The sequence below is a fragment of the Bombyx mori genome, chromosome 18, assembly GCF_030269925.1.
Source record: "Bombyx mori chromosome 18, ASM3026992v2".
Lineage (NCBI taxonomy): Eukaryota > Metazoa > Arthropoda > Insecta > Lepidoptera > Bombycidae > Bombyx > Bombyx mori.
This window is the reverse complement of record NC_085124.1, coordinates 15,285,412-15,352,765: the sequence shown is the minus strand read 5'-3', so window position 1 is coordinate 15,352,765 and position 67,354 is coordinate 15,285,412. Positions and strand designations below refer to the sequence as shown.

Here is a 67,354-nt window from a genome sequence, read left to right as displayed (position 1 = left end):
TTATATGGAATTTCTACATATCTACATTCTACATGGAAGTCTTTGCAGGAGTTTTTTTTTCTATCGCGTTTCAAGTTTTTCTCGGATCTCCTGTGATGGTTGCCTCTACAGTACTTAGAGCAATAAACGTGTTTGTTGTAACGGGTAATGATAGCTCTTGCCTATTATCACCAAAAAGCAGAAAGCTGAAACTGTATCAATAAAACACAATTATAGGCTACAATATGAGTTTCTGTGAGTACAGTTACAAATTTCTAAGAAATTTAAGTAATATTATTATAATTTTTTATTTATTATAATATCTTTTAAGAAAATACTATCTAATGTTGCCTATATACTATTAAATTGGATATTATCTTTTATTCAACGCTGGTTATTTTAAAATATTTACATCAATACCGTCATTCCTGTATTATTCTAATATACCTTTATATGTAATCATGTTATGCATAGTACAAATGGTAAGTTGTATTGTAAATATATTATATAATAATATAAACTTCGTACTTTCCGTAGTCCTCTAACCATCCCTATTTCCAAAGTAACCTTTATTTGTTATGAACTTGTAATGCTCCGAAAAGCCTTCTACGTAGTCCCTAAATTGCGTAGCTATATACAAACGATTGTTACGGTTATATTGTTGTTTTTGTTGTAGTCCTAGCGTACCCCGCTGGTATATGGGGCCGTCACAAGTTGTCCCCACTTGACCCTGTCTTGCGCTTGCTCCTTGACATCACTCCAGGTCATACCGGCAGTCCTCATCTTACTCTCCACGGTGTGTCCAGGTCTTCTCCTGTCAAGCGGTTGCCACTCAAACGCGATTAATGCTGCGTTGACTCCGCTGCGCAGTAGAGTGTGTCCTATCCAACGCCAGTTCCGATGGGCAATACCTTGCGCGATGGGGCTTGTATGATGTATCATATAGGTGTATTTGTAGAGCCCCAAAAAAACTAATTCATATAAAAACAGACAAAGACATTCAACAGTTTTCCTGTTGGCCAAACGATTATCTCCACTCAAGAAAGAAATGACAATAACAATAACAATAAACATACCGTTATACCTACATCAGATGAATATAAATATTGGGTTTTCAGTAATTATGGTCGAATTTCAATCGTTTTGGCGGATAATAATTTTTTTTTATAAGCTTAACACAATAGTGGTATCCTTAAATAGTTTCTAATTTCATTGTTATATGAATTCATAACCGGCATTACTAATCCCAGGTCACAAGAAGGGTCGATGCAAGACAGTAAAATACCATCAAGATTGACCATTGTCACATGTTGCTTCAACCCTGCCTGGTGATAGGGACCAACAAGACCATAAAGGCCATAATGTGGGGTCACATTTAGTCCAAAGGTCTCTATTAGAGGTGATGACTGGCCAGAGTATGCGGAGTATCGACCTCTGGTTAAATTGTTGATTAGGAATAACTCGTACAATGAAAAATATTTTTATGAAGGGATCACCCGTCTGTCAGTTAAGTTATTTTATTATAATCACTCATAACGAAGATACCGTGTTATTGTATCATAACAGATACCAGGGGTCCCAGTTTTTATATCGCGAGGACGAAGCCTCGTGCTTAGCAATAAGATGAAAGGTATCATAAGGTATCTACATTCTTACTTCTTCTTTTTCTTCTTGCTCTGATCCCACTATATAGGATCGGCGCGGCATGTTCTTTTTCCATTCAGGCCTATCATGCGTCATCTCTGCACTCACACCCTTCTCTCGCATATCCTTTCTCGCACAGTCCATCCAAATATTTTTAGGATTATACATAACCTATATACTTACCCGGGCCTCAAATTATTTATATACCAAATTACGTCAAAATCCGTTAATTAGTTCACTCGTGGAAACGTAACAGACCTACAGGTTTACCTGGTATTTATAATTAGTGTGGAAGTTAAGATTGCTAACATTCATAATAATAAAAATCGAGATAAACAGCATTACATTCAATTAAATATCAACTAAATATTTGTGAAACAGCCCGACTGATGTTGTCTTATCCTCAAGCCAGTATGTATGATTGCTTCGCCACACGAATTAAAAATCGTCGTAGCTTCAAGCACAAGATGTCCAGTATTCTCGTATCGAGCACGGAACTACCGGTGTTCAAATCTCGCGGGCAGGTACGAACTTTTCTAATGAAATACTTAATTCACACGTAGGAATTACGTACGTAGCGTCTACATTGAAGATATAATATCATTCCGATAGAGGCACCCGTCACGTGCGGACGTGCTCATCATCCACTCGATCGCCCGGTCTTTGTTCGCCCGGCTTTTGTTAGCCCGGCCATTGTTCGCGCGGCCTGTGTTTGTGGTACATCTGCCGACTAAGTGCTCTTTCTGGAAGTTTTTATTTGTTTTGTTTCCTTTTGTTGTTTCTGTGTTCGTGGTACATCTGCCGACAAAGTGGTTTCCTGCAAGTATTTATTTGTTTTGTTTCTTTTCGTAATTTCTGTTTTGTTGTGCTTTTTCTTTGTCCTGTAGTAATCGCGCCGCATTGCCACCTGTGTTCAATAGAACCGCTCAGGTCCGAGAAGTTGGGGCCTCGCCGCAAGGCGAGTGTTTTCAAGACCCGGGGCCGCCCCACCTGGGTACTCAGCGATCATGGACGCTGTATTCGCGGAATTCCTCCGACTTCGCCACCCACAGCTCGCCTCGGAGTTTTTGGCCTTCAAGGCCAATCACACTGCGAGCCCTCTCGAGGACTCCGCCGCGCTCGCTGCTCCTGCGTCGCCTGTACCTGCGTGCAGAGCTTCTGCATTGAGCACCGCAGCCTCTGTCGTGCCTGCCGCTCCCGTGTCGCCTATACTGGCGAGAAAAGCTGCTGCGTCGTCCGCCGTGACCATCGTTTCAGCTGAGCGATCATCCGCGGCCTCCGTCGCGCCCTCTAAAACACCTACACTTGCTCGTAGGTCGCCTGCACCCGCCTCCTCGTGCTCCGACTCTGACTCGGACATGGAGGTCGACCTCGCCCCCGCCTCATCGACGGATGGATTCACCCTGGTACAGAAGGGTAAGAAGCGTGCCGCGGAGTCTCGAGCTCCCGCGGCCGCTAAAATTAGCAAAGCCGTGAACGCGTCGCGCCCCCGCCCTCAGACTCCCGTTGCGCCCCCAGCCCGTGCCACTCCGTCGCCGCGTCCGGTGGCACAAAATAAAACCCAGACCCCTCCCCCGGTTATCCTTCAGGAGAAGGCAGCTTGGGATCGAGTTTGCCTGGCCCTTAAGGCCAAAAATATAAATTTCACGAATGCCCGTAACCTCGCGAACGGCATTCAAATTAAGGTTCAAACACCCGACGACCATAGGGCCCTCTCTTCTTACCTCCGTAAGGAGCGTATAAGTTTCCATACGTATACGCTCCAGGAGGAGCGCGAACTCCGCGTTGTAATACGCGGAATCCCTAAAGAGTTAGATGTAGAGCTCGTAAAAGCCGACCTGTTAGAACAAGGCCTACCAGTGAATTCTGTGCACCGTATGCACACCGGTCGCGGTAGGGAGCCATATAATATGGTTCTAGTCGCTCTCCAGCCTACCCCCGAGGGTAAGAAAATCTTTAACACACAGACCGTCTGTAGGCTCTCTGGTATCGCTGTCGAAGCCCCCCATAAAAAAGGCACTCCTAGCCAGTGCCATAACTGTCAATTGTACGGGCACTCTTCCCGTAACTGTCACGCGCGCCCCCGATGTGTTAAGTGTTTGGGCGATCACGCCACGGCCCTCTGCGCTCGCGACCAAAAAACCGCGACGGAACCGCCTAGCTGCGTCCTGTGTCGAACACAGGGTCACCCCGCGAATTACCGTGGTTGCCCCCGAGCCCCTAAAATAAATCGCCGCGTCGCCCGCCAAAACCGCCTCCGAGCTTCCGGCCCAGACATCAAAGCCTCGGCACCCTCTGCGTCGCAGGCTAAGCCAGCGTTCGTTCCGGCGGCGGTGCCCAGTGTCTCGGCCTGGGCAAAACCGCTGCCGTACACGAACACGGCTACAACTCCCTCCTCCGCGATTCGTCCCGCCCCCGCGACTCGTCCCTCTCCCGCGACTTGCCCTCCGACCGCGTCCGACAATCTCGCTTTAGCGATCGACTTCTTTCAGTCGATCAACTTTGAGCGCGTTAACGCTTTGGGCGACGCCATTCGCGCTGCCTCCACTGCACAACACTTTATCGCCGTTGTGCAGGAATACGCCGACGTATACGCGTCATTAAATACGTACGTCCTCCCCTCACTCCGCCGGTAATCAATGGCGTATATAAGTAGAATAAAGCCCCTATCCGTAACGATAGGATTTTTTAACGCTTACGGTCTCGCAAATCAACGTGATCAGGTTTCTGACTTTTTGCGTGACCACCAAATTGATATCTTTTTAGTGCAGGAGACCCTACTTAAGCCCGCGCGCCGTGACCCTAAAATCGCGAACTATAACATGGTCAGGAACGACAGGCTCTCTGCCCGTGGTGGTGGTACCGTCATTTACTATAGAAGAGCCCTGCATTGCGTCCCGCTCGATCCTCCCGCGCTCGCTAATATCGAAGCATCAGTGTGCCGAATCTCACTGACGGGACACGCGCCGATCGTTATCGCGTCCGTTTATCTTCCACCGGATAAGATCGTTCTAAGCAGTGATATCGAGGCGCTGCTCGGTATGGGGAGCTCTGTCATTCTGGCGGGCGACCTAAATTGTAAACACATCAGGTGGAACTCACACACCACAACCCCGAATGGCAGGCGGCTTGACGCGTTAGTCGATGATCTCGCCTTCGATATCGTCGCTCCGCTAACCCCGACTCACTACCCGCTAAATATCGCGCATCGCCCGGATATACTCGACATAGCGTTATTAAAAAACGTAACTCTGCGCTTACACTCGATCGAAGTAGTTTCAGAGTTAGATTCAGACCACCGTCCCGTCGTTATGAAGCTCGGTCGCGCTCCCGATTCCGTTCCCGTCACGAGGACTGTGGTGGATTGGCACACGCTGGGCATCAGCCTGGCTGAATCTGATCCACCATCGCTCCCGTTTAACCCGGACTCTATCCCGTCTCCTCAGGATACCGCTGAAGCCATAGACATCTTAACGTCACACATCACCTCGACATTAGATAGGTCATCGAAACAAGTTGTAGCGGAGGACTTCCTTCAGCGCTTCAAATTGTCCGACGATATTAGGGAACTCCTTAGAGCTAAGAACGCCTCGATACGCGCCTACGACAGGTATCCTACCGCGGAAAATCGTATTCGAATGCGTGCCCTACAACGCGACGTAAAGTCTCGCATCGCCGAAGTCCGAGATGCCAGATGGTCTGATTTCTTAGAAGGACTCGCGCCCTCCCAAAGGTCTTACTACCGCTTAGCTCGTACTCTCAAATCGGATACGGTAGTAACTATGCCCCCCCTCGTAGGCCCCTCAGGCCGACTCGCGGCGTTCGATGATGACGAAAAAGCAGAGCTGCTGGCCGATACATTGCAAACCCAATGCACGCCCAGCACTCAATCCGTGGACCCTGTTCATGTAGAATTAGTAGACAGTGAGGTAGAACGCAGAGCCTCCTTGCCACCCTCTGATGCGTTACCACCCGTCACCCCGATGGAAGTTAAAGACTTGATCAAAGACCTACGTCCTCGCAAGGCTCCCGGTTCCGACGGTATATCCAACCGCGTTATTAAACTTCTACCCGTCCAACTCATCGTGATGTTGGCATCTATTTTCAATGCCGCTATGGCGAACTGTATCTTTCCCGCGGTGTGGAAAGAAGCGGACGTTATCGGCATACATAAACCCGGTAAACCAAAAAATCATCCGACGAGCTACCGCCCGATTAGCCTCCTCATGTCTCTAGGCAAACTGTATGAGCGTCTGCTCTACAAACGCCTCAGAGACTTCGTCTCATCCAAGGGCATTCTTATCGATGAACAATTCGGATTCCGTACAAATCACTCATGCGTTCAACAGGTGCACCGCCTCACGGAGCACATTCTTGTGGGGCTTAATCGACCAAAACCGTTATACACGGGAGCTCTCTTCTTCGACGTCGCAAAAGCGTTCGACAAAGTCTGGCACAACGGTTTGATTTTCAAACTATTCAACATGGGTGTGCCGGATAGTCTCGTGCTCATCATACGGGACTTCTTGTCGAACCGCTCTTTTCGATATCGAGTCGAGGGAACCCGCTCCTCCCCACGACCTCTCACAGCTGGAGTCCCGCAAGGCTCTGTCCTCTCACCCCTCCTATTTAGCTTATTCGTCAACGATATTCCCCGGTCGCCGCCGACCCATTTAGCTTTATTCGCCGACGACACGACTGTTTACTATTCTAGTAGAAATAAGTCCCTAATCGCGAAGAAGCTTCAGAGCGCAGCCCTAGCCCTAGGACAGTGGTTCCGAAAATGGCGCATAGACATCAACCCAGCGAAAAGTACTGCGGTGCTATTTCAGAGGGGAAGCTCCACACGGATTTCCTCCCGGATTAGGAGGAGGAATCTCACACCCCCGATTACTCTCTTTAGACAACCCATACCCTGGGCCAGGAAGGTCAAGTACCTGGGCGTTACCCTGGATGCATCGATGACATTCCGCCCGCATATAAAATCAGTCCGTGACCGTGCCGCGTTTATTCTCGGTAGACTCTACCCCATGATCTGTAAGCGGAGTAAAATGTCCCTTCGGAACAAGGTGACACTTTACAAAACTTGCATAAGGCCCGTCATGACTTACGCGAGTGTGGTGTTCGCTCACGCGGCCCGCACACACATAGACACCCTCCAATCCCTACAATCCCGCTTTTGCAGGTTAGCTGTCGGGGCTCCGTGGTTCGTGAGGAACGTTGACCTACACGACGACCTGGGCCTCGAATCAATTCGGAAATACATGAAGTCAGCGTCGGAACGATACTTCGATAAGGCTATGCGTCATGATAATCGCCTTATCGTTGCCGCCGCTGACTACTCCCCGAATCCTGATCATGCAGGAGCCAGTCACCGTCGACGCCCTAGACACGTCCTTACGGATCCATCAGATCCAATAACCTTTGCATTAGATGCCTTCAGCTCTAATACTAGGGGCAGGCTTAGGGACCCCGGTAACCGTACTCGTCGAACTCGACAAAGAGGTCGACGTGCAACCTAACCCATGCATCAGCCCGCTGAGTTTCTCGCCGGATCTTCTCAGCGGGTCGCGATTCCGATCCGGTAGTAGATTCATTCGCGAAACAATTGCTCCTGAGTTGTTAGGTCTCCTTCGGAGGCGCTCGGGCAGTTGTTAGCAAATCCCACCCCTCTTGGCTGAGCCTTTGCTCGCCCACCTGTCCTGGTGAAACTGGAAAGGCCTTCGGGCCACCAGTAAACTTTCAATCATAAAAAAAAAAAAAAAAAAAAAAAGATATAATATTTTATATTAAAACCCGCACATTTATTTGTGTAAGTTCTAGTCGTAGGGTTATGTTCTTCTGAGCTGTATATTTCGCGGAACAGTATAGCATTCCGGCTTGAAGGTTGGGATATTATATTATATTAATATTATGTTATACCTTAATTGTACAATTGAGGTTGTACGGCGCCTATGGGTTCCGGCAACTTTAAATAAGCTGTGAGCTCGTTTACAATAATAAAAAAACGTTAAAAGTGTTTTATCGGAATGAGGTAATTTAAGCAATTTTATTTTTGAAGATGGTTCTCAATTCTCTAATATCGAATAATACCTATTTTGGTATCTACAAATACAAATGGAAATGCAAGATGATTTTTATGTCAATACTCATATTAGCTGTCAAATGCTACGTCGATTAAAACAGTTATTGAAAAGTTCAGAAATGAAACACGAAAATGTGGAACAAATTAGAGTCAGTGGAGAGATTCCTTCTCTGCGTGCCGCTAAGGATGGGAGCTATGGTCGCCGCAATTTTAGGCGTAATTTATGGCTCCATCGGACTGTACTTTTTCATATCAATCCCAATAAACTTTGCAGCGTGGAAGGATGCTTACATAAATAAGTTAGATCTGTTGTATTACCTGCTATTTTTAGGTGTTATTTTAACAGCTGTTTTTGTCGCAAGTGCTATTTTGTGTATAGGTGTGTGTGCTGAAAATGAAAACATAATTTTCGCTTATTTATGGATTATATTAGTGCAAATGTTCGCATATTTACTATTGAACGCAGGGGTAATATTTTATTGTTTTTTTATTGATTTTCATTGTTTTCAAGGGTCAAGTGTCGTTGGGGTCATTCTTAGTATCTTTATGTCTATCTGTTATACGATTTATTGGGGCTACATGCTGATTACTGTGAATAGTTATCGAATTGAGACGTTCTTGCTCGCTGAATAAGTAAATGTTTGCGAATATTATATTCTGAGATGTTTTAATTGTTAATCGTCAAAGCTGTTTTTTGTTATTTACGTGGTTAATGCTTTATAATAACAGAAGAGCTTAGGTTATAATATTTACTGCGAATATCGTCGTGCTTAACAAACAGATGAGGTAGATAGCACAATTTAAGGGCTTGGCCAGCTTATGAAGTAGTCGTGGCCCAAAGGATAAGACGTCCGGTGCATTCGTGTGTAGCGATGCACCGGTGTTCGAATCCCGCAGGCGGGTGCCAATTTTTCTAATGAAATACGTACTTAACAAAATTAAATGTTCACGATTGACTTCCACAGTGAAGGCATAACATCGTGTAATAAAAAATATCTCTTGTAAATCCACACGGGTAGGTACCAACGCCCCGCCTATCTCTGCCGTGAAGCAGTAATGCGTTTCGGTTTGAAGGGCGGGGCAGCCGTTGTAACTGTACTTGAGAACTTAGAACTTATATCTCAAGGAGGGTGGCACATTTACGTTGTAGATGTCCATGGGCTCCAGTAACCACTTAACACCAGGTGGACTGTGAGCTCGTCCATCAATCTAAGCAATAAAAAAAAAACTTCGTGGTTTCATCAGATTGCTTTATCTCATAACATAATTTAACGAATAGTGCGAAGAGAACCGTCCCATAAAAACTTTGAAGGTAATAACACCGAGAAGCCGCACCAGAAAAACTTGGCATATTTACGTAAAACGGCAGACACATAAATTTCGTCCGCAGACTGAATACGTTTACATCATATTTTCTCGTAGACGATTTAACCCGAAGGTCTAATATAAAAATTATTCAATTTATGAAAATTGCCCCAAAATTGCCTCCTGACATTAGGGCGTTGGATTTAGATCAGTCAAACGAATGCCTGGTGTCTCTTGTGCCTTCGGTACGTGAATCATTTAGGAATATGCAGTTCGTTTAACTGACGCTCCCTCAAAATATAATATTAATACGTGAAGGAAAAACTTTGTATCCCTTTTTACGAAAATTGCGCAGACGGAGCAATATGAAATTTTACACACTTACAGAGAATATAGAGGAGTGCAGAATTTTAATAATTTTTTAAAATTATGCCTCAAAAATACATTAAATCTATAAAAAAAACATTACACACACTACCATGTATTTGACGCACACACGTATGCATTATTTATTATCAAACTTTTGTTCTTGACGTCTGTGGTCAAATTGAGAATAGATTAAATATTGTTTGTCTTTATTAATATTTTTCTATAGTGTAGTCTTGGCGAAATTTGTTTAAATATTGTAACAGTACATATAATACATAGTCTTTAAAAATAGAGTCATAATAGTGTACAATCTTATAATTTCAATTAATTATAGTCGAATTTCGACTACCGGGCGACCACTAGTTTTTGTAAATGCACTGTGGCTTCACGAAGTTTTCTTTAAATACGAAGCTATTCTCAATGTTTGACGATAAAACAGTTTCGTATAAAACGCGAACTCGAAACTGCTGATACTCAAAGACTATCAAAGTAAATTTTATAGTTGGTCGCGAAGTTTAATTAGTCTCGAGCACCCGGCCAAGTTTAAAGTACACGATAACGATTAAGCGGACCGAGCTTAATGCAGTTCCTTTTTAATTTACCTCCATTACAAATTGCTGATTTTAATAAAGCGATGTAAAGGTTTTTTTTTGCTAAAAACACGGACTGGGCTTATTTTAGGAGGAGATGATGGACGTATAGTTTTTGAGCTGAATTATGACAACTTTCTAAGTCCGTTGGAAGGTGACAAATTTCAAACTTAGATTCTCTTTCTAAATATTTCAATAACGTCTCTTTCGTATCGGCATCAGTGAGACATTGCACATAAGCTCTCTCCAGGTCATCCAATACCTTTTTTGCCGAATAGCCGTCGAAGCACCGGGAGGTACGTGATATATGTCGGTCTTCACGACAATTTAGATCCATTGTAAGTATCAGAAGACAGTGTCAGAACGCTTCTTCTAAAAAACAACGCTTTTAGGCACTGCATACACCGGTCACCATCCTCGTCGAACTTGTCGAATACGACAAAAACCTGCTCCATAAAAACGGCCCACTGAGTTTTTCGCCGCATCTTCTCAGTGATAAATTCAGCAAAGTACTAATCCTGGCTAGGGGTTGTAAGCTAGGGGTTGTAAGCCCTCCCAGATTGAGCCCCATGAGTTCATCACTCAAGCTGTGCGTAACTGAAACATCTTCTTCAGGCTACCAGAGACTAGTAGTAAAAAATAAATATGTACATAACAATATAGTATATGGTAGTGGAATTCTTAACAAATAAACATAGATAGATGTAAGTGTCGATGACAAAGGTTTCATAATGTTGCTCTCTGTGATAGAAATAGACTATTTAAAATCATGAAAGACATTATGATCGATTTTGTCAAATAAATCTATGAAAAGTTTTCCGTTATAATTGACAGAAAACTCAAAACAAAGAATTTATTATCCGCATTAGACATGTTTTAGCTCAAAATGAAATTAAATGCTTCAGAATATTGTATTAGTTTTAAGTTTTTTGTCAGAGAATGTTGATTTGTGCTCAACTGAGGCCACCCGAGGAACAAGACCGTGGTGCAAGGAAGAAAGCTCTCAAAGACGCTGTAATATGTATTGGCTGGTTGAAAATTGTGTGTATCTGGTTCTAAATTCGTAGATTTCATGGCTTATTAGAAACTGCTGATACCACTGACATCTGCAACTGATATTATAGTGCATTTCATTCGAAGCTCCATATTTTTAGTTTTCTGAAGTCATAACATCTGTAGGAGTACTGTGTCGTAAAATGCATTCACGAGTCGTCGTCACTGTTTTAATGTGTTAATGTTCATTACTGGATTGTAGCACAGTAACTGCTCTTTAAATGGTCTTTCTAAATACTGTCTCTCTGTGATTTTTAATTGCATAGCTGGGAAGAGGAGGTTACTTTATCTCTGGTGGTTAGTGGCTACTAGAGAACAAATTTACTATGTCATGGAAATCTGACTACTTCGCGGCAGATACCCGAGCTCATAGAGCTGGGTGTAATGCGCAGCCCTACTCGTTTGACAAGAAATGGAGTAGTTTGATTCTGCGGTATATATTTTGGAATGTTTTAATGTACTTGAAATTGGTCATGTTTGTGGTCATCCTTATTTTATCTATATCTGTCAGGTATTCTACACCAATAACAAATAACGCATAGATTAAATTAAAATACGCCTTGGGCAATGGTAGGTTTAAAAAAATGTATATCGATACATATTTTACAGGTGTCGATAATATGCTACATGATTTTGTATTACCTGGTCCGCGCCAATAGCGAAGGTGGTATGTCCAATGTCCTCCAGAGCTTAACCCTGGCGATATTACCACCGCAGATAGTGCACGGGATACTCCTCTTCTTGGGAGCTCTTGAAGTAAGACAGTTTTTATTTGCTTAGATGAGCAGAGCAGCCGACTGACAACCCAATTCAAGCGACTTATTGACCCCTTTTTCTGTTATGAGATCGAGGCGGTATTGGAATTGGAATATCAGTTATTCTACCTTTCATAGGAAACACATGATTGGTTCGTGGCAGAAATTCATAGAATTATCTACAACTTGTGTGCGCTTACAATACGCCCAAAACCACCACTCGAAATGTGTAAATAGGGGTGGGTTGGGTCAGAAAATAAGAAAAACGTACTAGCACTCGGCATCGATGGTAAAATAACAGGATCTCAGACTTTGGCCTAAAGAGAGGAAAATATTTCAAGAACGGAATTATTCAAACTAACAATAAATTATACGATCTTACATCTCGTGTCCATAAAAAATGTCAATTTAAAGATTGCCTTAAATAAGTAAAATACCAGCAACATTCAATAATCCACAACAATCTGATAGATTTTAAGTTTGTCTTCCTTTTGTGAAGCAGGTGTTCCCTAATAATCATATCCAGAACGGATATTCCTCGAGCGCTTAATATTGAAATCGTTGTGGCATATAGGATAAATGCGACAGGGCCCAATTTTTTGTGTTGTTGCGAAAAACGCAAAATTGAAATATGCATAATTCATGGTAGCATGGCGCCTAACCGAGCCCGCACGCTTAGGTTAATTAAAAGGCCGAAGCTCTGCCATGTTAAGAGTTTATTATTATAGATATTTATTTGGTTTCTTTATTCAGAAGACACGCGACCTTCATCCCTGACACTTCTACTGTTTTCGATTCCTCCAATCCCTACAATATCGTTTTTGCAGGTTAGCCGTCGAAGCTCCGTGGTTCGTGAGGAACGTCGATTTAAACAACGACCTGGACCTCGAATCGATCCGAAAATATATGAAGTCAGCGTCGGAACATTATTTCAATAGGGGTATTCGTCATGATAATTACCTTATCGTTGCCGCCGCTGACTACTCCCCGAATCCTGATTACGCAGGGGTCATTCACTGTCGACGCCCTAGACACGTCGTTACGGATCCATCAGATTCAATAACCCTTGCATTAGACGCCTTCTGCTCTAACACTACGAGCCGGCTTAGGAACTCCGGTAACCATACTCGTTGAACTCGGCAAAGAGTTCGACGTGCAACCTAACCCATACATCAGTCCGCTGCGTTTCTCGCCGGATATTCTCAGCGGGTGGCGATTCCGATCCGGTAGTAGATTAATCCGCGAAGCAGCTGCTCTCGAGTTATTAGGTCTCCTTTGGAGGCGTTAGGGCAGCTGGTAGCTAATCCCACCCCTTCTGGCTAAGCCTTTGCTCGCTCACCTGTCCCGGTGTAACTGGAAAGGCCTTAAGGACACCAGTAATCCATCAATCATAAAAAAAGTTTTCCATTTGTACCAAATCAATTATGTGTTCTGTTTTGGAGGGTAAAATAAACGTTATTCTATTTTCATGAAATCAGTATCCAAATTGTAGTGTCGATGTTTTCCGGTTACGTATCGCAAACTCGTATTTTCTCTACAACCAATATAAATAGTAAATTCAGAAATACGTGCCTTTCAAAGACATTTTTCATTTTATGTGTTCTGTAACTGCAAAGGAGCGGCCCACATGATTCAGATTTTATTGTCATCTCACTAAAGATGAAGTAGCCCGGGGCAATTGTGGCTTGCGATCGAGGAACTAGAGCCTTTGATAGTCGAGGAACCGCCTCCGGGACGTTGTTACTGAAATACCAATTCAAATAAAAAGTTGTGACATGTAAATTGACCTATTTGTGATTCTTAAAAAAAAGTTTAAGGTCTACACAAGTAATGAGTAGGAAAGGTATTTAATGAGGATTACGATACAATAGTTGACTGTCGATGAATGACGACCTGGTCAAACAGCTTGATGCAAATGACCGGCAGACACTTGATGGGAGAGACTTAATTAAAACCGGTCAAATAGATCATATTATGTATATGGGTGAGTCGTGGGTATAATAGGAAATATATTGTGACTTAGATATTGAAAGATTTACTTCATTTGGAGATATACTGTTCTCGATTTATGTGGAAACTAGTCGAAAAAAATATCTTCAATCTGATATCGGTTGATAAGGCGGTATGATTGAGGCGAGAAATTGCATTCTGCTGTTTGAGGTCTCTCTCGACGGCAATAGTCCGTTCAACTGGTGGGGATGAAGTGATCGGTTTATGTTTTTTTGTCGGAACTTCCTTTTGGATTCCTTCCTTATATATGAATTATAGGTTTTTATGAAAAAAGTAACCCAAAGTGAGTGTGACTACTATGAGAAGTACTGGCTCGCTGCGTTGTTTTGCAAGGACTCAGACTCAGGACTGCGGTTTTTGTTAGACTCGGTGGTAGATATAACATGCTTTTTTGACATTCTTTTTTATGTCTATGGGCTCCAGTAACCACTTAACACCAGGTGGGCTGTGAGCTCGTCCACCTATTTAAGCAATAAAAAAAAAAGAAATTGTTTAGATGGTCGGGCGAGCTCACAGCCTACCTGGTGTTAAGTGGTTACTGGTAAATGCACCACCCACCTTGGGATATAAGTTCTAAGGTCTCAGTATAGTTACAACGGCTACCCCACATTCCAAACCGAAACGCATTACTGCTTCACCGCAGAAATAGGTAGGGTAGTGGTACCTACCCGTGCTGACTCACAAGAGGTCCTACCACGAGTAATCATTCGATGTGTTTTATTGACATTTAAGTAAATGGTGTAAATTTTAAATGTATTTGTAATTCCACTAATATTAATCAGATGCGACTCCTGCTTCTTCCCATAGCCTATTTTACTTCTTAACTCTGCAATTTATATCCCCCAATAATTTGCAAGCAATTGATTATTGCAAGCACGCACAGGTGGGTACCACCGTCCTGTTTAATTATGCCACAAAGTAAACAGCGTTCCTGTTCGCAGTGTAAGATCAAATCAAGTTATTTTAATGTTTGGTTCCAGGAGCGTGTCCTAGCGTTAGAAATTGGTTTATGGTTTTGTCTAATATTAGGCTCATACAACACGATACTCGGGATCATGGGCGGTATATACTTCATAAGGACAGGGTATCTGACGATGCACTTCTTGTTGGCTCTGATCTTCGCTTTGATGGCCATGTCGCTGTTTTGTGAGTATTTGAAATCTAAACAGATTAAGGATTTCTATAAAGGATTCTAAACAGATTTTGTAGTCGAATTCCGTAGGCGGGTACCAATTTTCCTAATGAAATACGTACTTATAAATTGTTCACGATTGATTTCCACAGTGAAGGAATAACATCGTATAATAAAAAATCAAACCCGCAGAATTATTATTTGCGTAATTACTGGTGATAGGACGTCTTGTGAGTTTGCACGGGTTGGTATCCTCACCCTGCCTATTTCTGCCGTGAAGCAGTAATGTGTTTCGGCTTGAAGGGCGGGGCAGCCGTTGTACTATACTGAGGCCTTGAACTCATATCTCAAGGCGGGTGGTGGCATTTACGTTGTAGATGTCTATTGGCTCCGGTTAAACTTAACACCAGGTGGGCCATGAGCTCGTCCACACTTGCATTAAAAAAAGGTAAACAAAGATTTAAAACTCAAACAACCACACGAGTACAATAAATATGTCCTTTAGACTAGTGATCACGTTGTAGGCATATCATTCATTATTAGCATCGTCTTTAAGCGATACACTAAGCAGTTAGTATTATAATAATAATTAATAATCTTAAGAATTTCGTTCTCATCGAGAGTATTTAGATCGACGTCGCAGACCATCTTAACACAATATGTAAATTCTGAATTCAAAACATAAGGCTTTGTCTCTAAAGCTTATACACGGGGTACTAATCGGGGTTTGACGGGTTGGATCCAAGATTCGGCTACACATTACTACAGCCCTATCTTGGAAGAAGCATCACAGAATTGTAATTTCTAATTGGCGTCTTACTTATTATAATTAATAGCCTTGGGAATTCGACCCCTGTCTCGACCAGCTGGTCTACAGCAAAGAAGCCTGTAACTAAGTTGATTCTTCAATCCCTCCAACCGTCATGATAATCGTGCACGAATTAAAATATAAGCTTAGTCATCGCATCAGACATCTGGTTTTTTTTTTTTTTATTGCTGTATATAAATTTTTATATAGGGTCCGTCACCGTGCAAATATTATCTACGCCATCAGTGAAAGATTATTAATTTGCATCTCTTATGAACCAAACGGACTTGTAGCACGTCCGTTTAGGACTGGTTAAATGAATATACCCTCAAGATAAATAAAAAACTGTATTCCTTTTTTGCAGCTGTCCTTTGTCACGATGTGTTGATTGTGTACGCATACAAAGAAATGCTTGTGACGACACTATCCACACCTGTCTCTGTGGTGCCGCATTCAGAACAAAACACAACGGAAAATCTTAAATAATGGATCAAAAGTACAGAAAAATCGAACTACACTTCGTTTTCGATGGTTGTTTTCATATATAACTAATGTAGCTTGTCGCTAGATATGTTTGCCTCGAAAATTTAATAAACTTATTGTGTTTGAAAATATCAGAGTACTTAGTCTTTGTCGCTTATAAATGATATTATGCCAGAAAACTGTTTTGAAGTTTCAATGGCAACTGTCTAATTATTCGATTTGGACTGACAGGTGACGGCAAAAGGCGTAGATCCTGAACAACAATTAATTTCTGAATATTTTGAGAGACTGAATTTCAATATTTTGTAAATAAAACACTTAACTAGTACAAGTGGTCACTTTTTTTTATTGTCCTTGTAGGCAGACGAGCATACGGCCCGCCTGATGGTGAGTGGTTACTGTCGCCCATGGACTTCAGCAATGCAGAGCCAAGCCGCTGCCTACCGCTTAATACTCTTGACCTCAAGGCTCAGTTTTATTATTAAAATACTGTGTAATACGCAACAGTTATATATAAATTCTTAAAGTAAAAATAACTGTTGGTGGATTAGGTATTTTAAGTTTGGTGGAATCTAGCAATCAAATCACAGTCACAACTGCATTCTGCTCGCCCGCCCAACGCATGCTACACTTGTATTGAAATTACACGACAGACAATTAATTGTCCTATGAGAAATCTTTTTAGTTGGGGATCTAACGCTTGGCTGGCCAAGTGACGTATGATTTTGCAGTTACAACATGTCTGATAATCATCCAGTGATTCACATGTATATTCGCAAAATAGAAGCACTAACAAATAGTACATAATTCCAATGTTATACTAGGAATAGAGAGGTAACCAAAAGCTCGCAGCGAGCGAGGAGCTGTCGGTAGGTTTGACTGCGTTCCATTCTGGAAATGTTGCGTGTTCCGTATACATGTGCGTATGTATGTGAGTGCGCACGGTCGCGGGCAACGGTGATCCGTGTATGAAGTCAGCGTCGGAACGATGAACCACTTTTTAATTATTATAAAAAAAAGAACACAATATTCCTAACCTAAAAGTACATGTTATTATCCGCAACATGCTTCGTCAGATTACAGAGATAAAGCTATCAGCAACATGCTTCGTCAAAAAGTACAATACTTACTTTCAGCTGCAAGCGTCGTCACTTTTTAATTATCAAGACTGATACTGATCCACCTGGTGTTAATTAGTTATCGTAGCTTATAATCATTAACAACGTAAATGCCCCCACCCAGATTGAGACATGAGTTCTAAGTCTCAGCTACAACAGTACAACGGTGGCCTCACCTTTCAAATGAAAAAGCTTTACTGCTATGCAATAAAAATAAGCAAAGTGCCTTAATAATGCAAATTATAATTTTTACGCCTTGTATTTTGGTTATACGATGTTATTCCTTCATCGTGGAAGTCACTCGTGGATATGTGCTAAATACTGTTACGCGCTGGGGTTCGGATAAATAAAAGTACAAATTAAAACTCTATTTAACGCTTAGAACACTCACAGAACACTATAAACTTCATAATTCACTTCTTCCGCTTCGCTTCAGGTGATCCGTTCGCTGTTTCGCTTCGAGTAGATCCGATTACTGACAAATTTCGTGTCATCTCTGCAACGCTTTTATAGTCGTTACGACATCTCTAGAATTATCAAGAACATTCTTGACAAGTAGAGTGGTTTTGATATGTGTTTCCGCTATTTGATAATAGATGGCGTTGTACTTCTCGAGCGTTCTCGATTTTACTAGTTCTTTTGATATTCGTTTCTACTATTCGACGATAGGTGGCGTTGCTCTTACCGGCGTAACGATACGTATTGCTTTAGAAGAATTGTTACCTGCCTGCGGGATCCGAACACCGGCATAGTTACACCACTTGATATTAACTTATCGGGCGTCTTAACCTTTAGGCTATGATGTTTTTTTGAATTATTGTGGCCGTTACTGACTACTCTCCTGACCTGGTACACGTAGCATGTGCGTAGTTGTCGTCCCCGCCTTAGACACTTCCACTAAGTTTCTCGCGCGATCATCTCAGTGGGTCGCGATTTCGATCCAGTGGAAGAATTTGTGAAGCACTGCTTTTGCTAGGGCTAGTTTTAGCAAATTCTCTCAGGTTGAGCCCGTAAGCTTACCTACCCGTTCGAACGTAGCCCGTTAGGGTTAATAGATAGGAAAAAGTACATGTCCTGATGGACACACCTGATCTACCGTTTTTATTGCTGGACTTTTGCAGTTTAAAAACCAGCAACAATCGTTGCATATGTAACCGTACCCGTCGAAGCGCTCCACATCGTACATAGTATATAACATTAGCATACTGTGCTTCTCATCAAATCTTCTCAGCTTGTCCCGATTCTGATCATATAGTAGATGCATTCGCGAAGTAGTCTAGGGGATTTTTGAGTTATTGTTGAGCTTTCTCAGTTCTCTTTGTTGAGCCCATATACGCCCACCTACCCTGGTAGAAGCCAGAAAGGCTTTCTGGAGGCTTTAATTTTCTCGAACAACAGAAAAGCTCAGGGAAAGTTTAACTCTAGAGATCGATGTTAAAGTATAATGTTAATAGAACACTTGATGCAAAATTTCTAGTCGTTTATTGCGTTGTTAATAAATTTATGTTAACTATAATTATATAATAATTATATTTAATTAATGCACTGTCTTTTGGGAATTGATGCGTTTTCTTTTGGTTAATTTATTTATTTCGACTGTGAATATAATACATTTTTCTGTAATTCATTAAGATGTTTTCTTGGCTAGTCGAGTAGATTCGGCAGGTCTGGGGTGCGCTCGATTAGATTCCGTTGTCCTTAGGTAGTGGGATAAAATCCGACCAATCGGAACAAACTAACTATACGATTTGAACCGTAAAGCGATCCGAGACGAAGTAGTATGTTAAAGATGGTGTAGTAGAGATATTACTCGTAGTACGATATTATGGTTATTATTGAGCGTATAAGTCTAGTTTTTGACCTTTAAACTTTGATCATGATTAATATACACCTATTTTGTTAAAAATTATTTATTATTTTATCCAGAACCCCAGTTTGTAAAACTAGATACAACACGCTGGTTGTATCGAGCCTAATCTAACATTATTGGAACAATGATCTCATTAAAGCGAATGAAATTCCGAAATTAGTTTCCGCATGAATTCATGTCGATGGTATGTATGGAGAGGCTGCGAGACTGGCCAGAACTGTTTATGGCAATACGATTTAATGATCTTTCATTCGTTCGTAGTATGGAATGCAATTTTGAATTTTGATCGTATTTCAGAGTAGACCTTTGAATATTTTCACGCAATAAGATTGTCTAAGAGATGGTCATAATCAAAGTTGTTAGTTTAAATTAGTGACAGATGATACCGAATGAGTTCTTTTCTTGGTGAAATGTTGAACTGGTGGATCACCACTGCAAGTTGGCAGAGTTGGCCTCGTAGGAGGTTCGGCCCCCGGCCCGAAAAAAAAAGAAGCCCGAATGTGCTATGGGCAAAAAAGCTGTTAAGCAACCCAACGTCGCCCTTTCACATGCCCATCCCATCTAGCCAAGCTTGGATACAGATCTTTCGGATTTTTACAACCGACACAAATGCTATTCTGTCATCGTATAATTTGTTTGTGAGCAAGGGTTAGGATAAAGAAAGTAGCAACTACAAACTGGGTTAAAATTGCGCAATCCAGAGAAGATTGGCTATCCTTAGAGGAGGCCTTTACCTGAGGAGGGGTTCTTGCAAGTGGGAAATAATACCTAACATTATTCAACAGATATATTATTTATTTATTTTTATATCACTTATTTATTCACTTGTACGAAATAAAAGGTTTTTATATTTTTATTTTATTTATTTATATATAATGAATGCGCCAAAATGGAGCTTAACGTCAACCGTCAAATAATCACCTGTCATGAAGCGTCCTTGCTTTTATCGCGTTTTCTGGAACACATAAAACTGTTCCAACGTTACATTAAATTTGGTGCATTAATTTAGATATTTGTATGGTGTTTAAATAAAGGATTGATAAGTTGCGGTGTTGGTTTATTACACTTTACAGGAGCGTAGTTTGTTTAAAAAACTATTGACAAGCCCCGAACTGGTCGCATCGCTCGAGACCACGGGCACTTAAAATGAAACATAAAAATAAAAGAAATTAGTGTCCCAGTTCGTATTATGTGCAAACAAGATACATTTGTTTTGCGATATAAAGCACTTTCAATGTTCGGTACGTAAGTGGTTTGCTGGTAATACATATTTGATTCTATGTATTACATTATGGCTTCTTTTTGGTAGTTTGCTTCAAAGAATGGTACAGGTCACCAATGACCATAATGATACCTTTAGGTGCTTTAACCGTAAGTCGAGCTTTGCATTTCTCAAATGGCCACGTGTATGGGAAATCAGGTATTGCTAGAGTTAGATTTGGTACATGAATGTGTCCCTGTGAATGAAAAGAGAGTATTGTTATTTTCATCGTCGGGCCGGTTAGGATACGGTCAAATTTGTTTTTGTAGATCTTTTGACACTACGCAAATACTTTATTGAGCCTCTAGTTGTTCCAGTGGATAGTAATTTTGGCTAGTGAACCACGACGTCAGGTTTCGATTCCCGACCGAAATCAATATCTATTCGCTGTTTCGTTTTCGGATTCTGGGTGTATTTATGAAAACAGTTGCTTATCCTACATTCGGACTATAAAATGTGGAAACTGTAAGTTCAATTATTTTATTTTTGTTTTCGACCATGGGGAACGAAGTCATAGCTAAGTGATTTTTTTTTCTATTCTATCAGCCCACAGACGTCCACTGCTGGACATAGGCCTCTCCCAAGCCTCGCCACAAAGACCGATCCTGTGCTGACTGCATCCAGCGGATCCCCACGAACCTCAATAGGTTATCGGTTCATCTTGTGGGAGGCCTACCTACGCTACGTCTTCCGGTACGAATAGGAAATACATTTTTATTTCACTGTTTAATTTGGGCTTAATGATTACGTGGGCACATAGACACTTAGCTTATAGTGCACGCCGAGACCTACTTGGAGAAACGAGGTCAAAGCCAGATCCTATTGTGTAACGGCTGTGCCACTCTCACCCTTCTAACCGAACAGAACAGAACTAGACAAGACGGTGACGTCCATCGGTGTGGGTATACTCCTCCTACCAGCAATAGGTCGACTTTAATCAAATAAAAAAAAAATCTTTAACTTGAAGCGTATGTTTTAATTACATCATTTAATTATGACAACGATTTCTTAATTACTGCTTTGTGAGGCGAGCACTCCCAGTGAATGTTTAACAGTTTTTTATTATAGTTATACACATATGTAAGGATTAATCGTGTACTCACCGCAGGCAGAGGACACTTCACCATTGTGTTCTCTAAGGTTTTTTGGAATAATTGAAATTTTATTACCTCACAGAAATTCATATCTGGGATATTTACGAAGCTAATTTTGTACTCGTTGTGCAAGTTCTCGTATATATTAAAGTGAAACTGTAAAAATAATTATCCCTTGGTAGTTTTTGTGAATCTGCGGAACTCATCAGTAAGCTCCTGGAATACACTGAAGATCTCTAGCTGATTAACAGTATATTTTCGCTGGATTAAGTAGGTTTTAGAATTTGTAGGATTATGAGCTAGTGATTTATGACCTGACAGCGAAATTTCTGAAGCTGACGGCTCTGATATTAAGTGATGGTGCACAGGCAAGGCAAGTGCAAGGCTTGTGGAGAGTATTAAGCGGTAGGCAGCGGCTTGGCTCTGTCCCTGGCATTGTTGAAGTCCATGGGCGACGGTAACTACTCACTATCAGGTGGGCCGTATGCTCGTCTGCCTACAAAGGCAATTTAAAAAAAAAAACATTGCGTAGTCCTTAGAGTCCACTATGTATTAAACATTACTGCTTATGAAGCCAGCTGAGCAAAGAATTTCATGGCCAGTACCTTCTGATTGACAACTAAAGCATATATTTTTAAATAATTGTTTTCTGACTTTGTCCTACTTTTTTTTTGTTTTTCAGATATGGTTAATTTTCAACACACTATTTCTAGATAAAAAGTTAGAAGACAAATTAAAGTTCTTACAGTAACATTTTTGTTCCACTGTTGTAAAGTTACCAAATCAATGTTCAATACGTATTTTGAGTTTCTAGATGGTCTCCTCACAGAAGCCTTCACATTTTTGACATAATTTTCATTAGTGTATATAATTTCTGGTCTTTCCGGAATAACTTCCAATGCCTGAAAGAAAAATAATTGAACGAAAAAGCCTTTTAATTTAATTACTGTATATTTGTTATTATAATTAAAGTCAAAGCAGGCGGGATAAAGTATGTAGTTTGAAGTAAATTTCTATTCCACATACGGTCTTTGTATTGTTTCTTTTTTTTATTGCTTAGATGGATGAACAAGCTTCCAGCCTAACTGGTGTTAAGTGGTTACTAGAGCCCATAGACATCCACAACGTAAATGCGCCACCCACCTTGAGATATAAGTACTAAGGTCTCAAGTATAGTTACATCGGCTACCCACCCTTCAAACCGAAACGCATTACTGCTTCACGGCAGAAATAGGCAGGGCGGTGGTACCCACCCGCGCGGACTCAGAAGAGGTCCTACCACCAGTAATCACGCAATTGTGGCGGTAGCCATCATCTAATTACACAAGATATTTGACAAATGCCTAAAACTCGCTTATGACATATTCAAGAGAAGCTTATATATATTCAAGTTCCAAACATCATATGCAGTATCATTCCCTTGATGGAAGATTTTGCCTCTGTCGTTATTCCTACAGTATCATATGTCTGTAGTACGCACTAAATTGATAATAATCGTAACGGCCGTCTGGTGTAGTGGTAAGTGACATGGTCACTACACAAGGCGGTCGCGGGTTCGAATCCCGCCAAGGGAAGATATAGTAGTAGGGATATAGTAGTAAGGGAAGAAGTATGATAAATATAGAAATGTCTTTTCCAGGGTTATGGATGTATATTAAATATATGTATGTGTATAATAAAAATATTACATTTATTTCCGTCATCTGGTACCTGTAATACAAGTTCTTTATGAACTTAGTACGGGAGTAGTTAATGTGGCGTGATTGTTAGTAAATATTTATATTCATATATTTATAATATTTTAACTAAGACATTAATTATCTAAAGTGATTTTCACAAAATGTCTCACTGTATGTTTTTGATATAGAAATTATGTACTCACAAAAGAAGCGGTTGAAACAAAATAAAGTGCGCAGAGGAGACGATACATTATCTCTGGGAGTCGGTCACCTTCTAAAACGTTTTGGCGGTCATTCGGTATCAGTTGACAATGAGCGTTTAATCGTATGGTTACACAAACCACAGTAAATTAATCTATGTCGTTTCCGGTTATTACCACATGGCAGGTTTAAATGGTCGCCACATACCCCGCACCTCCCTAGACGCGGACTCCACGTGTGGGGGTTGACCCTTGCCCGATAAAAAAAGGCTTAAATGGCCGACTTAGAGCAGGAAACTGCGCTCACATATTTGTTTGGCATCATTTCGACGTTTACTTCCTACTGAATTATTACTATATTATATATTAGTACGTGAAACAAAAACTTTGTATCCCTTTTTACGGAGGACGCAGGAATATGAAATTTCCCACACTTATAGAGAATATAGAGAAGGAGCACAGAATGCTAATATATTTTTTTAAATTATGAATTAATAATACCTTAAATCAATAATAAAAAAAACATTACACACACCATCATGTATTTGATACACTCACACATAATATATAATACGTACTCATTGTTTATTCTCAAACTTTGTTATTGCTACAGTCTGTGGTCAAATTGAGAGTAGGCTAATATTGCTTATCTTTAATATTATTTGTCCACGAGTATAGTGTAGTCTTGGAAAAATTTGGGATTATAGAACTATAATAATAGCCTTTGACAATAGAACCCAAATAATGTTCAAACTTATAATTAATTAATTGAAATTATTTCAATAATTAATTATAGTCGAATTTCGACTACTGGGGACCATTAGTAATAACTTCAAAGACATAATTTTATAATCAATCTATGAAAATTACAGTGAGGTCGATGGAAGAAGCCTATATTAAGGCTTTCATTATCTGCGCATCGCATCAGTGGGTTTTTTGTTGTTGATGCCTTAATGTATAACATCATCAGAAAAACGATCACCGATAAAGGCTATAAATAACGAGCAATAATTTATTAAAGTCCATTTACTGAACTTGTGAGAAAATTAAATTTAAATGCATAATCTGTGACAGTTGATCCAAACATTCCGTCGGTGAGTTAATATGTCGTAAATTAAATCTTATATTCAGGCCAAGATTGAATTTAACACTGATATTATTATCATAATCTACATATGAATATACAGAGTCAATAAGGTGACATCCAATAAGGAGGACAATAAGGTGACCCACAAAGGGTATATCAAGCTGAATATTGTAGATAGTTTTCTATTAGTATAATCGATTTGACGAAAAAATAATATTTCGCAAGTAAACAGTTTCGGGATAAAGAATACTTGAACATAACGAAAAAAACTAATTTTCTGCCAACCCTTGAATAATGATTTACACAAGTAGTATTCGTAGTAAAAAATAAGGCTGGCCTCATACCAAAACATGAGAATTTTTTTTTAGCTTTGGTGTGTGTTTGATCTCACAGCCCAGTTGGTATTGTTAGAAATATTATTTACTCTATTCATTCCATTATAAGTATAAATTGGCTGTATGAGCTAAAAGGCATGAGCCTTACATAATGTTAAATTTATTGAGAATAGCTGTCACTGGCTGTCAATTCTTTCTGTCACTTCCTTCGCTGTGGTTTTGTGGCTCGGTGTGTGAGTTTTTTCTAATTATATTGATAATCATAATAAATGTAAAGCATTTTCGCATTGGTTTATAAATAAATTGTCATTAAATATTATAGCGTGTTAGTTTTCTTGTAACGGTCTGTACACTCGCACGTTCCCGAACAAACTTGAACAAACTGCCAGCTCATAGGTACGCTATACCTATTTTAACAGGTATTAAGTGGTTACCGGAGCCATAAGAATTGGGTGTTTACACTAATTTCAGTATAATAAGTATATTTTAGGTTGACTAACTAAGTGATAACTTGAATTACTTTTATATCACAAAGATTTATGTCCGTAAAGGAAGTTCAATTCACGATAGAGTAAATTTTATTGTTAAAATTTAAGTAATGTAAAAATGATTGTATATAATTATCCCATCCAATCAAACACTTCGGATTGATTTCGGAAGTTTTGCGGCCGGCCTAATCCGGCATCATGTGGGTACTCCGATTTAAAATTATTCACGTGATGTCAGCTGATTGATACACACACATTTTTATGCATTGACGACACACAGAGTTCGCACAACTTATGTTTCGTCTTGCGTGTTTTTTCTTGTCATTTAATTAATCTAAACCTAACTCTGATCGGAATAGATGCGTACTTATGTCAACTGATAGATACTAATCCTCGTTTCAAACTTTGGATAGAATATTGGAGACTTGAACCTCACATCTCAAAGTAGCTGGTGCTATATATACACCTTATAAGTTCCGGTATAATAACATCTTAACACCAGGTGAGCCGCATGGTCGTCAATTAATGTACAGGAGTAACATAATAATAATACTTTTATACGAATGTCGTTAAAAGCCTCAGGCTTTTCAGGGACTCCGCCGGCAACGTTAGTCCGCTCCGACTGTGTCCGCATATCAAACAGCTTCAGCTGTGTACCGACAGAAATAAGCAAGATTCCGGTTGGCTATTTCCTAGACTATTTTTCCCGTCCCTTCATGCTAAGCAACCGTAGTTATATATATCATTAAGTTTGCTGATTAGGCCATATTATTTTGAGATACTACAGATTAGATTTGAGATTAAATTTAAAAACGTTTGTGCACACGAACCATATATTAATATTGTAGGAGAGGCATTTAATTCTGGTAAATCATTGACGGAACATTATAGTAATTACGTAATTGTTAACGGAATTATCTAAATCTTTTGTATAATGATTCTGCTGAGTTTCGTTGTGTTTATGTATTATCAAAATTAATGATAGATAGATTAGAGTTCTCCTATTTGATTTGAAATTTTATGAAACTTTGAAAATTGTAATGCTTTTTATTAATAAATATATAAAATATATATTATGTTTTATGGTTTCTGTGCCTCAAACACTCATCAGTCTTTCTCAGCGGCATGTAGATTATGATTTAGTAGTGAAATAGAAGTATTTCAACCCGTTTTTGAAGAAGCAGTCGCATTACGAACGCCATTTTACTCCTAGTGGTAAGAGACTATTGCTCAGTTTGATCGAAAATTGTTAACTTTTTTTTGAAAACGTTCTTTTGTTAAACAAAATTGTTCCAAGTATTACATTCTGTTTCGACATTGGATTGGTTTCCTTCTAATAGTAAATCATTCTTAAAATTCTTTTCATATTTTTGTAAATCAAATAAAAATCAATTGAAGCCCGTAATAGCTATCGTGATAGTGCGACATGCCGAAAGCGATTCCGAGTACCAGTATTGTTGGACTCACTAGATTTTATTGGCAAATAAATATTTTACGACAGTTTTCGTAGAAATAATTCCTATAATAAAAAAATATAATGGCTTTGTATTCTGAAGTGGTTTTTAGTCTGCTCCATTAATAGTATATATAGTAATATACTATATTCAGTATCACCCGTTGTATAGATTCCCTTTAACTTAGTCCCTCGGTCTCTATCACGAGACAGCTTACTTCAGATTAAGATTAAGGTTCACTGTGAGTTTTAAATCGCCTTTCCATCTCCTTCGTTATTTTCCTCTGCTGTATTTACTGTTTCTAGGATATCAATCTGTAATTATTGCATAGTCTCTCCTGCTTTATTTTCAACGTGTGCCCTTTTTTTTTCTGACCGCGACCTGGGCCTCATACAAGGTTGTTGAGTCTCTATATCGGACAAAGATTAATAAGACACGTGTTCAGTTAAGTGACTAACGTATATTGGGATTACAACCTAACGTGCTATCGACAGCCCGACAATCACGAGACTGGCGTAGCATCATTGCAATATAATTACCGCTAACACATGCATATAATTTTATTAGTTGCTATGGGGACATTTGTGGTCCCTACAAGGTATTTGCGTCTAGAAGATGCTCGGGGTATGTGGGACTTAACGGTCTGTAGGGACCAGAATGCGGGCCCAAAGATATTTTTAGGGCTCTACCCACCAAACGACTCCTTGACGTCCGATCTTCGCCCTTTCATCCCTTGGGCCCACGGTCCGCTTCCAACAGTTGTGGACCGTTCAGTCCCACACGCACCCTAATCGTGGGGGTCCTCGTAGGAGGTTCAGCCCAGAAAAAAAAGAAGTTGTTTACAAAGTGTTTACAAAGAACATAAATGCTACCAGCTCTAAGGTATAAAGGATGAATGTATCATAGACCCGCTGGCTATTATTTTATTAATGTAATTATTTCGCGGTTAACACATTAACACTAACAGCTTATTTTATTTACCACTTTTTTTTAAAGCTTGCAAGTAGTATAGACAATTTTGAATCACTGATTTTCTTTGCGAATGCAAATTGCATATCCCTTAGTCTCGCAATGTGTCATACGTCTAGTAACACTTTTAGATCACTTATTCGTGATTGCATAGATGAAATAACTAAGCATATCGAATGAAAATGTTTGTTGGATACAATGAGTGTTCGGTAACTGCCTGCATTTGACGTGGGTCAAACATGTTCGTCCATTGAGCGAGGCTGATCGTGTTACCTCATAAATTAAATGGAATTCTGAACAGAGCGACTGAGTTCTAACACACACTTTTATGCTAGCTATTTCAATTCAAGTTTATAGTTGAAGTGAAACATGCGACTACATTACATTGTATGTAGTTTACTTAGCGTCGTAACGGTATTGATTAAACATAACATAAATACGTTATAGACTTACTGGTGGTAGAACGTCTTGGGAGTCTGCAAGGGTAGGTACTACCACCCTGCCTATTTCTGCCGTGAAGCAGTAATGCGTTTCAGTTCGAAGGTCGGGGCAGCCGTAGTTGAAAGTTAGACCTTAGAACTCATGGCTTAAGGTGGGTGACGGCATTTACGTTGTAGATGTCTATGGGCTCCGGTAATCACTTAACATCAGATAGGCCGTGAGCTAGTCGACCGATCTAAGCTATAAAAAAATTACATATGTATGTGTTTCATAATTCACATGTTTGCCATTCTTTTGTGTCAAAACGGAAAAACGAAGTAATCATGCTACAACTCACACGTGCAGGATTGTAATATGCCTCATCACTAATAATCAACTATGCTGATGATGAGATAAAAAAATAACCTAGGCAAAGATACTAAGTAATTTTTTTAGAGAATTATCCGCCTAATAGTATTTTAGTAACATCGTCTGGCAGTATGGTAATCACATCAATAAAGTCTTACTCTAAAAACTTTGAGGATATTATGTTATATTTGAGATATTACTACAGAATGATGACATTGTTGACGAGCATACGGCCCATCTGATGGTGGATGGTCACCGCCGCTCATAAATGTTAGCAACGTCAGGGGCACGGCCAAGCTGATACCTACTGCTAAAATGTGACTCTTTGTTGCACTATACGGGCAGAGAAGCTCAATTGATGTTAAGCAGTTAGTGGAGCCCATAGACCACACAACACGACCGTTGAAATCAATTAATTCTAAGACATGAGATCGAAGTGTGATTTGTAATGTATAATAGAATCTTTAAACTTGGAAGACTGCATCGCGGTGGATATAAACAGAATGATGCATCTGCTCATTTACTAGAACGTCTTACGAGTAATAAATACGTAAATTGAATGAATTGGGCAATCTATTGATTGGTTTTAACTAGTAATGCTCGACCACGTCTCTCGAGAACGTTTGAGGTGAGCTAGCGGTCGGAAATATCGGGATTCTATCTTAAGACGAAAATAGCTACATTGAAAACCACTTATGTGAATTTTCGGTTGCACCCGTATGAGGTAAAGTGGGGTGTAACTATGTAAATTGGACTTTATAAAACTGTATAGTATTGCTTAATATATTATTTAAAATAAAGATTTAAATTACATTAATATTAACGCTTAAAATTCAATTACATTTTTGAGAAGTTTAGATTGGTTCGTACACATCATATCACCTGAGCAGATGTCACCTTTCTATATAGGTAGCCTCTTAGCAAAATGTACGGCTTATCAAAACTATATCTATTATACATATTCCCACTATTTTCAGCCCATAGGATAATAGCGGGTCCGGTTATTGATCAAGAAACATTTATCTTAATATTCGTTTTCTATTATTACTATAGGGACTTCCATTTAATTTCTCATGGTGTGTTCCAAGATTTTTTGTTGATGTCTATGGGCTACAGTAATCGCTAAACAGCAGGTGGATCGTGGTATTTAGAACTAATTTAATCCAATGTACAAAATACGTACTTCATGCAGTTCTAAATTCACCTTCTTTTCTATTCCCGTCATCGCATAAGGATGTCTTGCATTTGGTATTAGGGTAAAGCTTTGTTTCTACGTAATGAACACAGTTGAACAAACTTAATGAATATGAATGAAAATGTTAACATGCCGATTCTTTAGTCCGCCCTGGTAAATAGGGTAAGAGCGACAGTTCTTGACTGTTACAAATAGCGGCCTAATCCAAAGATTCCGCGTGAACTATGGCAGTCGTTAAGCGGATCCAGGCGGCATAATAGTCCTTCTTTTGTCGCTAATGTGCCATAAAGAGGCAATGTCCGCTGAATCGTTTGACTGTCGATTTCAAGTTGCGGGCGTAGTGAAGTCGCACCCACTTTACTACACTTACATAGTAACTCACATTCTTACACAAGTGTCATTTTGATATTCATTAATACGATTTTATTAGCTTCAGACGTATGTATGTATGTTTGTAACGAAATCATTTTGTTTTCGTCCTTAATAAGTATACCAAATTTCGAGTTAATCCGACGTTTTGAGGGGGGTCAAAATCGAAAACCTGATTTTGACCCCCCTCAAAACGTCGGATTAACTCGAAATTTGGTATACTTATTAAGGACAGATGACAATTCAATATTGAAAAAAAATATATTGAAAAAATAGAAATTCAACTAAAAAATTAAAAATAAATAATAGTTTAAAAAAACGCTTACCAAAATCGCTTTTTTAGAAAATCCAACTAAAAAATAGGAAATAAATTTTAATAGCTTTGAATTAAAAATAGTGTAAGAAAAAATGATTTTATTGTAAAAAAGCGTGGGGTGCTTTTCAGGATAATATCAAAATAACCCTTCTACTCATATCTGTTCATAAAATATTTATAACTACTGATACACCCAGCATGCATCCAAGATACAATGCATTTTTAGTTGGAGTTTCTATAAAAGCGTATTTTATTAGTTTTTTTAAACTATTATTTATTTTAAACTAACATTCTGATGGACCTCGAAATTTTGGACATAATGATACGAATTAGATGATAATGCATGCAAATGTACATAACGATAAAGACTAGGTTTGAAATTTTCCTTTTAGATAACCATCTACTAGAATTATGCTTAAAGCCATACGATATGTGACACGAATTACCATTTTGACTCTCAGTACTTTTGTTGATCTACGCTTGTGGTTGGGAAAAAACGTAAGCGGTAAAAAATCAGAATCTATAACAACAATTAACACTTCTAACGGTTCTTCTAAAGTTTTAAATGAAGATAGTTTCAAGCACATGACAAACTTTATCAAGCTATCTAGGAATCTTGGTATTTTGATAAAGAATAAGCTTGACTATGCGTCCGCTGACGGTTACAGATACAATAGAAACTTCTAGAATGTCTAGGGCGTTCATTAATGTCTCCATAGAATGTTAATTAAATACTTACAATAACTTGAAGCACTAAACACTGTTAACTTGATTAAGTGTCTGGAGTGTTCTGGGTATAATTGCGTCTGTGGCTCAGTATTTTGTGGCTTTTATCTTAGGATGTCTCAGGTTCGAGATTGAACACGCGCCGATACTTTTAGTTTTCTTTTAGTTTTAGATTTGAAGTTTCTGCTGCATTCTTAAAGAACAAATATACTTATTAGGTTATCGGACCACAGCGACACTACAAAAGTGAATTCCATCTCCTACGTTTAGATTTAAGATCAAAGTCTCAATTAAATAAAAATCTATTCTATCTTAAGTCTGTGGACCACCTGAATAAGAGACACGCGGTACATTTACCTACTGTTTCTTTTCGGGCAGGGGGGCGAACCTCATATGAAATGACCTAGGGGGCGCGCGGGGTATGTTGGACTTTACGGTTCGCAGATGTTGGGAGGAGATCGCGGTCCCAAGGATATTTTTAGGTTCCTACTCCCTAAACAACGCCCCTTGCACTTTCTCAACCGACGTCTGATCTCTGCGCGGAGTCCGAGCCCGAGGAGGGTTCCTGCGGTCAACACTACAACTAGACTCGCAGATTTTTTTATTGATAAAAATAAAATAAAAAACTACTTTACAAAGTTATAAACTTTATTTTATTTACAATGATTTATAAGAAATCTATACTTACTAATAATATTATAAAGAGGAAAGATTTGTTTGTTTGTTTGTTTCGAATAGGCTCCGAAACTACTGGACCGATTTGAAAAATTCTTTTGCCATTAGAAGCCGACATTGTCCCTGATGAACATAGGCTACTTTTTTTAAATATTTTTTTTTTGGTTTCATTTGTGTTTTAATGTTTCCGAAGCGAAGCGAGGGCGGGTCGCTAGTATATAATAAAAAAAAAAATTATTTTTTGTACGTTATTACAAAGTTAAGTCGTACACTGTGTGCATTACTAATAAAAATCTTACGTTACGGACGTTTTTTTCCGGTTAGGGTACCCCTCCGCATCGTCCCATAGGGAACTTCGTTCCAAAAACCGTATATATTTCATCAATATACAAGTAGTTGAAGTCGTCGTGGCCTAAGGGATAAGACGTCCGGTGCATTCGTAGCGATGCAACGGTGTTCGAATCCCGCAGGCGGGTACCAATTTTTCTAATGAAATACGTACTTCATAATTGTTCACGATTGACTTCCACGGTGAAGGAATAACATCGTGTAATAAAAATCAAACCCGCAAAATTATAATTTGCGTAATTACTGGTGGTAGGACCTCTTGTGAGTCCGCACGGGTAGGTACCACCGCCCCGCCTATTTCTGCCGTGAAGCAGTAATGCGTTTCGGTTTGAAGGATGGGGCAGCCGCTGTAACTATACTGAGACCTTAGAACTTCTATCTCAAGGTGTGTGGCGCATTTACGTTGTAGATGTCTATGGGTTCCAGTAACCACTTGACACCAGGTGGGCTGTGAGCTCGTCCACAAATCTAGGCAATAAAAAAAAATAAAAAAAAAAAGTACTGACTTTGGCGGAGAATGAAACTCGGCGCGTGGAAGAGTAGTCACCAACTCAACCATCGAGACGTATTCAAACGTAAATAGAAGAACAAAGCCGTAATGAAATTTAAAAGAGAAGTTTCATCACGTCCGCGTCTCGAGAAAATCCAAGAAAACACTTGTGCGTTTTACGGTTTTAAATAGCAGACCAAAGACATTCGTCCTCTGCAGTAAACTGATTTAAACTTTTCATTTATTTCAATTAGCATGAAAGGCGTAACCCGAAATTAGGCTCGTTTGGTTTAATTAATGTCCCGGGGTCGGGCGCGAAGTTTTTTTAATACGCCCCTCGAGGCCCGGAGCCGCTGAAGATGTTAAATTACATTTTTCCGAGGGATTTTTCAGGTGTGAATTTTGTTTACAGGTGGCGAGGCGGTTCAGGCGAATCGCGCGATTTAGAATGCGGACGTCTATTAAAATTCATAGATGTCTGTTCGAGGCCTTTTTCGGCCCTGCAACAGTTTAAAATGGAGAACGCTCAACGCCTGTTTACCACCTGTCTCCAACGCATAATGCACTACTTTGGCAACGTTGCCCGCAGAGGTGTAGATAACTTGGAACGTCTGATGGTCACTGGAAAACTCGAAGGAAAACGTCGTAGAAGCCGGAGCCCCAAACGTTGGTCCGACCAGATCTCCGAGAAAACCAGCGGACCACATAGCGCTGCACTACACTAAGCAACTTACCGGAACCGATGGAGGCTGGCAGTCGACAAGCTGAAACGGAGTCACGATCCTCAGTAATGAGGGAGCGATGGAGAAGAAGAAGTATTGACTAGGTGCAAATATGCGTCATTAAATCTGCCTTATAGCTTCAGATAGGAGGTCAATGCTTCGATTGTGTTGCAAGGACTGTCTCACCCTTCAAGCCTGAATGCATTTTTATTTTATTTTATTTATTTTATTAGGCTCACAATACACATCACAAGCTAAAGATACATAAAAAACACAAATAAAAAGAAACAAAATCTGGCTTGCAACATAAGTTATTTGCGCACGACAAAACAAGACATATAGTGCTGAATTTGTATAACAATGTTCCTTACAATTATGACAAAACAACACAATAACAAAAACTAATCTAACGAATAATGTAAGGAAAAAAAATTATTCACAATATAATACATTAAACAATTACATTAACCTACCTATTAATAAAGTGGAGGATGCCCTTGAACATTTTTCTAAACGTAACCAACCTACAAGTAAAAATATCTAACTCAGGTGACGACCTTGCCAGTTCGTTATAGGTACGACACATTCACATTGTTTCAAATACCAAACATGCAGAACGGTAATGCCTAGTTGTACATAATACAGTGTGTTTAGTGCGAGTTTTTTAACGTTTGCCGTTAGGGGCGCTGTTCCAACTGCATACAAATTTGAGTTAACTTTTACGCTATCGAGAACGTTAAAAAACTCGCATTACTAAGCACAGAAAGTTTTGTAGAGCCCACGTATGTAAAGTCCTATGTCCACTGCTTATAGGGTATGAATCTTGCTTAAAATATCCAGAAATATATCAGTTATTCGTCGAACTCAACCGAAAACTTTCGGACGTGACCCGAACGTGGAACTTTTCTAATATAACTAAAAATGGATTTCTGAACTTTAGAATTTTTCGGGAGAATGTTGTTCATTTCCGTAAACGGTTTTGTTTATGTCTTTTTTTTTATTGCTTATATTGATGGACGAGCTGACAGCCCACCTGGTGTTAAGTGGTTACTGGAGTACATAGATATCTACGACGTAAATGCGCCACCCACCTTGAGATATAAGTTCTAAAGTCTCAGTACAGTTACAACGGCTGCCCCACCCTTCAAACCAAAACGCATTACTGCTTCACGGCAGAAATAGGCAGGGTGGTGGTACCTACCCGCGCGGACTCATAAGAGGTTCTACCACCAGAAAAAAATAACCATCCCGGTTTAGTAAATATTTAGTAGTTAAATGGAGGCTGCATACTGGCCTGTATAGTGGCAGATATTTTTCTGAATATATCTGTCTGAGCCTCCACAGCTCGATATTAGTGCACCAGGCCACATGCCCCCCGGAATTAAGGACCACGACAATCAAATTTATCAACATAAAAACTTGCAAACTTTATCAATCAAATTGCTGTTTCATTCAAATCATTGAATCGCTTCTAAAGTATTTTAAAATGTAATTCGATGAATAATCTCATTTCACAGTCGCAAAATGTACGGAATCATTCGTAAAGTATTATAACTCAACGAAAAAAGGCAAAAAGATTTGAAAACTTTTGTTTCTTTGCCAACTTCGTTAAAGAAATATTTCAATTATACTTTTTAACTTACTTTCTTGTATTATTTCTGCATCAAGAAACATAAGTATCCAAAGTCAGAGTTCATAAGAGCATTTTATTAAAGTAAGTTTTCGAGTTTCAAATTATATTTGTATCTAAGAACGGTTTTATCTTAATCCTCCAAATGTAATAATAACTTGTGAGTGTTATCTGACATTTTTGACTTTTATTCTTTGTAACTGATTTATTTGTTTTGTCATAAAATCGATTAATAAAATCGATAACTCAGGATGCTTTAGAGTGCATTGGTTGGATGATATCATAGAAGGAGATATCACAGTAAGCACAATGACACATGAGGTTTAAGTTACAACAACGTGTGATCAGAAGACAAGCCATATAGTCCACGCTGCAATACAAATTTTTTCATCAGCAATCTTTTTCCTACCTATGCTGATAGCCTCAAGAGGCTATTTCAGCTTCCCCCTAACGTTTGTAGGTGAGCTCACGGGGCTCAAACCGGAGAGTTACTAACACTGACCCTAGCAAGAGCAGTGCTCCGCAGAATCTACCACCGGATCGGAAACGCGACCCACTGAGAAGATCTGGCGAGAAACTCAGTGGGCTGTGTCTATGGGTTAGTTTGCTCGTCGAGCCCTTCGTCGCAAGCGACGGGTTCGACGAGGACGGTGACCGGTGCTGCACCTGACTACAACTCTTGTAGGAAATATAAAGCCTTCCTTAGTTTGTTTAATGTCGGCAAATAGCTCCGTGGATAGGTTCACGGCTCAGTGGTGTTAAGTGGATACCATAGGCCATAGACATTGCAAAATGAATCGTGCCACTCATCTGGAGATACGAGTTCGAAGATTCAAATTTTTTTTTAAGCGAAAACTTCTTTAGCGTCGCTGTGATTCGAAAGTCGATGAAACGAAAAAGCGACAATAAAAAGAGACAGACACATAAATTCACTAGGTTTAACGTGGAAGAAAATGAGATAGTTAGTATTATACAGTGTTTTTTATATTCGTGGTTCTCTTTGTGCTCTGTTTCTTACCTAATACATTTTGAATATATACGAATAAAATGTAAAATAATTATCAAGCTTTGTATCACTATGATCATTATTAAAACCTACAATTATCCTCTTCCCGAAATTTTACATTCGTCGCATCTATCTTGAAGCCACAATTTTTAAAGGTTTCACTTCTACCACGTGTGAATTGCATACATGTTTTTAACACCGCTCTTAATCTCTTTACAGTGGAACGCACAGCTGGTTCTCGGCAGAGTTGTGGTGGTATTACTTACCCGTGTTTCTCAAAGTACTATCTTATCACCCGTATGTATTGTCCTTGGTGCGTCTTGGTCCGTGTTTGAAGGCACTACAGCCACATATCCTTAACACAAGGTCTTTTTAGGAGCATCATATTATATTATAATTAAAGTAATTCGACGTCATGCAACCTCTCACGCACACGTCATTCATCAGCCAATTAATGAAGTGTATCGTAGTTAGGTGTAAAGCAGTAACGGACCGTACAGTTATGGTGAACTACACAGATTACATCGCCCGTCATAAAGCTCCCGTTGACTATGTTTTGGCCACTAAAAACGTGGCGATCTACTTTTTTGAAGTGAAACTTCTTTAGGTGCGTTGAGAGTGAAATTTAACACGCGACATATTCGTTACGACTAGAGATGGAAAATATACAATTTAGGAAGAATGAGAGTGAGAAAATAGACAGAGCGTCTCGCGAACTACTCGATCGCGAAGAGAGGGAAAGGACAAAGCGAGCTTGGTCGTTTCAATTAAACACAGCATAAGAGAAATTTTATTTAAGGATGAAAAATGAAGAAAACCACAATACTACGCACTGCAAAAGAAGTTTGACTTCTTTTACGTGCACCAATTTGGACGTGCACCATTTTTGTTTTTTGTATATTATTATGAAGATGGATGAAGATGCTTCGTGGAAGAAATAAACAGAGCGGGGGTAATAACCCTTGCGGGATGACAAGTCACCTTGCCATTGGTGTAATTGCTATCCATATGACGGTTATCTGGGAGAGAGGTTTTCACAAAGTGAGTAAATAAATAATTAAAAACGTTGGTTTCATAGCCCTAGACATCATAAGGAAGACATTTGCTCAAATAACGGACGACCGGCCAGGTACAAAGAGGCAATGATCTTTATAGATGCGCCCAACGAAAGGGATTTAACGAACCAACTCCCCGTTACGATTGAATTACAAGTTTGTTTTCCTTGTTGCGTGGTTGATGGAAAGGATTATAGGGTAATTCGGGAAACTTATTTCGGCATTCCTATGTACTAAATGTTTTCAATGACATTGTCATCATCCAATCAAAACAGCTTTAAGTGAATAGTTTGTGATCAGATTATTTCGTCTATTAAAATGTAAAACCTTACTGTAATATCAGTATTAGAAAGCTTCAACCACATGGTTCTATTTCCTTATTTTACAAAAGACACTAATGCACGAAGGTCTATACAGTCGATTCGGTAGTAGATTCATTCGCGAAGCAGCTGCCTTTATATTGCTAGATCTGCTCTGGAGGCGCTCGGGCAGCTGTTAGCAAATCCCTTCCATAATGGCCGAGCCTTTACTCGCTACCAGTAAGTAAACCTTCATTCCAAAAAAAGACCTATATTTTTTTTTATGAATTAGTAATTACGGGTGGCCCGGAGGCCTTTCCGGTTTCACCAGGACAGGTGGGCGAGCAAAGGCTCAGCCAGGAGGGGTGGGATTTGCTAACAGCTGCCGGAGCGCCTACAAAGGAGACCTAACAGCTCAAGGGCAGTTGCTTCGCTAGCGAATCTACTAACGGATCGGAATCGCGACAGGTTGAGAAAATCCAGCGAGAAACTCAGCGGGAAAGGCCTATATAGCGTCGCAGACACTAACACTTTAATTGACGGGACCCTGTTTGTTTCGTCATCCGATATCCCATTTGGAACGGCTTCGGTAAAAGTGTTCGAACCAATAACAAAGCCAACGATTTCTTTATTATGGGCTATTCGCGGTAGGACATAATTTAATATTGGTTGGTTATCGTTAAGATTTTCGTGTCGTGCGCGTGATTAGTTGGCTTACAGCTGAGAAGTTTAGAATGTTCGTCGCTTAATGCATGAGACGTTCAAAGTGCTCGAGCGAAGAGCCTGTCGGAGAGCACGCCGATAAAAACGTACGTAGCACGTGTTCACGAACTATTTCCACTATGTAGGAATAGCGTCGCGTAATAAACATTTGTAATAGCTATAAGCTATTAGAGTTATAAAGTTTGATATTTCGTTTTTAAGCTATTGCGTAGCTTTTATTGCGATCTTTGAACGCGGCGACCGATTCAAGAATTTCCGTAACGAATATAAAACCTAACACCCCCCACACTCCGCCTACTACGTAACTCGCGTTCAACACATTCACACGTTGCGCTCGTGTAGTTGTTGTGAATAACCGCGCAGCGTGACGTCACACTGCATGCGTCGCACTGCATGCATGTTACTTTTGTATGGTGGTAAGTCGTATTATAAACCTGCAAGGGTAGGTACCACCTTATCGTCCACTTCTGCAGTCCAGCTATTGAGCTAGAGGAATAAAAAAAGAATCCTATCAATCCATTTTATTTCTGTGCTTTAATTATTAGTGTGAGATTACTGGTGGTAGGACCTCTTGTGAGTCCGCATGGGTAGCTACCACCACCCTGTTTATTTTTGCCGTGAAGCAGTAATACTTTTCGGTTTGAAGGGTGGGGCAGCCGTTGTAACTATACTGAGACCTTAGAACTTATATCTCAAGGTGGGTGGTGGCATTTAGGTTGTAGATGTCTATGGGCTTCGGTAACCACTTAACACCAGGTGGGCTGTAAGCTCGTCCACCCATTCATGCAATAAAACATATAAAAAAAAAATGATAGAAAGGTTATATTTTAAAATACTAAGCTACGTATGGTTGAAATGAAGTTAAATTATAAACGTGGAATAAATGAAAAGTACATTGCCTAAGAGCTCCTGATGATTCCACAAAACCGCGCTCATTATCAAAGTATCTATTATTTATCCACAAAACGGACTAGAGCGTGGCAAGGTGTACCCGGAATAATAATTATCAATGTTCCATTTCGAAGCCCCCGCCTAATTTACATTCAACTCGCTATCAAAATATGCAGTCTCGTTAGAGTGAATTTTGAATCGACTTCTGCCAACGGAATAGCATCATTAATTCTTTATTATTTCTTGTGTCCAACAACCACATATATATTATATTTATTTTTGTACTTTATATACAGACAAGATGTTTTTCTCAAATAAATGTACCTATATATTTGTTTAAGAAAAGAAACAGTCAAAAAATCAATAAAATAAGACCAGGAGGACCAGATCAGACGAGTGCCAGTAATGTATCCACAAACAGAATATACATGACATCATGAGATCAATGAGATAAAACTAAATGCAAACGGAAGCCTAATGTTTGGGAATAATAAAATGAATAGAAAGAAAACAAATACGGATTTATTGTAGATCGTAGTTATCCTTAACTGGTCTCCCTCTCTCGTTCTTCGCCTCCTTCTGTGAGTTCTCCATCTCGGTGATGTGGTAGACCGACGAAGATGGCGGACGATGACGACTACGTATTAATAGTTTTAAAAATTTTGACAGAAAGAAGACAACTTGTGAAAAGATTTCCGAACTAAACTTGTAGGGACCACAAATATCCCATAGCAACTATATGTATGTGTTAGCGATAATTATATTGCAGTGATGCTCGGGATTGTCGGGCTGTCGATAGCACGTTAGGTTGTAATCCCAATTTACTTTACTCACTTAACTGAACAAGTGTCTTATTAATCCTTGCCCGATATAGAGACTCAACAAACTTATACTTGAATAGAATCCCTCTTTATTCATCCGTTTTCCTAAAATTTGTACGAACGATTTAAAAAACACCGAAGTGTAAACTGCCGTACAATAAACTCCAAATAAACATCAGGGCTCGAACCGAAGCGAGATGAAAAATTAATGAGAAAATAAACGCACCGCATCTGTGCCGATACCCTTGGAGCTTCGCCATCTTATCTGACCTCTCGATGGACGTACTATGCCTTAGGTTTTAATACATTTTAGTGGTGTCCAAGGAGGCGAGGAAGGTCAGCGGGATTGGTTATCAGTATGCTCATCATGAAATATTCATCGCGGGGTGTAGCGAGCGGCTCGCGATCTTTTATTAGCATTTAAGACAAGTTCTGCAATGTAAGCCGTGTTCCCTTCGTGTCCGGACCTTTTGGAAGGATATTTTTGAATTACATCAATAATTCGGTTTTCGAATTTCGAAAAAGAATGTTTCGCTTTTGTATGCCTTCTTGATTGAGGACTTCGGATAGATGTTGATTCAGAAGCTTCTCCCCATTACTGAGGGTCGTGACTCCTTCGCTGCATCAATTTCTCTAGTACGGTTGTTCTCCATCTGCCGCAATCCCTGGCCTCGTGGATGGCATCGTGGAGCTTGATGTCCAGACAAGACCGAATTTAGTCCGACCATCTTGTGGGACTGCGTCCTCTGGGACGTTTGCCCTCTGTCTTGCCCGTCACCCTCAGCTGATCAAGATTGTGACCCTCTTTTCAAGCAATGTGTCCGAAGAACTCCAATACTCTACGAGTCTAGTTTTGACATTAAGCTCCTTTAGTATTGACACATTGATGCGAAGGGCAGTCCGGATTCAGAAGCTACGAATTGATTAAAAACTAATATATTAAGGCATTGGTCTTGTTTATTTTAAAATTGTCTACGCTATGAATATTTCAAAGGGTTACAATCTGTACAATCTACTCTTCATAATGAATTATTGTATTGTAGCTCATCAGCTGAAAACTTGTTAATCTTTTGAATACTATAGGTATATAGATTCAATATATAAATGGAAATACATGGTAGATGGTTACGTAATACTTTAATATGTTCATATTGGCTCTAACCGGGCATTAAGCTCGGTAGTGTGTTACTCAGTCACTAATCACTAAGTCTGCGAAGCGAGCGAAATGTTGAAAAAAAACTTGCAATCTTTTTTTAGATCCCTTTGTAACTGAAAAAGCTTGTATGTGTTAATTCAAAAGATACGAGTATTCATGTTAATTAAAATGTCATATTTATTAGTATCTTACTCAGAGAGCTACATAAAACAAAACTTATTGATAATAATATTATATTAATATTTACTTAACCAAAATACTTTTCTAAACAATTTTCAATAACAAAACGTAAATTCAACAGATATATTCTTAATTACATATATCCAAAAAGGTGTTAATGTTTTTGATAATAAATTATACATTTAAAACAACTCGATACTAAGAAAAAATAAAGTAAAAAATACAATAGAATTAAAAAAAAAGAAAATTCAGCTTTGCGGAGTTTGGTCCCTTTAAAGCAATTATGTATTTGCTGATAACCTCAGCATTAAATATTTAGCTGTTATACTCAGAATCAATGATAAGGATACAAAATCATTTAACTACCCAAGGCTTGTTCCTATAGGCTTTGGAACCACGGTCTTATTTCTGTCGAGACCCAATGATGCGTATCTCACTGATGATTTTTTTTATTCATTTTTATTGCGTCGTTCTGATGGACGAGCTCACAGCCCACCTGGTGTTAAGTGGTTACTAGAGCCCATAGACATCCACAACGTAAATGCCGCCACCCGCCTTGCGATATGAGTTCTAAAGTCTCATTATAGTTACAACGGCTGCCCCGCCCTTCAAACCGAAACCCATTACTGCTTCACGGCAGAAATAGGCAGGATGGTGGTACCTCGTGTGGACTCACAAGAGGTCCTACCGCCAGTAATTTCAAAAGAGGTTTTATTATGATAACGTAAATTGGGAGGCTACATTCACGTTTTCAATAGGCCGTAATTCGTTAAAAGCGTGAGGTCAGTACGCTCATCTATCCACCGATGTCAGATTCACTTAGCTCATTAATAAGTCAATACTTTTTATCCGAATAAAATAATACAACCCGTGTCGATCTACAAGCTTTTGGGAATTATTGTTTTCCTTGTAAAACCTACATTTTCGTTGTGAATCCACGGAGAGGATAAAAATCTTTTGTAAGCACAACGGGGTCGCTAAACAAAGGGTCGATTAAGGTAATTCCCAGTTGATTTCGTCGTTGTACCATTCTTTCTGCTTCATGGGCTCCAGTGCTGGAATCTTTGAGAGGAGACCTGGAAACAGTTGAATTGAAATTTAAAAAAAATTAACTCGATTGTATCAGAAATGATACGATGTATTTGATGTTAGCATGAAATACTACAGCTGTTGAGGAAGAATTTAATTCTTGAAGAGCCTAGCTTAGGTACCAATTTGAAGTCATTTGAGGAACAATCATTTGAAGTCGTCGTGGCCTAACGGATAAGACGTCCGGTGCATTCGTGTTGAGTGATGCACCGGTGTTCGAATCTCAGGCGGGTAACAATTTTTCTAATGAAATACGTACTCAACAAATGTTTACGATTGATTTCCACGGTGAAGGAATAACATCGTGTAATAAAAATGAAACCCGCAAAATTATAATTTGCGTAATTACTGGTGGTAGGACCTCGTGAGACCGCGCGGGTGGGTACCACCACCCTGCCTATTTCTGCCGTGAAGCAGTAATGCGTTTCGGTTTGAAGGGCGGGGCAGCCGTTGTAACTATACTTGAGACCTTAGAACTTAAATCTCAAGGTGGGTGGCGCATTTACGTTGTGGATGTCTATGAGCTCCAGTAACCACTTAACACCAGGTGGGTTGTGAGCTGTCCACCCATCTAAGCAATAATACGTATATATATATTTATACGGCACTAAATAAAAGATGTTTTTTTCATCTACGCTAATCAAAATTACTTTGATTGGTTAACGAGACTATAGTAATTTATCGATGCGACTATCTATTGATTTATATATCTTTATGTGTATGGTGAATCAATATTTAAAAAAAAAACAAATGTATGACTTAATTAGAAAAATAAAAGTGAATGAGATCAAAAATATCCTTCAATAAATAAACGTTTCCCTGGTGTTCTATTTCATTAACGGACCGTCTGTTAAGTACATCCACTCTGTAATGTATTGATAATTTACATGAGAATGTTACGTTTTCCCGCTTTATGTTGCCTTTTTGAATTATCTCCAGTCGCCTGGTTACCTTTTATTGAGGATTTCATAATAACGAGATTTATTCATTCAATGGAATTTCCCCGTTTTTGTTATTCGACCATTATCACTGGAACTATACTGTTACGCGCTGGGGTTCGGGATAAATAAAAATTCTACCGAATTACAAGTTAACACTGTATTAACACTTAGAAAACTTAAACACTTTAAATTCTCAATTCGCTTCTTCCGCTTCGCTTCAGGTGATCCGTTCGCTGTTTCGCTTCGAGTAGTTCCGATTACTAATTGATTGCGTGCCATCTCAGCAACGCATTTATAGCCGATACCACATCCCTAGAATATCCCTAGAATTCGAGAATATTCCATACATCTCTAGTATTGTTTTCCGCTATCTGATAATAGATGGCGTTGTACTTCTCGAGCGTTCTAGGTGCTACTAGATCCTTCGATATTTGTTCGATTGTTCGGCGATAGATGGCGTTACTCTTACCGGCGTAAAAATACATTACATAATGTATTTCTATATCATGCGATATGTTTACTGTTAGCCCTAAAGTTTAACTATGTTGTTCCAGCACATTGCTTAGGTATCGTAACGACCGCCCCAACTTTGAAATGGGAACAGACTGCTGTTTGCGATAGTAACAAGCAGGAAGTTGTTATCTAACGATGACAATATAATACAAAAGCGCCCCACAACCTGGAAATAGTGGTAGAAGTATAATTCACATATAGGCAGTGACTTTGCCCTTAGCATTTTCGATGCTCATTAGGCGGCTCTAAATTCAAACGTCTTTAACGACAGCAAAATAATCGCGAACCCGCTGTAGGCCACTAAACTAGACCAATCTTTTAAAACAACCGAATTTCCACATTTTATAAAGGAAATTTCCAACAGACGCAACAGTACGGCTTTTTAATAATTAAATGCCACTTCGTAGGCTGCGAAGTTATATTTAATTCAAGTGTTTTATGCAAAAAAGACCCAAGATCTATAAAAATATAAAAGCACACCTTGATGAAACTAGATGTATTGTACATAAGTACTTTTTGATTGGACAATCAACATTTTTTATCTAGTAAATATACTAGAAATATGCAACCAAATTCTTTTTTGCATTGAGTTGCATTCGAATGACATAGACATTGCATATACGACGTTGCATATTCATTAAACCACAGAACCATATTCGACAAGGTCATATTTGTCAACATTTACGGTAATGACCGACGTAGAATTATTTTCGCCGACGACTCCATTAGTCAGGCGTCTTTAGGTTCTAATCTCGGCGGTCCGTGCAGGAGGCGTGGTCTCGGCGTCTGACGAATCCGTCGGCTGGTCTTCGGACCGTTGCCGCGTCGAGGCGGTGCGTTCTATTCTCGCAGACTGGGTCAGCCGCGACCGTGTTACCTCACGGTTGACCCACGTGCTCACCGGCCATGAGCGTTCGGCGGGTACCTGCTATGCGACGCTATCATCGCTCGAAGGGAATCAACGATGGAGTTCCACCACTGTGGCTGCGACGAGGACATGGCCAAGCACACGCTCGCGAACTGCCCCATGTAGCTCGGGCAGCGCCCTGTCTTCGCCTCGCAAATAGAATCGGACATATCGCTTCCGATCGTTGTGGCTACGGTGGAAATAGAAGACTTTCGCGAGATGATGCACTCGCAGAAGTCGAGCATCCCACTCTAGGTCGGCCTTCAAGGGTCTCCTTGACGGAACGAGAGAGGGAGAGCTCGTGTGTTGTTGCTGGTTACTTTTTACCGGAACCATAGAATATCCGTGAATATAAGAAATGTCCAGATATGTAGATGCCGGGAAACCACCCTTGATAAATGAATTATATATATCGGATGTCCCAATCTTTCAAATCCAAAAAGCAAGACCACATCGCGGTAGAATAAGTAGGGCAGTGCCTACCTGTGCGGGCTTACAATACGCGCTACCACCACATACTAAAACTATGTAGTACTGGCCTATAGATTTCATTTGGTATTGTTATTCCGTCATAAGTTTCAATTTCTAATCACTACCAAACCAACAGTAATGAAAAATTGTTCACTGGATCTTTACTGCATAACATACTCAATTTGCGAGTTAGTAGAAGAGATTTTTTTTTCGTTAAATGCTCCTCTCATTTTATTATTTTAATTTTCATATTGTTGGTTTGTTCTGCGTCTGTTTGTTCTCTGCTTTTGGTTGGATATGTTTTTGATAATTGCGTTTAGGTTATATCGAATTCAGCTTTTTTGGAATATATTTAACATTTACAATAAAATTTTCGATGAAAACAATGAATGTGTTAGACTGATGAGCTATTTAGCCAGAAGATTAGAACTGAGGTCGCTGTTTTAAAAAGAGCTTTAGATTTTTAGGTAGATGGAATTAGCTTTTTTTTTTATTTATTGAAGTGAAACTTCTTTATCGGCGTTGGAAAAAAATTTACCGTCACATTTTTCGGTTACGCGTCACATTTTTCCGTTACGCGCCATCTTTTTTGTATTCATGTCTATGATAATAAAATCCTTTTGTTTAAACTTTATCTAATTTAACTTTTTTGTATTCATGTCTATGATAATAAAATCCTTTTGTTTAAACTTTATCTAATTTAACTTTATTTAACCAATTTCTAGAAAGTTGCATGTAGATCATTTTTCGAAAAATAAGGCCATAAAGAAGTTTCACTTCTTACGTGTGTACACTAGTACACGCACACATTTTTTGCTAAGATGGATGGACGAGCTCACGGTCCACCTGGTGTTAAGGAGCCCATAGACATTTACAACGTAAGTCCCGCCACCTAGCTTGAGACATGAGTTGTAAGGTCTCACTTTTCTTTCACTTAAGCTCATCTGGCGTTAACTCAAAATAGGAAGCAATTTACCTCACAACCTCTTTGGCACCTCGCTCGTTGATACGAATTGTTTCTTACCTGTTAGAAATCCAGATACCAGTGATAATACCAGAGTCACCACAAGAGCTAGGAACTGGTTCAAAGCTTGTTGTCCAATAGTTCTGCCATTCTATAATACAAGAATAGTGTAACGTGTTTTTAATCTAATACACCTATGTTTTTTATTATTTAAAATAAATTATGGATTTGGAATAGAAGGTAGTTAATTCAATGAAAGAATAATTTCGACTTAAAAACGTTACTGGTCTGAACCGAATCTGATATGAGCGTATCTATCAATAATTAAGCAGCAACTGGTCATAATCTTTAATAAAATACGGTATTTCAATTGTAGCAGATATGGTACATACAACTTACAAGCTTAAAAGTTGAGGAGACGAAAGTTAACTGAATGCTGAGTAAGTAATAATAGCTTATAAAATCATTATCTTACAGAGACAAATGGCTAGGTTATACCTCAATAGAAGGTACTAGTATATTACCAATTCCGTATTCATCCGTAGTAATAGCATATACTTTAGTTTAATATATAATAAAGCAATATTTCCTCAAATTCCTATCCTAATGCGACAATGCCAAGTCAGTTATTCCTTATGAAAGGAGGAAATCACACACGCGGGCTGGTATGATACCGTAAGCTAACGAATAATAAAACACACATACTGACGCCACCTAGTTAGATAATGAATAGAGTTAAAATATCACAATTAATATACCTGGCCAATGCCACTAAAAACAGTGCCAAGTTCAGCGCCATAAGCGTCGCTGGTGGCTAGACCGGCGAACAGGACGGAGAGAACACCGGAGTAGATTCCAGGCATACCGTGAAGGTTGTTCACACCGCAAGTGTCCAGGATGCCAATTTTTGTGAGTTTAGGCTGTTGGTTACACATATATTGAGAAGTTAAAACTAATCATTTTCACATAAAATCGGTCAAAAACGTTCACTTTTTAATGGATTATAATATAATAAGTACCTATATATCTCTTAGGTAAGTCTTTGTTCGATGTTAATAAGCTCTCGTGTTAATTTCATTATAAATACATATCTTTACGTTGGCACTTTTTATTAATCCATTATACTCGTAATACTATGACTTTGAAAGCTACTCCACTTCAGTCACACACTAAAAACTATGCTAAAAACAGTACAATTTGACAAATCTTTTGTGTCATTGTAGGATAAGACGCTGAAGTACTTATACTTAACGATACGACTAAGGCTGCGCTTAGGGAGGGAAAATACTGCAGGGAGATACTTTTATTGCTTAGATGGTTGAACAAGCTCACAGCCCACCTGATGTTAAGTGGTTACTGGAGCACATAGACAACGTAAATGCGCCACCCACCTTGAGATATAAGTTCTAAGGTCTCAGTATAGTTACAACGGCTGCCCCACCCTTCAAGCCGAAACGCATTACTGCTTCACGGCAGAAATAGACGCTGTGGTGGTACCTACCCGTGCGGACTCACAAGAGGTCCTACCACCAGTAAACTACTGTTACTATTGTACTGTAACTATTGTTAAGGAAATAAAATTCGACCTTATGAATAAGGTTGGATTATGGTGGTTGATATGGTGATGTTTATGAGTTTCGTCAACTAATTAACGCCTCGTGTGCCATAGCCCCGTTCACATATCTATGCAATAAAAAATCCTTAACATATCAAAAGGACGCTTAACGTACTGTCAGGTAACGATATCCTAGAACGCTCAAGATCCCCGCGCCGATTCCAATAGCCACTGCTCCACCAGCTCCGATCTGCATGTTACACACGGAGCCCACAGCCACTCCACCAGCCAGGGTCGAGTTCTGGATGTGGACCATGTCAAATTTACCTTTGTGCTCATTCAGTGCTGATGATAAAACAAATGTAGTTACCTGTTGGAAAAGTTGAGGTACATTAAAGTAATTGTCGAAATGGGTAGAGTGGCCAATTTAAAGTCATAAACTCAAATTATTCTTCTTAATTCCTGGATTCTTTTTGTACTGCGACCACAAAGAAAATATTTTTAAATACTTGTAGATATAAATAATGACTTTGGCGATGGTACTAAATCGTTTGGGGCCACAACACGGTGTATTATTTAAGGTGTCAAGGTATCAATCGTATCAATGGTACCAAGGCAAGGGTAGGTATTAAAAGTGATACTAGATTAATTTTGATGTCAACACTTCATCTACTAGATAAGGCGCATTTAAATGCATGCACTCAAATTAAGACTACTTAACACTATAATAGTGCGTTTATAATTTCTGACCTTTTCATTCCTTTACAGTATACATGGCCAAGTACAACTGAGATGTTATTCATCGGTATTTATGCTAACTACAATCATTTACGACTTGGAAATACAAGGAAAAATATTGTATGAACTATTCAAAATAAAGACTAACTCACAGAAATTAATGGGCTATGAAATAAGTGAGTAACATATAATATTATACACAACATGTGCCTACGTGATCAAAACATGTTACGAATATAATATTTTTCTATTTGGATCTTCAGAAAAATTAGCGAGGGTTTGGGTATTAAAGAGGATTTTTATTAGGAAGGAAGTTGTCAACGCCCTCACCGTAGCAGCAGCCAGAGATAAATACGTATTGACAACAGCTCTTTGATATTCGGCGTCTGTGTTCGTTAGTCCAGAATTAAATGATGGCCAATATATCCACAAAAATATTGATCCTGGAACAAAAGATTTGTTCAACTTCGATACCCAAAAATGAATATCCATCATTGTTTTCACCTTAAATGATCAAAAGCCTTCTTGATGTATAGTGGCAGCGGGATTAATAGAAAGTAATCGTAATAGAACATAAATGAAATAGAAAGTAAGCGTTGCAGTTCCGAGCCAGGGTTTCTTTTAGATATAGTATACGAGGTAGAATCAAACACACCCAGCAAGTTATTTTATTTAATGAAAATACATACTAACGCCGATATTTTTTTCTGGTAATGTTTCCAAAGAATTCGAGAATTCTACAGAAGCATAATGGGGCATATTACAATTTTATATGTTACCTATCATAGCAGTGACATCGGATATGTAGCTAGGGGCATTCAGGTCGACGCTTGGAGTCGTGTTTCCATTTGTAGTAGGAGTTGTGTCCTTATTCTTTGATTTCAGTGCCATGCTGACACCGATCCCAAAATATGCTCCAAAAGTATGAATGGCTATCGAGCCACCAACATCAGATGCCTGTAATAATGGCATTAAGTTAGTCCTAGAAGTTTCGTATGAAGTGAAGTATCATAGTTTCATACCAAGCGATATACTTTGCTGTCAGTCATGTCAATGATAACCATTTTATATAGTTGACTTTTGCGACCGCTCTTCTCTAGCTCGCTAGCGTAATTTATCAAAATAGAAAAAATAATATAGAAAAACAGAAGAAATATATTAAATAAATAAAAGAAAACTAGAAAAGTCTTATATTTCTTGCAAATGACTTATAAAAACAAAATTAAATCTATGTGATTAGTTAACTAAGAAATAATGTTATTATATTTGTTGAATAATATTAGGTACTATTTCCACTTGCAAGAACCCCTCCTCGGGTATAGGCCTCCTCCAAGGATATGAGAAGAAATATATCATAATTTTAATAATAATAAAAAATACGACACCACTTCACCAAGTGGTTTTATTACTTAAAAACTTACATTGGAAAACCAACCTTAAATACATCCGCCACAAGCCACATATTGAGGCAAGCAACGGCCGTTTCAACAATAGCTATGAACAACAACTGCAGTCCACTAGCTACTCCTAATAGTGCACCAAAAGTTATGAGAACTGTCGCAGACATAATATCCGCTTCTGAAATGCAAAAGTATATTTTACATTTATAACCCATAGTTCCCGAAATATTTTTCACTACCTTGTACTAGATCTCTGGAGCTCATAGTATAATGCGTTGTTAGGCTTAAAGTATAAGGGAGGGAAAAAATGAATGTTCATATAATGTAGTTGGGATCACATACACGTGATTTGATTGGTGCTTATTTTCTACCTGGTTTTAAATTGTCACTGTCGATCAAACACATTGAGAAAGAGAGGAGTCTGCTTTTGAAGGTTCTATTCAAGCCTCGTTTGGAGAACGGCATACCAGAATGTTTGAATAATGGGGGGAGGGGTTTACGCATAGTGCATAGAAAACGAAATGCGTTTGAAAGAATCATCGGTAAGCAGTAAGCTTCTTGAATCTCTGTAGAATATACACATAGCAAATCAAACTTCCTCCAAATATTCAGAAGCTCCAAACGATCCGTAGCCGGAAGAACAATCCGAACAGCTATCTTCTAAATGGAGTCGAACAGGAGTAGCTGGTTCTTAGAAGTGCACACGTTGGAGAAAGCTCCTACACAAGAACGAAACTGTGCTTTGGTTTAACACTTAAGCCGCCACGATGAAGAAATCATAAGGCGTAAGAGTCCAGCATCCTTAACTTACATAGCATAAGTACCTCGATGGATGGTGGTGGATACGACTGAAGTGTTAGGATCCTGACCACGTTTACTTAACTTACATCTAGCAAAAAATTATATGTCTGTCTTATCCAAGGAGATTTACTATATTATAGGTATTTGATTTTTAGCTGTAGGCCAAATTAAATGTTAAGATAATAAAAATATAAAAATGTAAATTTCTTCATCCATTTCATTATACGAACCGAACATCAGGTCACAACAATAAAAAAATTTCTTAAGCTGTTTGTTAATGATAATGTTTTCAGAAAAATTAGCATTTCCAACAGCGAAGGCGTACTAAAACATTAAGTAGGTACAAACTCTCTTTCTTGTTTCTTGTCAATTTTTGTAAGTACTTACCTTTAACAAGTATTTATTGTTCTCGTTTATTTTAAGTTATTGGAGAATTGGAATTTCTTGGTAATTTTGACTCACGATTTTCTAGGTCAATTTGTTGTAAATTGATTTCGTGAAATCTCAGAACTTAATTGTTTAAGTCAATCAACTGAACTAACAATTCTAACTTAAAAGAACGAACGGAAATTACTTTATTTTATTTTATCGTAGTCCACAGAAAATTTGAATTTTGCTTCTAACTTGAGACGTGAATTCGAAATTTTTATTACTGGAATCCTATCCTACCCTTGAAAGTGGAAAGTTTGACTGATTTATATCCGAGAAGATTTGAAAGGCGTCAGTACTCCATCCATCCGTTAGCACCACTACTATTGCTCAGCGAGGCAATCGGGGTTCCGTGCTCAAACAGATCCTGTATGAATGAAGTTCAGACTTCGATTCTGTCAATTTTCACAGGGGCACTCATGTTGCAGTGTTGTCACTATAAGGCACAGTAGCCACAGACGTCAGGGGAACTGTAACCCCGTCGAACGGTCTTAATAATAAAAAATAAGAAGTCTTCTTATGCAGGCTTAGATTCAAACGGCAGATAAATACATTTCATAAATCAATAGTTCAACAACCGGATGAATTTTAGCAGCTTTTTAGTTCTTTCCATTCACAATTGAGAAATAACTGTTTTTGGATAACAAAGCATGAAACTGAAACCTTGATTAGGTTTATTTTAAGCTATTTGTAATTAAATAAAAGTACTGTTTTATGTTATCAATGATCTGAACGTACAAGGCTACAAAGTAACAATTACATTTTAAAAAATAACAGTTTTTTATTGTCTGCTAATAAGCGTAGATCGCAAATGGGACGGTGAAACTTTGGAATAATTATATTAAAACAACATCAGAAACAGGTCCGCAATAAATTCTTTTGTCAAATTGAAAGGAAATTGGCCTTTTAAATTACAGCTTTTTCTTATTAGAACTAAGAGGAAAGTCAAGTTTCGTAATAATTGAGAACAGTTGGTTTCTTCTTCAAATAATCGGAAATTTTGGAGATGAATTTATTTAATTTCGTTAAAACAAAGATACAAAGCTTTGAAGATGTTGGTTAAGTATTTGAATATATCATTGAAAATTTCTCGGGAATTAAGATAAGTTTCAAATAAATTACTGGTGGTATTACTGATATTACTGGTGGTAGGACCTCTTGTGAGGGTAGGTACCACCACCCTACCTATTTCTGTCGTGGAGCAGTAATGCGTTTCGGTTTTAAGGGTGCGGCAGCCGTTGTAACTATACTTGAGACCTTAGAACTTATATCTCATGGTGGGTGGCGCATTTACGTTGTAGATGTCTATGGGCTCCAGTAAACTCTTAACACCAAGCGGGCTGTGCGCTTGTCCACCCATATAAGCAATAAAAAAAAAGTAAGTGAGAAACAGTGTATGTTGGTTGGTTCTTTTCTCGAGCAGCACGGCAATGATGAATCGAACTTAGCTTTTTTCGAGATGATATTTATTTATACACAAAGCCATTAATTACTAAAAATACTTGTTAAACACTTAAATTCAATAATGACAATTTTAACGGCAACCGGGAATTTTATAACAAAAGGTAATTTTGAAAAATTCTAAATGGCACAGATCGGGTGTGATGGTAGTGGCCTAGTAAGGGTTGTTAAAGGTTTTACTATCCTTTACTACGTAAATTACTTAATTATCCGAATCTAATTTCTATTACACAATATACTTCTTCTTTGTCTCCACCTTATCCCACTAGGTGGGGTTGGCACTGCGATTTTTTCTATTCCATTCTCCTCTATCAGTAGTCATCTCAACATTCACTCCTCTTTCTCTTATATCGTCATTCACACATTCCATCCTTGTCTTCTTCAGTCGATCTCTTCCCCATTTTACTACACGATGTTATTTCTCATTGTTCACCTATAGTTCACCAGAGAGCTTACGACCTGTCTTAACTTTATCAGCCGCCAAACTTACCAAGCAAAGACTTCTTAGTGACATAAATAGTGTTATTCTTCATGTGGTAGAAGGACTGGCAGAGTAGTGCCCATTGAATGACTAGGGCTGCCAACAGCCAGTTGAACCCAAGTGCGCTGTAGCTGTACTTTTTGAGGAATGTCATTAAAAAGCCGAAACCGATGAAGATCATCACATGAGTATCTTCGAACCCTGCAACGTGAATAAAGAATTAGGATGGCAATTTAATAATTGTGTTTTTTTTTTCGATTTTTGTCTGCCTGTCACTCTATACAAAATAGAGGGCGCGTTAATTTAATTGAAAACCTATTAATGAGCGTTTAAATTAGTAATTAGTAATTTGAATTTTTTATTTAATTGTTGGGTCAACGAATCACGGACAACCTGGACCTATGTGGCTTTTTTTTTTCGGACTGGGTGGCCGAACCTCTTACGAGGTCCCCGTGCCTAGGGGGCGCGCGGGGTGTGTGGGACTTGACGATCTCCAAGGTGTTGGGAGCAGACCGCGGGCTCTTAAGAATTTTAGGGCCCTACAGCACTAAACGACTCTCCTGCACTTTTACACCCGACGTCCGATCTCCGTCCAGGGTTACAACTGGGTCAGAGTAGGGGGGTTCCCGCGGTCAGCACTACAACCAGACACGCGGCGTCACCCCAAGGACGCCCGACTGAAGGGTCGTCGATGCGATAGTCGACGACCAACGACGCCGCTCTCCGCGTTACGACAACCCTACCAGGCCGCCCGTGCGATGCCAGTGGTGTTCCGGGATACTCCGCTAGGCCAGAACCAGCCTGCCGGGTCGGAACGTGATACACCGCCGACCGGTTGCTCTTCCACAGTATGTTCAGCGAGGAGTACAATGCGGACCGCATCGCAGTCCGCAGCCGCCGACGCGTCGTCCCGTCGTTCCGTCCCCCTGGTGCCAGCGCGCTAGTGTGACAGTAGTGTGCGGCGCAGCCTCAACCCCTTAGGTCGTCCCGTGACCATCACCGGGAGGAGACTGCCCCCTCATAGGGGCCGGAGCTGGACAAACGCCCCCCTCCGACCCCCGGCTCGGCGGCGGCGGCGGCACGGCGCCGACATGAAAGAAGAGCTCTTCCTCTCTCGATCCGTTGCCTCCTTCTGCGAGATGGTGGACTCGTAGAAGTCAAACATCGCCTGCCAGGACTCGTCGCTGCCGAGCATCGTAGCCACGACGGTCGGAAGCGACAAGTCCGGTCCTATTTTTGCAACGAGGACACGGCGCTGCTCCGCGAAAGCGGTGCAGTACACGAGCGTGTGCTCCGCCGTGTCCTCGTCGCAGCCACTGCAGTGGTGGCACTTTGGCGTCGGCTCCCTACGGGCGACGAGGTACGGGTAGCGACCGAAACAGCCGTGTCCCGTGAGCACTTGCGTCGCCCGGAAGGTGAGAAGTCCTCGGTCGCGATTCACCCAGTCCGTGACGACCGGGAGGATCGCCTCGACGGTCCGGACCTATGTGGCTACTGGAACCCGTAGGTAGCACGATGTGGACTATCTACATTGAAATATGAAGTTGAAATTTCAATATGTTTAACGGGTGCCCCATACTCCAAACTGAAATGCACTTTTAGTACAAAACAGAAATTGACCCTTCGGTTAAGCAGAATGTCTGACTCGTAATTACTTGGGTTAGCAATAATGAAAGGCAATAAAGGGCCTAACAACAGCGAAAATTCGACAAAATTAAAAACAGCAACATTAACGCACGCTCTATTTAAAAGAAACACAACAAAAATTTTATTCTTTTGTTTTTTCCACGATAATTGTTAGAACGTCAAATGAAAAATTGCAAATGGAATTACGCTATTCATTGTTTTCAGCCTCCAAAATGGCCCCCGAGGGCATAATGGGAATAAAAACGGCTGTACGTAGTTACATTCGCTGTATTACGTACATTCTTCTTTTTATCGCGCGAATTCGTTTAGCAACTTTTCTGTTATTGAAAATAAAACCAATTCCATTTTTATTTAAACTAGAGGTCCCGCAGTAGTCGAAATTCGACTATAATTAATTGGAATTGGAAAGTTTGTACACTATTATGCTTGTATTTTATACTTCTATAATCACAAATTTCGCCAAGACTACACTATAGAAAATATTCATAAAGACAAACAATATTTAATCTATTCTCAATTTGACAACAGACGTCAAGAACAAAAGTTTGACAATAAATAGTATGCATGCCTGTGTGCGTCAAGTACATGGTATGTAGTGTGTGTAATGTTTTCTTTATTGATTTAATGTATCATTTATGCATTATTATAAAAAAAATATTAGCATTGTGCACTTCTTCTCTATATTCTCTATAAGTGTGGAAAATTTCACACTCCTCCGTCCGCGCAATTTTCGTAAAAAGGGATACAAAGTTTTTGCTTCACGTATTAATATATAGATATACATTTTAAGAGGTATTCGGTGGATCATAGAAGCTGTTGTTTGTGAAATTATTTCGACAATGCTTTGCCTAAAATGATCATTATATTATCATTATCAGCCTGCGGCAGTCCACTGCTGGAAATAGGCCTCCCCCAAAGCTCGCCACTGAACCCGATCTTCGTGGCGATTACGGCATAGCCCCTCCTTATAGCAGCTGCCTAAAATTTTCTAAATATAATATAGTTTTCTTTTTGGAGGGTAAATTTTTCATCATGCCTAGATAACCATAGAATAGAATCATAGGAAAGTTTTAGATGAAAATTCAATTAATAGAATCAATCGAAAATATTTCGAAAATTTCGTACACGCAACTAGAATAACCTATTACTTTTTTGCTAAATAAAGCACTACTATGTGATATCAATTGAATCTTAGATATTAATCCTGATTAATAATTAAATCATAAGTACCCTATCATTAAAAAAAAACTTGCACTCAATTGTCTAAAAAGTAGGTTTTATTTAAAATACAAAAAAAAAACGAACGCTTACAGAATTTACTTTCGTTCATTTAAAGAGCCGACCACTTACAATCAATCAGTGTCCGAAATTGCTTGGACCACTTCAATTAATTACGAATTAATCAGTAATAAAGCTGAATTGTATCGGATCTCAGGTTAAATGTGTATTAAAAAAAGTACTTTATCAAATCCGGGAACGGGTAATAAATTGAGTTGGCGAAACAAAATTTTAAAGTAATATTATGGAAATGGATTTTTTTTTTGGGGAATCTTCTTTTATGTTCTTTTATTAATGGTTTTCGTTGAGCGCTTAGACGTTTGAATAAACCAGTCCTGATAAAGCTCAGTCCATTTGTTTATTTATATAAACTGAAACTAAAAGGAGCTTCGTACATCAAGGCGACCATCGTCAAACATTTTATGAAATAGACTCATTTGGAGTAATCCGTGCCAACTGTCGCACACTGATAATACTAGATTAGTTAAATATTTCTTTAGCTACAAATAATATTTGTGACTGTTTGTGACAATTGGCTAACGAACCTAGTTAGTTACTTACTTACAAACAAACATACAAGAAGTAAGCAAAGTTACATACATTAATTTATAGACACATATCTATTCTTTTTATTAAATAATTTAGTTCCTTCAAAAATAATTTTGAATAGAAACTTCGAGCCATGTGGAAATGAAGATTGGTGTCAGACGTGATAACATGAGACTACCAAAAAACGCAATATATTTTTTAATATTACTAATGTGTTTTACGTGCAGCAATGTACTATCTAACCCGTCGATGGAGGATCCCTTGTAGTGCTTTGTGGGATTGGGGTGTATTTGATGGCTAAGCCACAATGACTATCGCTATGTACATATACTTAACACTAGTTAATACGGGTTCACGTTATGACGGTACTTTAATGAAGTTTTGACAAGGAGAACAATCCTGCTGATTGCACAACTAAAATTCTAAATTAAATCTTTCCAGCATCCCGCGTATTTCTGCAACGAAGCATTTATCTAATTCGGAGGGTAGAACATTTGGCTTACAATACAATTGATACTTCGATCTCATGTGTTAAGATGGGTAGCGTTATTCATATGGTAACGTCTATAGAATCAGTAATCGATTAAAACCAAGTGGACTTCAAGCTCTTTCACAGACCATACGAAAACATATTTTACGAAACAATACAATCATGAAAATTTAGTTTGAGATATTGTAACGAGAGCTTTAATAGTGGCTGAAATTAGGATCTCGTTTCTTTCTGTAAGTATAATGTGGGGTACTTATTATATTTCTTTGTTTATTTATGTAAAATTTACATTGGCGCACTTAATGCCTAAGCCATTCTCTACCGGTCAACCAAAGGTAGTGCATAGTAAATAGTGGTAGGTGCAAAGAAATGTATAATACAAATACACACACAAAAAAAAACATACATACACAATTTTGTATATATATACCTAAAATACATACATATAATTGTTTATAGAGTATTAAAAGGAATATTTATACAGTATATGTACTTATATATACCAAAGCGGCACGTAAAGTTACCCGTATTGATGTATCGCTGATAATGCTATATCTCACAAGATAACTTAGGGTTAACAGTTACGTATCGAATCGAATTATAATTTTGTTCAATTAGTGTATTTGCTTATGAAATTAATTTAAACTGATATCTAACAGTGCTAACTTTCAGTCGACCATGGAGCATAGATCTATTCTTTCTCAAGTAGCACCTTCTTGGTTGGTTTCAATTTAATTGGTCAAAGTTTAATTGGTAAAACAGATTCATTATCAGTGTCTTCGAATTCGTCTTCCCCAGAGTCTACTAGATATTCCGGCGCCTTAGTAACAGAAATCGACATAATAACTTCAGTGGGTCACGTAGAGTACCGGTGACCTACAGGGCAGTCAAAGGGTGAATCAACGTTCATAAATATAATCCTTTTTTCAGTTTTCCTCTCCCAGCCCTGCGGTCTCTCACCGCAGCCACGTCTGCTCTGATTACAGCTTATTCGATCCCAAATCTAAATCATCGTATCCCAATGATTGTTCTCAAGCTGCCTCTTGTCTCCTAACAATGAGAAAAAGGATGGGTAATGGTAATTTATTATCTGAAATGTCCATTTGGGCACATGGATTTCGTGAAATTATGTTCTTAATATGGAATAGTCTTTCACATTGTGGCTGATTTATTGAATTGCTATTTGGTCTAGTCTATTTAAGATATTTTTAATAAACAGGCGAATTCTCACACTAAATGGTCCCAAGGTGGTTTTGCTCTTATATTGTGTATGCAGGCAATACGTATGAAACGATTATTGCCCAACAATTGTACATATAACTATTATTTTTACGTTCTAGCATTGTAACGGACGTTGAGTTTTCGTATTTAATGAAATGAAATTATGCCGGGGCTCAAATCCTTAGTTATAATTTTCCCAGGTAGTGTTTTATATCGCTTAAAGATACCATCTTACCGCCTTAGAATAATCCAAGGCTATAAAATTCACATCCAAACTCAGCAATATCCCAACGAACCTAAACGTATTCAATAAAAAGGATTTTCATAGCACAATGATACCGAAGAGCTCTTTTACATGTCAATTGAATACCGGTTCTAAATCCGTAACCCACAGTAAATAACCGGTTTCATTTTCACTTACAACCGGGCATAACATTAACATATCCGGTTACTGTGGCTTTAGTAAGTCGCCCATTGGCCCGGATGCGTTCAGGACTGGGTATCGTTATAGGTTAAACAGGTTTATCGGGAACTGTTCTTAGGGAATTCAAATGAATCACATAATCTGGTATTTATTGGGCTTGGTTCTTGATTTTAATCGAAATTAATATTTACACAAAAATATTACATCAAAACGAAGTAATGGATTGACATGATTTAAAAAAAAGTGTAGTATAGTATTAAGTCAAGAGATTGACTTGGCTTGTTATCCCTGGTAAAAATAAATCAAGAATAATGCTTTGATTTGGATTCCTCTTGAGAAAGTTACTTTTACGCTAACGAAATTGCGGTCAAAAGCTACTTTTTAATAATATATACTAACTTTGATGGAACCCCGTTCAGTGTCCAAGGTCACTAGATCGACTTTCAGACTAATGTTTCGAGTTTGGGTCCTCAAAACGAGAAACAGAAGCTTATTGGATCACTTTGCTGTTCGCTTGTCTAAGCTGTCTGTCTGACACTTTTTTTTCTTCTGGATCGGTGATAGGTATAAATTTAGTTAAATTTGGGTCAAATATATCGGATACCAGTCATAAACTGGCTTCGCAGTGAATGAAATCAAAGGATATAACCATATTTATTGACTCATAAAAACCTTTAGAAGATTTTCCATTGATCTAGATTAAAAAAAAAAAGTGTGTGTGTCCGCTCCGACGCACGACTGGAGTTTACTGGATATAAAAAATTAAACGAAACAATACGAGAAATAGTTCTATATTACGACAACACGATACACTACAGATTATTAACAAATTAACGAGACACAAAACAAACGACTAACAAATATATGAAAATACAATAATGAGAGAAACGCGCGATCAGTACGAGGCTTTGTGGCGGACTGCCGGCGCAGCAGCCCGGCGTCACCTGCGATAACGCATTTCGTGTGACATGCGCAATCAGGCGCATAACGCATTTCGTGTGACATGCTAGTACGATTTTGGTCCCCATAATTTTCATACCCCGGGCCTATATATGTAAATCGATTCTAAAGGAGTAAACTCCAAAAACCATAAGCAAAGGCAAAAGTATTAAAATAATACACAATGTTTTTGCGATTTAGAAACTGTTTGCAGGTAGAGCATCAACATGAGCAGTTTCAGGGTCTAAAGAAGTCGTCGTGGCCTAAAGGATAAGACGCCTAGAATACTCGTACCGACCATGACGCTGGTGTACAAATCCCGCATACAGGCATCGAGTTTTCTAATGAAAGACGAACCTAACTCAAGTTCATGAATTATTTCTACGGTCCACTCAGGGATAACATCGTATAATAAAAATCAAAAATATATAGCAAAGACATAGACTTCAAGTGAGATTTATGTGTGATGTTGGTGATTTTTTCCAATGAAATATGTACTTAGCAAATGTTCACGATTGACTTCCACGTTGAAGGAATAATATCGTGTAATAAAAATCAAACCCGCAAAATTACAATTTGCGTAATTACTGGTGGGAGGACCTCTTGTGAGTCCGCACGGGTAGGTACCACTGCCCCGCCTATTTTTGCCGTGAAGCAGTAATGCGTTTTGGCTTGAAGGGTGGAGCAGCTGTTGTAACTGTACTGAGACCTTAGAACTTATATCGTTGTAGTTTTCTATGGGCTCCAGTAACCACTTAACACCAGGTGGGCTGTGAGCTCGTCGACCCATCTAAGCTGTAAAAAAAATATGTTGGTGACAGTAATCAAGTTGTGATACGAGTGTATGTATTATTAAATGAACTCCGGTGATTAATTAACACTAAGTCACACTAAGTGAGATAGCCGTACCATTTTGGCATATTGTCAAAGAAATATAAAATACAGTATTAGATATCTAAAACAGGGTATCTAATTTTAATTCTCTGTTCATGAGAGGAATGTTTTCGCGGTATCAGAAGTGCGATTTGAATACAACAACAAATCAATATTGTATGAAACGAAGCTATTTGTGTCAATTTGTCATCGACATTTTATTTGCTTTATGAATGAACATTGCACGATCAATCAGTGTGTATAAACATTCTCCAATTGTTTGGTGTGTAAATATTTACATAGAACTATAACATGAGGTTTTAAATTATTGGAGATTTGTTAAACTTCCCCGAACGCAGCCGAAATGTCGTGTTTAGCGGTAGGAAGCGGCTTGTCATGGCCTCTGAGATTGCTACGTCAGTGAGTGGCGGTAATCACTTACCATCAGGTGGGCTGTATGCTTGTCTGCTTACTATGCTAATAAAAAATCTCTTAACTTTATATTTTATTTTTATTATATGAAGTAAGTACACTTATAAAAAATGCCAGTCCGTTTATTTATATGTAATAAAACAAAAAAGGAAAAAAAAATCTTATTACATCCTTTCTAAAATGAATTTGTTAGGTATTATTTTGTCTGATTTTGCTGGATAAGGGTATTCAAATGTAGTCGTCGGCTAACCCTATGAAAACCAAAGCCACCCCTAGATTCAATTAATTCTCTAACCACTATTCCTTTGTTGTAAGCCTACAGTGTTCCTTGAGCATACAAAACGATTGTAAGATTCCCAACATACACTAAGAACCGAGATTGTTGTGTTCAATATAAATGTATTTTGTACAGCGCTGATCTACAGTACGTTAACGCGTAGTAGAAGTTTCTTGATATTCATTATGACATTTTATGTAATAGGGACAATTAATCTCAATTATATTGCGTTAAACACATGTCTCGGTTTTAGAAACGTGAAATTCTTTAATATTGATATCTGCTCATTTAGATTCAGATAATACCCTACTACGTCTTATCCAGATCGGGATAACGGGGAGAGAAAGGACGGAAAATATATGGCGTGGACAACTTTCACGACCGGGTGCATAATACACAAACTCCGGTAAACTTCCGAAACTTCAGAAGTCGTCGTGGCCTAAAGGATAAGACGTCCGGTGCATTTGTGATGAGCGATGCACCGGTGTTCGAATCCCAGGCGGGTACGAATTTTTCTAATGAAATACGTACTCAAAAACTGTTCACGATTGACTTCCACGATGAAGGAATAGCATCGTGTAATAAAAATCAAACCCGCAAATTTTAATTCGCGTAATCACTGGTGGTAGTACGTATTGTGAGTTCGCGCGGGTAGGTACCACCACCCAACCTATTTCTGCCGTGAAGCAGTAATGCGTTTCGGTTTGAAGGGTGGGGCAGCCGTTGTAACTATAGTTGAGACCTTAGAACTTATATCTCAAGGTGGGCAGCACATTTACGTCGTAGATGTCTATGGGCTCCAGTAACCACTTAACACCAGGTGGGCTGTGAGCTCGTCCAACCATCTAAGCAATAAAAAGATAAAAAATATAAACTATTTATTATCAGGTAATGTACTAAATATGAATAAACGCAATGATTCAAGGTAAGAAGCAAGAGATATATCTCTTCAGGAGTTAGCAGGTCCTGGGCGAAATCTAAGGTTAACCACATGAACAAATTAATAACGTCACGTCCTTAATTAAAGTTTCATTCGTCCACGCCGAACAGATAGCAAAGCTATATTCACTAGTTACAGTGCACGGATTAATGAGGAGAATTCCAATGAATTAATTGCAAGCCAAGTCCGGCTTACTGAGGACGTTCACTGACACTAGTTTACGTAAATGGTAGCAATGAACTAGATGATCAGTAACGTAGGTTTAAAGATATTCTGTGGCTTTTAATAATACTTTAAGCCTTTAGTTTCTCGCCGGATCTTCTCAGTGGGTAGCATTTCCAATCCGGTGGAAGTTTTTTTAATTTTTTTATTGCTTAGATTGGTGGACTTAGGTTACTGGAGCCCATAGACATCTACAACGTAAATGCGCCACCCACCTTGAGATATAAGTTCTAAGGTCTCAAGTATAGTTACAACGGCTGTTCCACCATTCAAACCGTAACGCATTACTGTTTCACGGCAGAAATAGGCAAGGCGATGATACCTACCCGCGCGGACTTCCAATAGGTGCTACTACCAGTAAAGGTTCTGCGAAGCACTGCTTTTGCTAGGGCCAGTGTTAGCAACACTCCTGGTTTGAACCCCGTGAGCTCACCTACTAGCTCGGCGAATCTAGAATAACCCTTAGAGGTTACTAGAATAGGTAGAAAAAAAAGTAAAAGTGGTGTACGTAGCTTATGATATATGGCATTCAATCAGTTTCGATCATATTGGGATCTGACTGTCAATGCCAAAAACCTCACGTGGTATCACCAGTCGTAGATTATAATACTATTGATAGGGCATTGGTTGGACCTTTTATAGTCACGGACCACGAAAATTGTAGTGTAGTGTAAATATTTAACACGAAAGAAAAGGGCTTAAAGATTGATTTGTTGGAATGATGGTTAATAATCTCGATCTTTTGAAGTTAGACTATTGATGCCATTAGACATAGCACAAATAACGTCGTACTCTCTGAGCCAAACTGTGGTGGCTTTAGAAGCCCGTATTAGGTTTCAAGAGATTAATAGTGTTCGAATTAATTTAGATTGGTACATTAATAGTTTGGTACTTGGTTACGTGTTTTGAATTGAATCTTTAAGTAACAGCGTATTGCCGCAGAGCAAATGGCCTCATAATGAAATATCTGTTTCAAATGAAAATGCTTTAGGTTTCGTCACAGGGTATTGATTTATTGTGGTTATTTAATTTTGTACTAGTACAGATGCTTGATACGTGTGTTTCTAATTCTATCTCAATTAGAATAAAACAGTCGTACAGCAGGAAAGATGGGCATTGTCATGAGAACATGGTGTATACGTATGCGCTTTTTTTTTTTTTTTTTCGGGTAGATTGCCGTACCTCCTAGGAGGTCCCCGCGCAAAAGGGGCGCGCGGGGTATGTGAGACTCAACGATCTGCATGGTGTTGTGAGCAGACCGCGGGCCCAAGGATTTTAGGACCCACCCACTAAACGACTCCCCTGCACTCTTACACCCGACGTCCGATCCCCTCCGAGGTCAGAACCCGGATGAGGTAGGGGGGCTACCGCGGTCAACACTACAACCAGACGGGGCGGCTCACCCCAAGGACGTCCAGCCGGCGGAGCCTTCGAGGCGAATCGAAGGCTCTGAAACGTCGGCCGTCTCGGTACGGCAGCCCGTCGGGCCGCCCAGACGGTGCCGCTGGTGTCCCGGAATACCCCGCTGGATCAGAACCAGCCTGCCGGGTCGGGACGCGATACACCGTCGACCGGTCGCTCTATTCACTCCACGGCAGCGCGCTAGAGTGGTATACGTATGCGCTGCCTGTCAACTTTTTTTTATTTAATTTTTATTGCTTAGATGGGTGGATGAGCTCACAGCCACCCGGGTGTTAAGTGGTTACTAGAGCCTATAGACATCTACAACGTAAATGCGCCACCCACCTTGAGATCTGAGTTCTAAGGTCTCAAGTTCAGTTAATAACGGCTGCCCCACCTTTCAAACCAAAACGCATTACTGCTTCACGGCAGAAATAGGCAGGATTGAGGTACATACTCGTGCGGACTCACAAGAGGTCCTACCACCAGTAATAACCACCAAAGTTTATTTAAAAAAGTAGGTTAATATGTTCTGGCATTTGAGATACACCAAGAAAGAGAAGTCATTCCAGAGACAGTTGTTATGTAACAAACTCATATCGTGAATGAAATATGCTGTAGATAAACTTAATTCGATGTAGCTGAAATAAACAGGAAAAGTAATGGAAATGATATCAAATTATTAGAAGGATCACATTGCCGTATACGAGTATACGCTAATAGCTCGCCACAGGATACGAAAGTTTATTCATTAATATTAAGAAACTAGCTGACCCGGCAGACTTCGTTGTATCTCAATCGATAAATAAAAGACTTAAACTTTTGTATAAAATTAATTTAAAACAAACGTAAGGAATCCGTCTGACAGGGGACACATCAAAGGAAAAACAAAATTGTTATTTTTATTTAATTCCGAGTATTTTCATATTTATTTACCTTTTAACCCTCTGGACTTCCATAAATAATTCAGACCAAAATTTGCCAAATCGGTTCAGCCGTTCTCGAGTTTTAGCGAGACTAACGAACAGCAATTCATTTTTGTATATAAAAGATTTGTGAGAGTTGTTTGTGTTGTGGTTTGGTCAACCCTCAGACACAGCCCACTGAGTTTATCGCCGGATCTTCTCAGTGGGTCGCGTTTCCGATCCGGTGGTAGATTTTGCGAAGCACGGCTCTTGCTAGGGTTCGTGTTAGCAACGTCGTCAGGTTTGAGCCCCGTGAGCTCACCTACTAGTTAAGGCTACGCTGATATAGCCACTCAAACTATGAGCTTAGGTAGGAAAAAAAAATGTTTGCTCACCTTTAATATTAACATCCTCACCGCCTCCGTATCTCACGAATATAAAATACAGCACCATCAGAAGTAGTTGAAATGCCAACACCGGGGCGTACTTGAAGGCAGTGTACTTAATCATCTTGGGAACCTGAAAAAAAAAAGGTTAGGAATTTAGAATTTCTCTTAGTGAAGGTGCCCCTATAAATTAGATGCAACGCGTAGACAACAGACTTTAGAGCGAAATTTGATTTTCAACATTAGGCTGGAAATAGATGTTTTATTTTTTATTTTATTGCTTGTGTGGGTGCACCAGCTCACAGCCCACCTGGTTTTAAGTGGTTACTGGAGCCCATAGACATCTACAACATAAATGCGTCACCCACCTTGAGATACAAGTTCTAAGGTCTCAAGTATAGTTACGACGGCTGCCCCCACCCTTCAAACCGAAACGCATCACTGCTTCACGGCAGAAATAGGCAGGGTGGTGGTACCCACCCGCGCGGACTCACAAGAGGTCCTACCACCAGTAATTACGCAAATTATAATTTTGCGGGTTTCATTTTTATTACACGATGTTATTCCTTCACCGTGGAAGTCAATCGTGAACATTTGTTGAGTACGTATTTCATTTGAAAAATTGGTACCCGCCTGCGGGATTCGAACGCCGGTGCATCGCTTCAACACGAATGCACCGGACGTCTTATCCGTTAGGCCACGACGACTACAAATAGATGTATTGTCGTGATTATTCGCGTGCATTACGTATTAGGGAAAGCTGGATTTTTAAATTGAAGCCATGGAAGGTTGGGATAGTTGTTCTATTGACTGTGAACTATGTGATAATAGATAATAATATGTTCACGTGGCCCAAAGATTTCGCTTAAGATTTTTTTCCACTCGTAAACATGTCGTTAAGGTTTTTTTTATTGTTTAAGTAAGTGGAGGAGCTCACGGCTCATCTGGCGTTAAGTGGTTACCGAAGCATATAGACATCTACAACGTAAATGCCGCCACCTACCTTGATATTCTAAGGTCTCAGTTTTTACAGTACAACAGCTACCTCACCCTTCAAACCGAAACGCATTACTGCATCGCATTTTTTTAAAACAAGTGATTTTATCTTCAAAACTCTGTTAATTTCTTTGCATCTCTTATCTCATAGTTATTTAAGTGTTACTGCTATGCAGATAAGGTGTAATTATAATCACACTTTTTTTTTTTCCTGCCTAAGCTGAGAGCCTTGAGAGGCTATTTCAGCGTAACCCTAACGTTTGTAGGTGAGCTCACGGGGCTCAAACCTGATGACGTTGCTAACACGAACCCTAGCAAGAGCCGTGCTTCGCAGAATCTACCACCGGATCGGAAACGCGACCCACTGCGAAGATCCGGCGAGAAACTCAGTGGGCTGTGTCTGAGAGTTAATTTACTCGTCGAGCCCTTCGTCGCAAGCGACGGGTTCGACGAGAACGGTGACCGGTGCTTGAAGTACCTAAAAGCACCGTTAGTGGATCGGGAGGATAATCACACTAAAATTGGGTATATTATACAGAGTCCAAGATACCGCAGTGTATCGAAAATCTTTGTAAAATTACCTCATATGTTTTCTACAATCACCGACAGTAACTTTGAGATTATATGTAGCAGATCAGTTCGAATGCTGTATACCATGTAATGTTGCAGCATAGTGATAAATAAAAACGGATTAAAAGACAACATTAAAATTGTTTTAATGCTTTATTGAAACAATTCGCAATAACGAAGACGAGGACAGTCTTAGTTATTCATTAAGCATGTGCAGGTAAAGAAATTTTGATACTAAACTACTTAGTTGTATGTCAAAAGTATTCATAAGCATATATTGAGGTGCGCATCATCAACTCAATAGTTGTTCGAGAAATAAAAAGGCCCATTGATATCGCTCAAAAGCATCAATAGAAGAACCTTAAAGCATTTGATATATCGATATAAGCAGTCCATGTGAGACTAAATTTAGATAACGAAGATTCCGTAACGATTGGATTGATTGTATGCACATTTTTAGTAGAGGTAGGACCTCTTGTGAGTCCGCACGGGTAGGTACACCTCTCCGCCCATTTCTGCCGTGAAGCAGTAATGCGTTTCGGCTAAGAACTTATATCTCAAGGTGGGGGGCGCATTTACGTTGTAGACGTCTATGGGCTCCAGTAACCACTTAACACCAGGTGGTCTGTGAGCTCGTCCACCCATCTAAGCAATAAAAATAAATAAATAAAATCGGCCAGGAATTTAACCCCTACCGCAAAGAGTCAGTAACCTCGACATTTGGAATTCTTTTGGGACAATCTTCGCCAGCAGGATTTTGGATAACCAATTTTAAGAACATTAAAAGTAGCAGCCAAGTATATTTTAATTTGAAATTAAACGCAGATAGAATAATGAGACGCACAACAACGCGTGTAGGTATGTGAATATTAATTTAATATCTTTGGTCGAAATC

At 39.3% G+C, this 67,354-nt stretch overlaps 3 protein-coding genes and 1 long non-coding RNA gene across 8 annotated transcripts; 2 read left to right on the top strand and 2 right to left on the bottom strand.

Moving 5' to 3' along the window:
- Positions 1–10,755: 10,755 nt before the first annotated feature.
- Positions 10,756–16,544, top strand: LOC101738477 (uncharacterized). Of its 2 annotated transcripts, XM_062673535.1 has the most exons (5): positions 10,756–11,013; positions 11,635–11,781; positions 14,771–14,936; positions 16,095–16,261; positions 16,445–16,544. In XM_062673535.1, exons 1-4 carry the CDS (start codon positions 10,912–10,914, stop codon positions 16,214–16,216), a joined length of 537 nt encoding a protein of 178 aa, XP_062529519.1. In that variant the 5' UTR covers positions 10,756–10,911; the 3' UTR covers positions 16,217–16,261; positions 16,445–16,544. The 2 variants fall into 2 exon arrangements, with proteins under 2 accessions (XP_062529519.1, XP_004925608.2); XM_004925551.4 differs by lacking the exon at positions 16,445–16,544 and having other exon boundaries at positions 16,095–16,342.
- Positions 16,545–20,043: 3,499 nt separating this feature from the next.
- Positions 20,044–33,553, bottom strand: LOC110385085 (uncharacterized). Of its 4 annotated transcripts, XR_009975581.1 has the most exons (6): positions 33,411–33,552; positions 31,852–32,049; positions 31,177–31,356; positions 22,303–22,458; positions 21,566–21,712; positions 20,044–20,658 (listed from the first exon to the last, which is right to left on the bottom strand). XR_009975581.1 is itself a non-coding variant. In XM_062673771.1 (4 exons), exons 1-4 carry the CDS (start codon positions 23,995–23,997, stop codon positions 20,491–20,493), a joined length of 498 nt encoding a protein of 165 aa, XP_062529755.1. In that variant the 5' UTR covers positions 23,998–24,032; the 3' UTR covers positions 20,044–20,490. The 4 variants fall into 4 exon arrangements, 2 of the variants coding, with proteins under 2 accessions (XP_062529755.1, XP_021203275.1); XR_002430433.3 differs by lacking the exon at positions 31,852–32,049 and having other exon boundaries at positions 33,411–33,553; XM_062673771.1 differs by lacking the exons at positions 31,177–31,356; positions 31,852–32,049; positions 33,411–33,552 and adding an exon at positions 23,971–24,032.
- Positions 25,055–36,093, top strand: LOC134200594 (uncharacterized). Its single transcript, XR_009975582.1, has 2 exons — positions 25,055–25,086; positions 33,089–36,093. It is a non-coding gene; the product is annotated as an uncharacterized LOC134200594 (long non-coding RNA).
- Positions 36,094–46,004: 9,911 nt separating this feature from the next.
- On the bottom strand, positions 46,005–53,808 carry LOC692769 (Rh-like protein; the record flags this gene model as incomplete). Its single annotated transcript, NM_001043888.1, is given in 8 exon segments — positions 46,005–46,210; positions 46,803–46,964; positions 47,775–47,969; positions 48,668–48,780; positions 49,117–49,294; positions 49,773–49,915; positions 52,919–53,110; positions 53,653–53,808. Coding segments are annotated over 8 exon segments (1,275 nt in total), but the record flags the coding sequence as incomplete, so codon positions are not given.
- Positions 53,809–67,354: the final 13,546 nt, after the last annotated feature.

Bases quoted from the DNA above. Each gene is read 5' to 3' on its own strand.
- LOC101738477 (XM_062673535.1), top strand. From the start codon at position 10,912: ATGTTGATTTGTGCTCAACTGAGGCCACCCGAGGAACAAGACCGTGGT. The intron at 11,782-14,770 runs GTAAGACAGTTT...GTTTGGTTCCAG, and splicing joins TCTTCTTGGGAGCTCTTGAA to GAGCGTGTCCTAGCGTTAGA. The intron at 14,937-16,094 runs GTGAGTATTTGA...CCTTTTTTGCAG, and splicing joins GATGGCCATGTCGCTGTTTT to CTGTCCTTTGTCACGATGTG.
- LOC110385085 (XM_021347600.3), bottom strand. From the start codon at position 23,486: ATGTATCGTCTCCTCTGCGCACTTTATTTTGTTTCAACCGCTTCTTTT. The intron at 22,459-23,438 runs GTGAGTACATAA...TTTTTCTTTCAG, and splicing joins TTGTTTCAACCGCTTCTTTT to GCATTGGAAGTTATTCCGGA. The intron at 21,713-22,302 runs GTAAGAACTTTA...TTATTTTTACAG, and splicing joins AGTGGAACAAAAATGTTACT to TTTCACTTTAATATATACGA.